Genomic DNA, 71119 nt, shown 5'->3' on the forward strand with positions numbered 1-71119 from the left:
TAACAATACTTAGCAGGCATGTAGTTCTTAACATCATCAAAGCAATGTACAAGCAGGAACTAATTAATCCTCACAACACCCCTGTGAGGCAAGTATTACTCTTCCCATTTTCACAGGTGGGGATGATGTGACTTTGGAAGGTCAAGTGGCTTGTCCAGAGCTAAACAGTCTGCAGAGGAGCTCATTAGTTCTTGGCTCACAGCCATTGCTCAATGTACTTGCCTAGCCTATTACTGTATTTTATTATGCAAATCCCCATGGAAATGAGAAGCCCAGAGGAACCCACAGATCTAAACATGGTGCCTTAGATCTAAATGCTGGATCCATTTTGTTTGAAATTGGTTCCTTGGCCTTCAAGTAATTTCACTGGATTTTGGATGGCAATGGGAAAAACCAGAGTGACTGTCATGCCTGGAAGTCTCCAAGAGAAATGAACGTCGTGAAGATGTGTGTTGATGGCTGTCCAACTTTGCCATTGTTCACACAGGCTCTTCTGAGGCCAACAAACAGTGCCAAGCTAGACAGGGTGTCACTGAGATCAGTAAAATAACAAAAAAAAGTTCAGCCTCAATTCCTGCAGGTGTATTGCAAGCAGTGAATGGAGATGGGTCTGCCTAGTCGCTGGAAGACTCTTTGGCTACAAGGTTAAAGCTGGCTGAAGAGACAACTCAGGAAAGCCAGCTAGCTGCAGTCAACTGGGGTCTAATTCAGGCATAAAGAGGTTTTTTTTCAGTATTGGCAAGCTTTGCTCAAAAGCTGATGTTGTCCATGCGAACTGGCACTATTTTGATGATTCAGAAAATATGCCGAGCCCTGTTTGGCTTGCACAACCACAGTTCTTCCAGAAATTGCCAGGGATTTTGCGTGTGCAAGGGAAGGAAAAGGTATTCACCATGTAACGGTGGATCAGGACTGGCTCTTGGCTCTGTATTTCATGGACTGACAAGTGCACTGCTAGATTTCATGAGGGTGTCATCATGCCACTGAAAGTTATTTACACTAAGTCACCCTCCAGGAACTGGGTCACAACTTTTTCTTTCATGAGACTTGGCAGCGATCTCAAGGTTTACTAGAAGCAGAAAAGAGGATGCCTATGTGCAACGCCAAAACCAACTTAGATGCAAGGGGAACTGGGCCCCATGCCACTGATCAGTGTGTGGCGTGTCGGGCTCTGAAGGTGATGGGATGGGACTTCACTGCTTTGCAGCTCCAGCGGTTGCTACTGATTGCCTTTTGCACTCTGAACAGGTGTAAATGACTACCCAGAGGCAAGGCACGGCAGAATCGGGGCCAGATCTTCAGCTAGCGTCAATCAGTGCATCGGCTTCAATGGGACTGCATCGATTTGCCTTAGGAAAGGGTGTAATGTGGGAAACAGAGATAAGGGAACTCATGTTCTAGCACCCTATATCCTATATAATTGCTTAAATAAGAGCACAGCCCAAAACGGGTTTGCCAGATGCTGGGGTGGTGCAGAATCAATCCTGTGTTTTATTGGGTAGGTTTATACACCCAAATGGAAGAAGCCTATGGCCAGGATGGGCTCACCTCCTACTTGCTTCAGCAGCACAACTTGGGTACCAGCCGTCAGGTGGGACGTGGTTGTATCGACCTCAGCGCAGAGCCCATATAGGAGGCCTTACATTCTGATTTCTGGGCTGTGCTCGGGCCATGCCTCCATATCTCCTCTGCTCCTATGACCCACGGTAGCTGGAGTGAAGCCAGTGCAGGTCTGCGAGCTGGAGCAACAATCATACCTTTGTTTTGCCGGGCAGATGAATAGATAGATAACAGTGGGTTAATGGATGGCAGCCCCTTCCCCCCACAAACGTCAGTCCTATCACTCACCTCCTCCCCCAGCAAAATGAGGCCTCGGGGACAGAGAAAGAGCGCAAAGATTAAAACTAACCTGTTGCTTTGGAACTCCTCAGCGAAAGGGGCTGATAAGAGAGGGCTGAGATCAGGAATCAGATTTCAGGGGTAACAAATGAATAACCAGAAAACGGAAGGATGCCGAAAGGGTTATCAGAAGAGAGCGAGGTGGTGAGCACGTCCCAACAGCTTCTCTTTTGGAAAAAAAAAAAGAAAAAAAGAAAAAAAGAGGGAAGGTGTTTCTCTTGTAGCAGCTACAGACACAAAGAGCTGTTCAGATCACTTTGCACCCACCAAGACCCTGGAAAGATGGAAGAGGGTCCAGAGCTCTGGTGGAGGTTTGTAAGCTGTTAGTCAAGTACTGTTTCCATGCTGGCGGATTCCCGGGAGCTGTAAGCCCCACTGTTTCATGCTCTCGCTGGGAAGCGATCAACACTGGAAAAACTCGGGGAGTAGACAGGGCTCATGCAGCACACTCTGGCTCAGGCTGGGCAATGTGGTTTCAATTTAGAAGCTCTCCTCTCAAAAGCCTCCATAAAAGCAGCCTGAATATAAAAGCCCATGTTCTTACAGTGCAGAAGCATTGGGAAAACTGCCCCCACCTCTAGAGAAGAGTAAGATTCAGCAGCAGAGGCTCCACAAAAGTGCTGCAAAGGTAAAGTTCACACCTCTGCAGATCTCACAAAAAAGTTGTTGGAGTCACTGTGTGATCCAAGTAGTGTATTTCCCCTGCTGAGACATGGGCCTTTTATATATTCTTCGCACAGGACAGGTTATCAAGAGTCAGCAGTACAGTGGGAGAGAGGCATCAGGGAGCTTTTCCTCTTTTGGGGGTAGTGAGGAAGGGGGAACCCCCTTGCTGTCTTTCACCCCAGTGGAGATTTCAGGGAGTTGTTTAACTTGATGGAGGAAGGCAGACAGCTATGGCAAGGTTACTCCAGTTAGCAAGGTTACACAGTTAGCAGGTAGGTTTCTGCCCATTGTCTGGGTGATCTGGACAAAGCTATGAAAGAGGCTAAAAACAAGCAAGGAGGATCCTGGGGCCTTGGTCCTCCCACCTGGCGTGGGGTGACCTGGGCTGCTTTTCATTCTGTCTCTTAAAAAAAAGGTAAGCCTGAGGAGAGGGAGGAGGAGAAATCTGCCTTTGAGAATTTGTTTTTCCATTCCCAGTGGGCGAGCCTGTCTACTTACTCATTTGGGCATGTAGTAGTTAATACGATTTTCTTGATAATAATAGTTTGGGGGCTCTGAAAAGCCAGCAGGTGGGAGCCAGATAAACCAGTTGTGAAGGTAAACATTGACAGCTCCTTGGATGGCCCCAGCCATCTCCAGCAAGGCTGCGGCAGCCTCGGCTGTGGGGCTGGAGACACGTCTCTGGCTACTCTCTGGGCCAGAAGCTCCCCTGAGGCAGCACCAGAGCAACATCGTCATCATCAGCTTCAATGGGTGTCCTTTAGCCACCCACCTGAGTGGTGAATAGGCTGAATGATTGTGGTATTTTCCTCCTTCTGAAATTCTGGATTTGGAGCCTGCATGAGTCCCCTGGTTTCACACCTTCAGCATTGCTGTTTTCCAGCGTTTCTGGGCAGACCCCAAGACTATCTGGTGCCGTTGCAAGGACAGGGGTTTTAAAAGCCATGCTGGGTACCATGAGACCTGGGGAAGAGTTGGAATATTAGGCAATTTTCCTGGCAGCTACTCTAAGAACCATTTTTAGGTCTGGCTTACATGAAAAATTGCCTCAATGCAGTTTTTTTGTTAGGAAATAATTCCATATTAATTTTTTTACCACTGGTTATAGTGGGACAAGACCTCATGTGAATGCAGTTACTTTGGTGTCAAAGTGACTTATACCATACAGCTTTTCTTTCCGGTGAGAGCTGTAGTGCTTTCACTATTCTAATGTACCCAAAGATGCACCACCTTTGTATGGAGATGAGATGTTAATGGCAGAGACTTCATTGCAGCATGGTGATGGTGAGCAGGAAGATAATTATAGTCTTGCTTTTTATTGTTCTTATATAATGCTACTGTGGATATTTTCCACCGCAGCTGTGGCTCCCAGCCTGCCCAGTCTTACTTTCTATTGTGGTGTGGATTTTGGATCCCACGGATTCAGGGATAAATGGCAAGATATCACAGAATGGCTCATTGTCCTCTGTGCCATGACCATGGAGGTACAGAGGCAGACCTGTGCTTGCAGATTTTGCCTGTGCATGAAGCCAGGGGTACTGTCTAGTTCTATTTTCATAGTCAGTTTTGTAGACCCTGACACCAAAGCTGGATTCCTAAAGCAGCAGATTTTTAAGGATACTTGAAACCTGAACGTGTATTTCACTCCAGATCTTGTGAGCAGAGTTTGCATTTATGATAAAGCAGATCTGCACTATAGGATCAGAAATCACGCTATAGCCTTCAACTGTCCTGTGCAAGCACCTTCTCTTTGCAGAATACAACCACCATGACTCTGACGCATCTCTGGAAGAGCTGGGCTGCAGGTCAGTGTGCTTTTGTTGGGCTCTGTGTGTTTGTTGGCTGTGCGGCAGCGCTGGCTGAGCGTTACAGGTGGGCTCAGCCACGTCGGGACCTTCCCTCAACATCAGGTGAACTGTGCTTCTGGACATCCCAAACTAACAGATCAATTCCTCAAGTTCTTTCAGGTGAGATTTCCAAGCAGGGAAATCAAAGGTACAAAATGAGACCTACAACAGCTCTTCTTAGGCTGTTATTCCTCCCCAGTAGTTCTTGACAAGATCTGCAAAATGACTTCATAAAACCTTTCCCTGAGGTGAGAGTATTCTTGCAACCTGGAGAAGCAGAAATCTCTACAAGAGCTCAGTAGGTCCTACAAGACGTTTTATGCCTGATTGAGTACTGCCACGAACAGTTAAGGAATATGAAAAAGCACCCATTCTTTAGGGTTTCATCCCGTGTCCAGCAAAGATACCATCAGGGATCCTACACCTGAACAATCCCTATGATTGCACGTTTAGATCTCCTGTGATTCCTCAGGGAGATAACAAGAGATAATAGCACACATCCCATGAAGTAACTGGTAGGGCTATCAAACTTCTCGTCTCACCACCTCTGCGACGCTGGGTCACAAATGCTTTTGTTGTATGCATGTAGAAGAACTAGCGTGTTGAAACCTGTTAGCACTACAATGACATTATTAGTGGTATTACTCTATTAACACCGCTACTGCTGCTAATATGCTAATGAGTCATATCATTAATAGATTAAGAATGAATTATGTACTGAGGTAATGTACGTTACACTTTGATTTCAAGTGAAGGTCATTTGCAGATGTCATGCATGCCTTACTGTGGGGATGTATTTCCCTGCTTAGGAACGCCGGTGCTAGAGAAACGTTTGGCATTGCTCCTGTTTTCCTAGAAGTTTTCCACAGAATTGCTGTTAGTTAAATGCTGCTACTTATTTTCCTCTTGTTTTTGTTAAAGAAATAGGAAAGGACCTCATTCTGTATTTTTGAGGCCCAGAATTTCCCATTAGTTTTGAAAGGAACAAGGAAGAAAAGAAAAAATACAGGGCCACAGCCCTCAGATGTGCTCTTTGAGGTAGTAGGTAAGAGACAGTGAAGGATGCCTCTTTCCGACTCCTGCAATTTCAGAGAAAATTCCCAGAGAAGCTCCTTTAGCATGCTAATATCCATAGTCTACCTACTGTGGCCTGGACAACGCTTCAGCAGGATGCGTCGCGCAAAGTAATATTCCTTAGTGTCAACAGAGCGATATTTGATTTATATTTGCGGGTTTGAAATTTGATGCTGTGATTTAATTTTTGGAGGAACTGTGTTCCCTTCCAGGGGAAATTCTTGTTTAAGAAAGAAAGAAAGAAAGGAAGGGGGTGGGGGAAGAAAAAAAGAAAAGAGCGAGAATCATAGAGGTTACGATAGTATTACGTTACCGATTGGATAAACTGACAAAACAGCCTACTGTGACTTGGAGAGTTTAATTTTGTACATTTTGGCAACTTCTTAAAGAAGAAAATGAGAGCAGTACTGTCAACAGGGCTTTTGATATTTCTCGGTGTTTATACTAGAGATGAAAGTGCATTCTGAATTAGGGTGGAAGGCAGCAGGCCAGATTCTGACTTTGGCGACAAGAGGTGATAAACGTTGCAGATCTACCCCCCTGTAGCAGCGGGTAGGAAATGGTTCTCCTGTTGCACAAGATGTTGTGAGATTTCAAGTTTTTTCCATTCCTCTTGAAAGACACAGGATCCATGAAGAGTTGTTTTTTTCTTATTACCGCAATAAACCAGTAGATAGCCAAGTCACTCGCTTGGCGTACGGGAGACCCAGCATCATGTTCCTGCTCTTTCTGGTTCAGCGTTCTGGCCTCTGGGCTGCAGAATTGGTCTCGCTGTTACCAGCGAATGTTTTATGCCTTACATCCAATATGAAAGACTCCTACAGGAAAGCAACATCCAAGAGTGGCCTCTTGCCTGGGGGTTAAGATATCCCTCTTGGATTTAGGAGATCCAAGTTCAACTCCCTGATCTCTATCAGGCCTTCAAATGCACGTCTTTTGCGCTCCAGCTGAAACCGTTGGCTGCTCTGGGCAGGTCTGTTTATGTGTGTTTTGAACCGAAGTTTCCTCCTGGACCAGAGAAGCCTTTTCCCAGTGGAAGTTTTGCTGAAGCTGATATGTATAAACAACCAAAAAAACATGTTGGGGGATGACAACAAACTAGCGGAACCAATTCTCTGAACAAATATGGATTAAGACATATGTTTGCCAGCGATTCAAATCAGTCTCTGTGCCGTTGTATCCTCTTGCTAAGATTCAATGGAAAGAGCTATAAATTGTGGTTATGATTAGCCAGCAAGAAAAGTATCTGTCAGGCAAGTTCTGCCACCCTTACTCATGTGCAGTATTTCATTTCACAGGTTGTCTCGGCTATTTTGCTGGACCGTCCCTGTAAGGCTGCTCTGCCCTGCTGCTCTCTGCCTCCAGCAGTGCTATTAAGGGAAGGAGGGAGTTGTGAATTCCCGCAGTCTTTGGTAAGGTACAACTTCCTTCCTTGCTCACAACTAATGAGAAAGGCTTCACCTCTTCTCCAAACCGTCTTGCCTGTTTATTTATAGAGGCCAGTATCCAGACAGTATGGGTAATGCTTCAAACCAGACTTGGACCTGCGATGTAGGCTGGTCCGGCTCAGCTGCACAGTAGAGTTTTTGTTGGGCGGAGGCATCTTAGTGTCCTGCTTGGGACGTAGTATCTTGCCTCTAAATAAATGGTCTGCCCTGCAGGGTAAGGTGATTCTCAACATGAGTGAGGCTGGTGGAACTGGGCTTATAAAAATATCTGAGCCGTGGAAGAAAATAACTGCTGTTTTCCAAGAAGATGCATTTTGCTATTTTAATTTCTGAAGGCTGTGATAAAATAAATGTTGTCTATGATGTAAAGCTGAAGGGTTGACCAGAACTTCCTTTGTGGTCGAGCTCTTTTTTTATTGATTGATTTTAAGTCCTCTAAATTTGTCAGGCTCACAAGTGCAGCGGTGACTTAAGTTATAAGAGAATGTTTGTGTCTTTAAGGAAAAATACAGCGACCCTTCCTCCCCCTTGCCCTTCTCAACCTTGCAAGGAAACCTACACTTGGCCAGAATATTTTTTCTCCCTCAGTGGAAAATGTTGATTAAATATTCAGAAAAAATAGCAAATAAAACCCCCAGGCTCCTAAATCCCAAGAATCTTTAATGGAAAACTGCTGAATATGCACATTGGCATTTTTTTGGTAGAAGCTCAAAACTTTAAGAGAAATGTCCTGAAAAAATCACTTTTTTGTTGATAAAAAGAGGTATTTTTTCAGGCATTTCTGTGCAAGCTGTTCTGCAGTTGAGTTGGTTGAGCAAAGCCATAGCCACGTGACTGTGTCGCTGAAAGGCACATGAGGGACTTTCCATACTAATTTTTTCTTCCTGAGCCAGAAATTGTTTTGTTTCAGCTTTTTTGGTCATTCTTCACATCAGGACAGACATCGGGGTTTGGGCTGGGGTCATTTGAGTGGTCAAGTCCAGTCCCGTCACACCGTACTGATGCTGCTGGTGTTGTCAGCCCCTCAGGGTCTGGCATCATCTCTGCACTTTTGGGGCACATCTTTGCTTAGCTGGTTTTACTGGGGTAAAATTCCTCCTCTTATTACTGGCATTCACTGCTTTACTGCTGACTCAGGTTTGTTCTACAAACAATGTGCAAGTGTTGCGTGTGAAGGTACAAAATACGAAATGACCAGGTGAGATGACCAGGTTATGGCAAGTCAGTGACCCAAACAGCAAAGCTCAGCTGAACTCTGTGAAATGAGGTCACAAAGTACTCAGGCCTCCAATAATATGAAAATTACTCCTTTTCCTTCAAAATCTGTGCCTAATTATGTAGCTAGCTTTGAATGTAGAAATATATGGAATCTGGATATATGAAGTGAATTTCAGAGATGAGAAAAGCAAGGAATATGAACATGGAAGAGCTTTGCAAATCCATGTAAACCTCGCACTGTTGCTCTTACTCCCTGGGCACGTTGGCTATTTCTCTCGTGCGTTCACTACTCAGTGGTTCTCAGGGTTTTCTGTGTTAGGGGTCTGATCCTTCTCCCATTTGTCTGGGTCTTGCTTCTGGTTGAAGATTTAGAAAAGAGCTGGATATTGGCAATCTGCAAGACTGGAAAGAGAAAAGGTGGAGCCAGGTTTGGCTATCAGTTGAGTTTATTTATACCATTTAGGACGTGGACTTTTCTCTTTGTTTTCCCTCGAGGAAAAGAGATAAAGAGAGTTAAAGGAGCTCCTGCGTATGATGGCACAGTCAGTCAGCAGTCGAATCAGCCATGTAGGTTGCCTGTGGGGGTATTTCTTCGTGTTGGCTCAGTTTAGCTGTTGCTGAGGTCAGTTTTTCCAGTGACGTCTATTATGGGAGCTGAGGTTGGCCATTCCTCATCCACATCCCAGTTGGCGAGGGGCCCTTACAATGGCCAGGAGTACAGCTCCAGAGTAAACGAGATGCTCACAAGGTAGTTTCCAGTGGTACTAGGGAAAACAGCTAACAAAAGGGGAAGAGATTTCTTTCCACAGACCTTTGTTTTAAAGGGTATTTTGGGGTGCGAGTTAACCTTTCCTTGGGTCTCTTGCCAGAAGGTGGGAACCTTTTTAAGTTGTCCTTTTTCTGAGAAGGGCTGAATCGTCCGCCCTAAAGCATCCCTTAATGCAATTAAAACCAGCAGTACTGCTTCTCCAACACTGGGGCCTCCGATACTGGGAGGGGAAGCGGTGGCTCTTCTTTGAAGTCCCACCTACGTGAACATCAGTGGCAGGACTTCAAAGGGAAGCTGCTATTTCCTGTTGGAGCTCAGCCTTGGTGCTCAGCACTGCTAACAAAGCAGTCGGACTGGTTGTAAAGGCACTGATCCAGCAGAGAACTTAAGCACATGCTTAAGTCCCTCAGGACTTAACCGCATGGTCTGCTGGGTTGGGACTCAGCTGGTCTGGAGAGTGGACTGATGGTCAGGGTTACCTCTTCCAGGTCAAATTTTCAAGGGGAAGAGACAACTTAGAAGGCCTTTCACAAATGGCTTGATGGATGCTGCAAAGCTGGGCTCAGCGTTGATAACCCTATGACTTGGGGCACCCGTGCAGCAGCAGGAGGCGGAAATACCACAAGCAATACTACTGAATTTAGCAAACAACCTGGAGACAGACATCAGGCTGCAGTAACTATCAGCACATGCTTGTAAGTCATGAATTCAGAGCTAGCCTAAATCAGCATTGTTGAGTTCACCTCAGAGGAGCTGGCCAGACGAGGATCTGGCCCAGTAAATAGAGTTGTGAAGGTGGGAGTCTATTTGCAAACAGGTAAGAAATGCTAAAGGCACAATCACTCAGCCCCACCTTTTGCTGAGTAATGTTTTATTTTAGCGTTAGTTCCTCTGCTGTCTGTGGAACTACTTGCAGACTAACGGATGGCAGAACTGGCATCTAATTTTCTAGCAAGCATTATTTAGGTAATTCGTGTAATTTGCACCAACTTATTCTCTCAGTTTTTGTCCTTAGGCTACAGACAGACCTGTGGTCGTGATCTGCAGCTGATGCACAGGCACCACAGTGCTAGCCCTGTTCTCAGAGTCATGTCATCCCCTCTTTGGTAGTAGTGCAGCATGAGAGCTTCTTCCTCATCACAACCTACACGAAGCCCCATCGTTGCCTCATGTGTAGCAATTAAAAGATGTCTGGGAGATGTTCCATGCTGACAGCATGGGTGTTTGCGATTGGAAAGGCTGCTCTTCTTTGTGGAACAGATGTACCAGATTGAACGTGGTACTTTTGTAGGCTGTGGGAAGAAACAGGTCACAGAGCCTGGGAAATCCCAGTAGTTTACAGGTACTGCTCCCTGAGGTCCTCTTGAACTTGGGATAGCACAGCCTGCAAACCCCATAGTGGACTACAGTTTTACCCCACCTTGCTGTTCTCCCTGTAGCGGAACCCATTGCCTCGTTGCTCCCATCCCAAGAAGGTGAACTGAGAGAACAGTTTATTTCCTGGAGATTGTCATCTGAGACAGACTGGAAACACCTTCATTTGGATTATGAAAATACCTATGAAACTGTTAGGACACCGGTTTTGGATTTGAATGGTCACCAGCAGACATCTGCCCAGGCATTCAGGTTCCTAGAATAACCTTCTGACATACCTTCCCTGTGCAGATGAGCACTCTGTAGTTAGTGCTGACCGAAGCAGCAAGACTTAACTCAATTCTGTGCTGACCTGCCCTGTTACGTGCCCGCAGTCCTGTGGCAGTGCCCAGAGAAAGTAAGGCCCCCATCCCTCCACTTCTTAGCTCAGATGTAGGATGCTAATGTTACTGCTAGCGCTGCACGATATGTCTTTGGCATACTCCCTGTGGGCTCAGGTTGGTGTCTCCACTCTGTGATTTTGTGTGAAGGTCTGGTTTGGCAGTGCGCGCACACAAAGACTAGATACGCTTTTCTTTGGATGGGTAGGTTGGATGGGGCAGTCGTTGGCAGACAGCAGCGTGCCTCATTGCTCGCACCTGAGTGCTCTGCAAGGGGGGTTTGTTCCTGAAAGTGAGTGTGGTCACTTCACGTGAGAGTGAAGCTGGTGATCTCGGGGACTTGAAAAAGTTCAAACTCAGCTTTTCTGCACCTTGAAAATTCACAAGAAGCAGCCGATGTGATTTCTTGGGGAGGAAGGCTTGCGTTGTGACTGAGGCATGGGAAAACTGTTCAGTTCTTGGTGCTGACACAGGTGGTGTCTCAGGTGGCCTTGAGCAGTTCATCTGGTCTCTTTTTTCTTTGCTCTCCCACCTGTAAATTAGGCTAATAACTCCTTACCCATCTGGCTATTAGCCAACAAGTTCTGCGGGTAAGGGGCACATCTCCTTGCGTGTTGTATAGCTACTAGGTTCGCTCTTGAGCAGGATTCTCCTGTAAAATGAATAAATAATATTAATAACCTATTGAGGCAGGATGGGTTTTTGGAAGGATTTCTTCCAAAGGCTCTTTGGATTCAAAGAAGGTGCATTTTGTTAATCTTCTTCATTTGTGTGGTTTTTACCCATGGGTTAGTACTGAAAGGGTTTTATCCGATTCAGGGTGTACATGCAAATATTTCTATTTGAATAATACTGGAGAATAAATTTAGAAATGTTTAAAGAGGGTATGAATACCTCAATCTGCTAGGTGGAAAAATTACTACTTCTTGTGGGTAACCCAACCTGTTTAAGTTGCTAAAAACATACCTGACTTAAAAAAAAGAGAAGAAGAAATAGCTGAAAAGAGAGCTTTTTAAAAAAACAACTCGCTTCAGATTTCTAGTTTAATATTTCAGTATGCAACAGTATTTTCATAACTGCAGCTTTTTTGGGCAGAGGTGGGGGAAATTAGAATATATTAAAGAACTCTGGAAACCACTTTCTATTTGTAAAACATGTTGTGTGTGTATCATAACACCTACAGTACTTGTAGCTCTGCCAGATTGTGCATCGACTGCCAGAATTTTTCTTGCTAAATGACATTATACTACTTTGTGGGTATTGAAAACAAATATTTTGAGGGGAGGGAGCATTCGCATCCACAAAACCTCCATCGTGCTTGCAATATTCAGTCATAGCATTTTATTTGAAGGCTGCTGCGTTTTTCAGCTGCTCACCATAAGTCAAAGGATAGGTTTGATGACTGTTTGCGTACTCTCCAACTGTTCATTGGTATGTATTTTTTGCAATATAGCAGCCCCTAGGGGCTCTGAAGGAGATGAGGACCTTAGGATGCTGGGCACCGTACGAACATGTAGTAGAGGACAGTAGTGGAAGTTGAGAAATATGGTGGTTATCTGCAGAAGTGCAGCGCGAGAGTAGTTTTTCTGCCACAAGGCGGTGTTGGGAGGGCTGTGAGGTTGCCCGTCTGGGTGGATGGAGCACGGTGGACAGCGCTGGCACGAGGTATGATGGGTTGAAGCCGTGGGGCAGTGCAACGAGGATTACTGGTATAGCATCTGGTGCCTGGTACTGGAAATGAAGGAGATGGGGGAGATGCTTTGCTGGCTGGGCACCCACCGTCGCTGCTGAATAGGTTATGCAGAGGCTACAGCCTTGCTCTGAGATGCAGATGCACTGCAGATATCTCGAACCAGCTGAGGTTACCAATTAACCCAGGGTCTCCCACAGGCTTGTGGGTTTTGAGGGTGACACAGAGGCATTCCCTTGCCAACATGAGATCGGTCCTGACAGATCCCACTGTAAAAGCCTCCAGAAAACGAGCAAGGAAGGAGAAAACAGGATTAGAGGCTGCTGAGGTCTCCTTGGTTCAGCCGCTGGAACAGCCTTTGCTGAGCTGTTGCTGCTGCTTATGAAGTAAAGCTGCCTTAAGAGTGCTGTAAGTTACACGCAGGGTTATGCCCCAACCGCAGCCCGGTGCAGAGCTGTTCCTGTGCCAGGGCCCGAGAGGAGCACGGAGCGTTGCCCAATGCCCGTAGTGCCCTGATGGCATCAGCACATTGCAAGCTGCGTTTGCCAAGCACAGAAGTGGAGACATTTGCTGACATTTTATATTGTTTCAGTGGCACTCCTGTTTTTGTTTGGCATAAAAGCTGCGATTAACATGTAAGCTAATTAGTAGTTAGTTATTAATATCTAGTTGCTTTTTAATCATAACAGACAGTTGTGACCAGTTTTCACAGGTATAAAGAACTAGTGTCCTGCTGAAAACTGTAACATGCTTTAATCCACAGCTGAGCAATTTTCTGTGACGGGAGAGACCTGTTGGTTTTTAGAATTTGTTATTAGAGATGGATAATTAAAATAGAAAGGAAATGGGAAGATGTTTTGGAGACTGTTAGGAAAAAATCTGCAGGAATAGACTCTTCTGCTTTTTTTACTCTCCTTCTAGAAATGATACTATCTGGGACGGATGGGGTTGCTCCAGAGGCTTCAGGGCACATTAAAGGGTAATAAGAAGGGCATGGGGTGAGAAAAAGGTTCCTGCTGGGTTAAAGAGAGACACATGATAGCTCATCTGGGAGCAGAGAGTCAGGTTTAATAATGTCCTTGCTAAACGCAGTTAATAATTGAGGTCAGGGCCCTGGGTGAGGGTAATAAGGGGATAGTCTCCCATGTGCGGAGTGATGGGGTAAGGACAAGCTGTTCAGAGTACAGGAGTGATGCTGATAGTAGGCACACAGCAGAGCTAGGCTGCGTCACTTGGGACCATGATGGCAGCAGGTAGTTCGCAAAACACTGCTTTTTGTGTGTGTGTGTCTTTTCTTTCAAAATGCCTGATAATTGCATCACTTGCAGAATAGAAGAGCAGCACAGAAGCAAGTGTGCTGGCTTAGCACAGTCCAAATGCTAACTGATCAGCTAGTAGGGATCTGGTTAAGACAACAGGCTTCTCCTGCTCCATCTTGCTGATGTGCTGATGTATAGCTGGAATTAGAAACTAAAGAGTTATAAATGTTTTCATCAGAAGGGTTGGGTTTAGGTATCTGAGGGTCATTACACATGTCAGAGTCCCTCCCAAAGCCCGGTATAGTCATCCTCAGAGAGCTCTGCTGAAGGCAGGATTAAGTTTTCCTTGTTGTACAGATAGCAAATCGAACTATCAAATACCCAAGAGACTTGGTTAAAGTTGTACAGGGAATCTCTGTCAAAATAGAGTTTGGATTTTACTCTAAGCCCTGGTGCAGGCCAGTTCCCCTACGGCGTTTGTGCTCACATGGGCTGTGTTACCACTGACATGGGTGTATTCTCACAAAAATGCTGGGAGAAGAGTTCATACCTACTACAAGAGGCAAAATGCGTGATGATCATGTTCAAGACACCATTTTTTTGGTTCACAAATGAAACTGAACTGTTTAGAGTAGAACAAGTGTTACTTTCTCATGACATCTAGTTGTCATCAGTCTCAGAAGCCCAAACCACCTCTGTATCAAGGAGATGGTGAAGAATAGCCTTTGTGTGTGAAAAACACGAACTTATTTAATGTGTTGCTCGCTTCTTGGCCGGTACTTCGTGGCCCTGATCCTGCCACAAGTTGCAAGTGGAAGAATGCCCATAGGTTTTGGTGGGGCCATGGGTTGCGTGCTGCAAGCCTGGTGCTTTCTCTGCTGCAGGATTTGAGCTACAGCTTTCTGGGAGGAGGCACGCGTCATTCCTGGCGCAGCAGGGGAAAGCGAGCGCAACCCATCGCAGTTTCTTCCAGCTCATGGCAAAGTTGGAGGGAGGATGGGAAAAAAACGCTCTGTGATTACAAGTCATGTATGTGCTTTGGCAGAGAGAACACAGGGTAATTGTGGGCCAGAATTTTGCCATTAAGTGGTAAATCCTTGAAAACCGTAATTCTGCAGACTTTAGGCAAGGGAAAAGCATGTTTCTCAGGTTTGCACTGAGAGCTAGGAGGAATGGGAACATGTTGTTGGGGGGAAAGTGAGGCATTGCAGTTCTGTGTAGATCTAGGTTCAGCTCCAGACACTTCCACGGTTTCTGTTGCATCTTGTCCCCCCGTGCACTTCATCAGCCTTTATTGCCTTTCCCATTACACAGGATGTAGGAAACTACCTCTGCCTAGTTAAAAGGTCCGGGAAAAGGACACCTTCTTCCCACTCAATACATTGCCTAGCACAGCATCGATACATTGCCTAGCACAGGGAGGGTCCTGTGACCCGCAGGGACTTCTGTGCCAGCAATTAATAATAAATCACAAATATCATACAAGTTCTCTGACGGACCCTTCCTTCCTTCCACAGGCTTGTACTCAAGGTATGGGGTAAGAAAAACAAAAAAGGAAAGAAACAGCTTACTTAAATGGCCAGATTGCATTAGTTTGGCAGTCTTTGCTTGAAAAGGCCTGGTAGCACATGAAAAATTAATCAGCATGTGAAGGACTGGAACATTAGTGCAAGATCTAGTAGACTGACGAAGGTCTGAAAATACTGCATGAATAAGTCATTCATAGCTTATCTTCCCAGTAACCATTTCCTCAGCGATAGCTGCTTTTTAGAAAGCATTAAAATGAACATGGCATGGACTTAAATTTTAAGATAAATCCGAGTCACATTTTGGCTGTCCATGAGGTTGAGTGGCAGAGGGGGGATGGCAGGAAACGAGCCATTTCTGTGCGCTCTTTGTGCAGGGACGTGTGCTGGGCAGGTCCCCAGGGTCAGCAGTGCCCAAAGGGGCATCTTTTAAGGGATGCAGCTATATACAGTTCCTCTCACACCTAAACGCTGCAGTCGTCCTGCGACAGTAAAATACTTGACATAGCTTGCGGCTAGCTGGACCTTCCAAGTCCCCGCTCCCGAGCGTGGGTCCCGTTCCAAAAAATAGTATGCCGTCTGCAGAAAAATATTATACCATGAGGCATAACTTAATCTTAATTGCTGTGTTTCCTCACTTTTTAGGCTTGGCTTTGTCGCTGCCGTAATGTTCTTTTAATGTTGTTATTGTTTCTTACATGCATTAAGTGTTTTACAAATGATGGATGGCCAGGTCTCTCTGATGTTTGGTTGCAACAGCTCAGTTATGTGTACTGCTAAAATGTTAGCCAAAGGAGACGATTAAGAGGCTGTGTGTACAACTAAGATGGATGTGGGGCTTCTGATCCTCTGGCTGGGTGTTGTCTGTCCTCACAGGTATTACCAGCCCAGATTACACGGTTGTACCCCTGCTATAACTTCTGCGTTACTCCACTGCTCCCAGAGGAGAATCCGTCCCTGCCTAGTGGTGGCGAGTGCTCCCAAAATCACAGAGTCCCAATTGTCCTCCCTGTGCGATTCATTTGCCACATGTTTAAAAATGAATGTAGCTGTGTGAATAAGAGGAAAAGTTCAGGCAGAGGAATAATTTATAATTCCCAATAATATTGCTTCTAGCTACTGCTCTATAGTGCCAGTTCCTGCCCAATGTGGTTTAAGCAGCTAACAGCTATAAAAGTTTGTTGACCCGAGAGGCTTAGTATCAACCATAGGTACAGTCAAAGTCAATATGGAGGCTGAAAATCCAGTGCTAATAGAAAAATAGAAGTCAATATTTAGGATGTGAGTCAGGAACTTAAAATAGGAAAGTGAAACAGATGAGGGCTGTAGCTGCAAGAGTGCTGGAGGTGAAATGTTTAGATCCAAGGACCACTGCTGATTACTATCTTCCCCTCTAACAAGGTTGCTCATTCTGCTTCAGAAATTCATTTCCAGTGGCCAGGCCACCTCCCTGACCTATATTCCTCAGACTGCCATTACGTCAGAGCCTGCCTATTTGGGGTTATAAGTGAAATCCTCTGTATTCTAGGTGAAATCCACAGGTAATTATATGTGGGGCAAATATGGGCTGGGGCACGGAGAGGCCAGGAGAAGAGTTTTGGCTTAGCTCTGTTTATACTGGAAAATCCCCTTTCTAAGACTGTACTGTTAAGTCTTGGAGAGGAGGGTAGGGGGCACAGGGGAACTCCCCCCGTACGAGGCGGTAGCTGCCGGGAACAGGGATTTCACAGTTTGGCTCTTCCAGCGAAGCATCAGGCGGAAAAGGAACCAGCCGTAAGTGGGGGTTTTCGTACTGGAGAGGGGCACGAGGAACTGAGAGCTCTTACCCACAAATGAAAATTATGTGGCCTTATTTACATGATGAGGGATGGGGAGCAATGCCCGAGCAATGCTGCTGATGAATTATATGCCCTTCAGTGAGGCGGTATTTTAATTTACACATCCTTTCCTCAGTTTGGTTGCAGTGGACCAGATCTCCAGCAGATGTGAGTCTGTCCGGCTCCATTGGAGTCAGTGGAGCCTCCTTACTCCAGCTAGGGACCACATCTTCGGGTATTTAAAGAAATTGCTGTCTTCTAGGTTCTCCCATTGCACTCCCTTTCCATAGCGAGACTTGGTACCTAAGAAGGTTTCTCAGGAGCCACGCTGACGTTATTTTGCCACTGTAGGAGGACCCCATCATATCCTCCTCTGGCACATGTGATGACATTCCTTTGTTTTGGCTTTGATGTCATAACATTGTTTTCACAGACTTGCCCTGATAGTGTTGTGACAAGGTCAAGTCCCATTCAATTCAAGAGGAAAGTATTAATACCAGGGTGAAAACCCCTGGTATTAATTAAGTCTTGAACAGTAACTTCAGGCATATGCTGCTGTCTTTGTTTCTTGCATGTAAAGAGTTTCAGCCAACACAATTGGTTCATGGTGCAATGCTAGCTTCGATTTAAAAAAAAGGCATGTACTCTAATGAATGATTGCTGGACAGGAAGGAATCGGATTCAAAATCTGAACTGGCCTCAAAAGTAACACCAGAAGCAGGAGGGAGATACGTCTGACAAACTGTGTGGCAGTACGACACAGCTGACTGGGAAAATCTGTTATCGAAACTATTTTTGGGGGGTAAAGTAAGGTTTGTTTCAACTAAACTACCTCGTGTCTCTATATAAATTTGAGCTTTTTATTTTAAAATGCAAATGCCCCAAACCTCAAATATTTAAGCTGAAACAGTTTGATTGTAATACGGTTCCTGTTTCATGCAATCCCATGTGACTATTGTGAACTGCAACAGGTTTTAATTTAATGTAATTGCAGCCGTCTATAATTTGCTAGCATTATTGTAATATCAATAGTGTTTGTTATTTTTTCTGACCAAGTGCTCAGGCAATATGGCATGTCAGCACACCTGAAAATATATGCATTGGGTTATGCAATGCCTGGTAGCTATTTAACTTAGTATTTCAGGTGTGGAAACTGAGGCACATTGCAAGGAATGGTTTGCCCGTGGTCCTAAATGCAACCTGTCGTAGACTCGGTGCGTAACTGGATCCCAGTCTGATGGGATGTTTCCCTGAACTAGAAAAAGTCCAGTCATCTCATATTCCCCTTTGCTGCAGCCTTACTTTTGCTAAGGAAGAAACAAACGGATCTCTCTTTGTCTCACCTTGGGGACCAATATTAAAATGGATACGGCACCTTTCAGCCAAGCTTCTTCAGCTGGAGAGTTCTCGGAGATAAGGTATCCATTAGAGATACAATATCTATCTATAAGGGTATATGTAGAGGGTTCTCTTAAGGCTGTCAGAAATCCAGAGTTTCTGATTCTCAAGAAACCAAAAGAAACTACATTTTCTTTCCTTTCTTAACCTCAGGTAAAGCAGCAGCTCTTGGATCTGGCCGCTGCTCAGTTTGCCTTCTGTAGCAATTCTGCTGAGGCTGTGCTTCAATGCCTTTCTGCCTCTGAGGGAAAAGTCAATGTACTCCTGGTCCCCCCACTGCCCTGCGGCTTCTTGCTCCATCCAGCAACTTGGTGGCCTTTCGCTGGTGTTGCCACTGGTATGGACTGGGTGGTGGGAACTTGCTGCTGATCCCAGCACACCGTGGAGCTGCAGGAACCTTCCGCTATTTCCCTGCTGGGGCACAAGGCAGAGGATGCCCACTTCAGGGTCACATCATCTGCTGCTTCCAGGTACGCCAGCAATACAGGCAGGGCTCTTTCTAAGTCCTTGCTTTGCCTTTGATAGGGCAAAAGTGAATTGAATGCAGGATATTTCAGATGAAACTTTTTGAGGCTCCATGAACCATCGTGTCTGATGGGACTGTTTCCACAGAAACAGCCTTTTAACTGGGAGCACTTTTCATCATCATACCTCTGGGGTAGTCCCATGGTTTCAGAATGGACAAGCCATGAGTCACTTGTAAACAAAACTGCAAACAAGGTTTTGTTTGCAGACCGTTGTATAAAGCATTGGGTATGTGTCAAAGGCTTTGAAGATTTTGTTTTAAATATAGTTGGGTATTGTAAAACGTTCTTGTTACAATATATAGATTTCCTATCATCTAGACACAAATTCAGCAGTACAGATTTTAGAGGGACGGAATGTCCTAAATTGACCTAAAATTGTTTTACTCTGCATAAACATGTCATGATTTTTAAAGAACTTAGGCTCTTTCATGGAAAGAAACTTGGAATTTCTCCCCTCGGACAGTACAAAGCTTTCCATTGTGAGCTCTGATGAGTCAGGAAATATCGGATCTTAAATTTATCACCCGTGCAAGACTGAATATTGCATATTCTGTTGCTCAAAAGATTGTAATTTTGCGGAGGTGTTACCTACTGAGGAACAAAGTTTGAATCACTGTCGTCTGGGCACACGTCTGAAGATATGTCTCCAAGGATGTCCCAAGAAGGAATATTGACGTCTGTTTCCCTACTCTCTTTGCCATAAAGAGGATGAAAAATGTCTTGACAAGTGGACGTGAAGAACTTTGCAAGACTGGTCTAAAAGTGAGTCACAAGACAAAACAACAGCTCCTTTATTGAACCCATGACTGCTCAAAGTAGAAGAAGACAACGTTCTTCCCTGCCATCCCAATGCAAAGAAACGTGTGCCTGGACGTGTTAAAACACCAGCTGTATTTCCCAGATCTTCCTACAAAACTGATCGTCATAAAGGGAAGAGAAAAAAATTAGGAAGTAAAATAAAATACCGCTTGCTAAGAGGCTATTTGACACACACCAAAATAATTAAAGTGAGAGGAAAAGAGCCTTCACAGCATTGCATGCCCCTGGGGAAAGCTGGAAAAAACAAAGCGCGGTCTCCTGGGCTGACCTGCTGCAGGTACATTTGACCCTTTTGCCCAAGCTGTATTTCATTAGTATATCTCAAGGAGGATGGGCTGTTAAATGATTCAAGCTGGGTAAGATTTGCTGCAATGGAAAACTTGTATGCCTCTGTGTCTCTCTAGTTGAAAAAACATTTGCGAAAATAGATTAGCAAATCATTGTTGCAAACTGGACTGTTAACCTAAGAGTAGAAAACACAAGGGGATTTGAAACTGCATTTTAATTTGTCACTCTTCTAAATAATTTATTGTACATCTCACAATATGTTGAAATTAAAACCTGAAGTATGACATAGAGTAAATAATTCAGAATGGCTCTTTCATCAAGTGTGAGCTGGGTTATTGATACTTCATTTTAGCTAGATAGCCATCAATGTCAGCTCCTGCAGGGGATCTCTCAGTTGACTAATTTTGCTTGTGTTGGTACTGGTGAAATCCTCCTTTAGGCAGACCGCAAACTCCTTGTGCTTACCACCCACTCAGTTCTCCTAATAAAACGACTGTAAGGAAGGCTTCCTGAAGCCCGAGAAGTGAGGGCAAATGAGCTCATCTAAGGGTGTAGCCCCACGTATACTTTAGGAGCAGCCACCCTACCTTAAGAATCAGGCCGGAGGTATCGATCAAAGCCTGATCATCTCCTTGCACATGTGAGATGGCCGAGAAGCGTGTGTACAGTACACAGCAGCAGCAGGTGCGAGTGCAGGCGTGGTGAGCTGTTTGCAGACTGATGGCACGGTGCTTTCACACTGGCAAAAGCAAATACATGCATTACTGCAAAACTGTTTTTTTTTTTAATTGAGATTGAAATCTTCACAACCAATTAGTATCTCATTAGGGTTCTATTTACATAGCTAATGAAGATCATTTATGAGGAAAGAAAACATTTGAGACTCCCCAGCAGAGTCAATTGACTTTAACTTTGGTGAAGCAGACAGCCAACTGCATTTAGAGCTTCCTTTTTGCCTGGATAACAGGGAGAACAAAAGGACATTAACCCACAAGCGGAAAACAGCCTTCCTGAACCATGGCTGGAGAGCATGACTTAAACCTCCTTGTGCCATAGTTCCTGCTAACCAGGGGTAATGAGCTTTCTGTTCCTCCCGCCCCCACCTTCTTTTTAGGGTACTGACTTCTTTTGAGCAGAAAATGTGTCGTTTTCTTTTGCTCTATTTTTTTTTTTAATTTCCAAAAAAAAAGAAGGGGGTTCATCAGACCTGTTTGAAATTTGTGGATCGGTCCCGTTCAGCCTGTCTCAGAGGAGTCTGTACGTTATTGTAGGTAATCCAGAGTTTACTGCGGAACGGTGTGAATTTGACGCTCGCAAGTTTGGGGAAAGATTCACTGAATGCTGTTACGAGTTTCTGTAGTGAAAGATGGTATTTAGAGAGTGGTCCAGTACACCAGATCCCTTGGTGCTGCTCCTAGGTTTATGAATCCCTGGAGGACACTAGCTCAGTCCTAAAGAGGTGGGAAGAAATCAATTCTTTTTAATTTGTAGGGGTTTTAGCAGCTCTGGTCTTGTGGAACTGCAGCTCGCGTTTGCAAGTAGCAGAACAGCAAGGAAATGGAGCCCCAGTCTCCCACAGCAGAGGGAAATCAAACAACAGGAGCTGTGAAGTGTTGGGTTTGGTTTCCAGTGCCAGATCAGGAGTTAATCTGATCAGGGCCTAAGCCTTGCAGCTACTTCTGTGCCTGTTCACCAGAAGGCTCTGTAGAACAAGCCATGACCCAGACTTGATTGACGTGTAGCACCGTGTTTCTGGCAGAAGGTAGAAACTCGGGTGACGCCGCGCCCAAGTTCATTCCTACAGCCTCAGGAAGCAACTGTCTGCGGAAGACAGGGCTGCGGTTGGAAGTGTCCAGAGCAGAGCTTTGGGGGGCTGCACTTGCCTGCCTTGGCACTCCGGAGCTCCTCTGCTTTCTCGGGAGAACTGCTTTGGGGGAAAAGCAAGGGAAAGGAAACACTTGTTTCTCACCAAAACCAAATATTGACATTTCCTGCATCTTAAAACTCTTGTTCTCAAACCATTGTTGAAGAAAAATATTTGCAAGCTTAGAACAAAATCTGAAGCTAGAGTGCCTGTGGGAATGATGAGAGATCGTCTTTAAGGAAAAGACACCGTTTTTTTGACATGTTTAATCAGGGACTAGTCCCAGAAATGCCAAGATATTGTGCGTGTTTTTAGGGTGGGCTAGGTCTTCAAGCTGCTTTGAGTCAGGACAGTTTCAGCTGAGCTATACAAGTTCACTGGGCTTAGACTTCATATTCCCCTCTAAGACTTAAAACAGGAACGCTGAAAAGTTGCAAACCAAAGCTGAGCTAAAGCAAAAAGTGTCCTGTGTTATAGTGGTTCATATTCAGACCCGAAAGTGGCTATATGAAGCTAAATAAAAATGTGAATCTGTATTTATGATCTGATTGTAATTATTAGCAAATTGCACGCTGGAGATTAAACCGTTTGTAGAGGCAGTAGAGAACTTTCGTAGACCTTTGGGTGGGCACAGGAAATTGAGTATCTAATGATGACATCTGGGCAATAAAAAGAAGAAACAAACGTATTAAAACCAGAAACAATCCATCTTCTTTCCCTCACTAATCACTCCTTGATCACTCATGGTCTTCCTGGGAAATACCTTGCTGAAGGTAAACATTTGGAGTGAGAGACAGGTAATATAGTGGGTGATGACACTGTGCTCTATGAAACGCCTGTATGAGGTATGTGCGTGTGGCTGATGCTCATGGAGTGTGGAAATACTATCTTATCCCATCCTTTTATTTTTGCATCCGTACATCCATGGATGGAAGATGTTGCTCACAGCATGGAAGCTGGCAGTGGCTTCAGCCCCAGCCCCGGCAGTGGTTAGAAAATTGTTTCAAGCTACGCATCAGCACACAGCACAGTATGAAAGGTGCAGAGAAGCCTGGGATTTAACTCTGAATTGGGATCCTAAATCTCAGTGTTAAGGGGCACCTGAGTGCTATCTGCTCTGGAGCGGGTCTCTGGCTCTGACGAATTGCCTTCACCAGCATACAGAACAGTTTTCTCTCTGGTCGACTAATTCAGCAGATCCAGCTGGAACTGCACTGAAATCGTTTCCATTTACTACGTGCTCCAACGTTTGCTCTGAAAGCTGCTGCTGCAGGAGAAGACACTTCCTTCGTCTGCAGGAGGGTTTCAGTGAGATTATTAAACTTGTGCTTTGCTGGCTTTGCCCCCCCTTTGCCACTTATTTTAATGGTGTTGTGGAAGCTCCTCGTTCTCCCGCTGTTGCTGATCCAGTTGGTGCAGGTCACCTGGGCAGCATTCCCAGGGAGACTGGGTCACCCAGGAAGAGAAATCAGCTTGGGAAAATCACTCCTCTTTTTTCAGACATCCTTGTTCCTCCCCACACCCCTGCTGTCCTCCCGTGTGTGTGTCTCACACACTAAAAAAAAATAGAAAAAAGAGGGTGAAAAAAGAGGCAAAAAAGGCTTTAAAGGCTTAAATCTCAGATGTGAGCTTACTTGAGCTTTTATTGCTCTTTTTTTTTTTTTTTTATCCAGCAAAGCTTATGTTCACTCAAAATGGCAATTACTTGAATCTAATTGGAACCATTTTATGTAGCTCCAGACTCATGGCTTGATCTCAATAATAAATGAACTTACAAAATATTTTTGTTACTAAAGGAATTGTAGTTGAGCAGGCCAGATCATCAATCATGATTTCCTTTTGTAGGGCTAATATGAACCTCATTTGATTTTGAACAAAACAATGTTAGCCGAAAAGTTAGCTACTGTACCTTCAGCTGTGGCAGGGAATGGAATGTGGCTGCTACAGATATTTTAAATCCTGGTTTACAAGTTAAAGATTTTAACTGAGCTTTCATTATTAAATGAATTTACCTTTAATTTAAATATAAAGGGAAGAATGTATTTGTAATGTAGAAGTTCCAACCGAAATCAGGACCCCACGAAGCGAAGTGCTGTGCACCCGCTCAAAGAAGGGATTACTTCTCAGACAAACCAGCTCTTTGAACCTGTTGACTGCAGGAGCACGGGCTTTGGCAGAAGAGATGGAGCAGGGCTGGGGTGGCTGGGGCTGGGAAGGAGGTATCCGAAGGCAGGGACAGTGCCAGCCTGCGCTTTGATCAGCTGAGCTGTTTGGGACTGTCTTCCTAGCAGCCGGGCTCGCTTCAGAAAGTTCCTGTGCTGAATAGAGGGCAGATGGAGAGAGGAGGGAAGGGTCCTTCGCCTCTGGGATGGGCTGGCCCCTGGAAATGCAAGCCTTGAACCCAAACAAGGTGTTATCGAGCTGCAGTGTGTATGGGAGAAGTGGCTTCGCCTTGGTTGTGTGGAAGCCCTGGGCACAGGTAGTGCTTAAGTGGAGATCACTGATATATTCTGCCCAGTTTATGGCTTGATAGCGAAGGAATAAATCTTAAATGAGGTTTGAGTGAACAATTGTCTCTAGTGGACAGATTGCTTTTGGGGAGGGGTTTGGGACCACATGTTTGTCTGGTGAACTGCGTGAAAACATATTCACTCCCATCACTGAGCTGGTTTTTTAAAAAACTGAGATAAAAACCTGCCCAAAGAGGTGGTGGTCATACATCCTCCATCCAAGCCGGCTGCTCCTCCCTGCTCCTCTCCCACTGCCCGGAGCTGCCTTTCCCCCTCTCGCTGCCAGCACAACAGCACGTACAATTGCTCCCCAACCTGGTCCGGAGAAAACAGTTGGAGTTAGCTTAAGTGTGTGGAGAAGTTTTATCCTAACTTGGAGCATATGGGGACACCTGAGTTAGGGAATGTCTGTGCATGTGAAGTGGAGGAGATGCTAACCCTCAGCAAGGATTTGGGAGGAAAAGGCAATGTTTTTTCCCTGCTCCCTGCAACCAGAACAGGGTTTATGGCCGTGGCGTGGCACCCTGATAAAAAGGATGCCAGTCAGAAGTCGGGTGCCGGTTTGGACCAGCTTGTGGACCAAACGCAATGCGAAACTACATTGTGGTACATGCCGTTAGTGTGCCAACGCATTGCTCCATAGATCTTGGCAAGCCTGTGCACAATTTGCGGCAAATACCCTTCAGGGAACGGCTGAGCACGGGCCACGGCCCCGCGGGAGTCCTCCCGCCTCACCACAGCTCAGCAGCACCCCAGGTTCCCACCCCGTTTCGGTCCGGGCCTGCCCCAGAGCTGCTCTTGGGTTCACTGCAACTCCGCTTTCAAGTGGTTTCCCCTCTAGGCTGCTTTAAATGCTCCCTTATCAACAACTTCTGTGTAGATAAAAGGTGCGTTCAACGGGTGCATGAAATCACAATCAGCTGACTGAAGTGATGACAGTGTTAACCTGGGTCCTGCGTCCTCCCCGCGGTACCTGGGCAGGCAGAGGTAGGCATGGCCTTGGGCTACACCTGCGAAGGTAAATAAAGCAGGGCCTGGGAACGCTTTTGGGCCCAGCCAAAAGCCGGTGACTGGTTGTACTGTCAGGACGCCTGGGTTATGCTTTTGGGCCAGGCCAAGAAGCTCTCTCCCAAATTGTTTCTAGACGTGGTTTGTTCTAACATTCCTGGGACCATCCCCAAGCAGCAGTTCGCATGCAGCCACCCCGGTGCGGAAGCGAGCAGTGAAGCAGGCTTTTCCATGCCAGCTGGCCTCCGTGCCCAGGAATGTTCCCAGGCGCACTTAATTTACTAGTAGAGACGTAGCCTTAGAGGAAGAGCTACGAACAGGGCTGTGGGTCTAGCTTGCTCCCATGGAATTTTGCCCTGGGCTTTGGAACGAGAGGATTTTGCTTCTCTGGAAATGCAGTGGGCCCAGGAGTAACACGGGGTGATGTGCTGTTGGAAGGGAAGGAAGCAGGAATATGACACATTTTTTTGTCATGTCTTTGAGCTGTCATGCAGGTAGCGATGTGACAGGTCTCCTTGGTATGGCTGGACCTGGATTTCTAGTTAATGCCCTAATGGGTGTAAATAGTGCCTTCAACACAAGTGAAAGAAGAGTTGCCGTTTTGGTAAACTGGGGAGACACTAGAGACACTCTGCCCCCTGAACCCCAGTTTCTGGCCTGAAAACCTTGCCTTGTGTTGGCTTTGCAAGCCCAGCTCAGTGACTGGAACCTTCCAAGCCGCAGGTGCCAGCTTCCAAATGCCCATGCCACAGGCCACTGGCCTAGTCAGGGTGAGATGGAGATTCGCTTCCCCACAGTTAACTTGGGCTTTCATTTTCCCCCTTAAGATGGGATCCTATGCCGAGGTTTCTCCTGCTTTTAGGATGCGAGGTATTACAATAAGAGAAAAGCTCTAAAGCCTCCTCATTCGGGTGGGTTGTTTAACCTTTCCTGGTTTTATTATATCATTTATATCAAAGTAGTGGTATTACAAAGCCCTTTGTCAGTAGCAGGGATTGCCAGGAGCAGTTATACCCCTCTTGAGGGACATTCAAAAATACTACTTCTCTGAACACAATGGGGATATTCCTTCTGTTAATCTGCTGCTCTGCTTAAAAATGTTTAATTTAAATGATTGCCATGTGGCAGCTCAGGAGCCTCCTTTCCACATGGGGTTTTGGGAAAGCCACAGAGCAGATCAAAAGCCAGAGAGATGGACTTTAGACCCTAAAGCTAACTGCTGCAATAGCTGATGCCCAACGCGTTGGCACTGACAACACGCCAAAATACCAAAACTCTGTTTGAGTTACTTAGGCAGCTTGTACACACCATTTACCTGCAGAATGGATAAATCAGACAGCTTAACGCACCAGGACAACTTCCCATAAAGAGCAAGACCAAACCCATCAATGAAGTCTTCAATTCCTGCCTTTTGTTATCGCTTTGGAGCTTGTAGCAAAAGCAACCAATTCTTGTAGTGAGTCTGCACAGACAGACATACAGCTCGTTGCAGCGAAACGGCTGAGAGGTGCAGTCCTTGAAATCCATACCCAAACAGCAGACCAGCACAGGGCCTGAGTGCTGCTTTCCCCAAATGTTGTGGCTTAACTTACACGGTGCGTAGGAGCTACCCTAGCTCTTCTATATAGTGATCTGAGAACCTACATTATATATATATGTATGTGTGTATATATATATATATATTCTGAGAACCTACAAGGCTTGTTAAATACAGGAGGAGTATTTCAAATAGAAGCCGTTGTCATGATCCAGTGTAGAGGCATTTTGTATTTCTAATGAAATTAGAATCCATTATTTCTAATGAAAGCAAGCATGTAAAATATGTGTACAGCTGCCTGGACACACATGGCAGTGTGGTGCAAATGGCAGTCAGTCAGGATAGCTGGGAAATCACTTTGCCTTAAGGGAGGGAGGGAGGGAGGCAGGAAGGAAGGCAGGAAGGAAGGAAGGAAGGAAGGAAGGAAGGAAGGAAGGAAGGAAGGAAAAAGTAATATTTACATACTATTACAGTGGCGTATTTTTTTGGTCTATCAAGGTTCCTTAGTATTAATGTCTGACATTTTAGAAGTTGCTTAGGGAAAAAATAGATAAAAAGCAGTCTACTTTTTATTAAATTTATTTTCTAAGGAAACTATTTTCCCACCAGCTGCAGAAATGAATGTCACATTTGATTGCGCAACTTGGAATTTCAGTTTTCCACTCATATGGAGAGAGTGGTCCTGATTCTTCAAGGATTTATTCATAAACTTAATTTTTAGGTCCTCTGGGTTCTTCCTAGGCAGTGTGAGTGTCTGAACCAGGAGTTATGGAACCCATTCAGCCTGTTCAAAATTATTCGAGGTAGCAATTCTATGCTGGCTGCGTTTTCTGGCAAGCAAAGAGGAGCAGGAGATATTTTGGGGCAGTTCCTTTTTCTTTTTCAAAACCCACTGGCTGTCAGGGCTGTATGCCGAGGCTTGGGATGTGCAGAGGGGAGGAGAGAGCAAGCGAGAAGGCTAAAGGTGCAAAATAAATGGAGTTTATTCCATGGTTCCCCAGCTTGTTTGTTTGTTTAGTATTTTGATTTATTTGAAAGGAGTTTATTCCATGGCTGACTAAAGGAATGTATTCAATGTTTAGTATACCCACATTAAGTGGATGTGCATGTTTACTGAGTCTATACACATGAATACTGCATAGAAAACAGAAAATGTAAGAAAAGGCAATTCTCCTACAGTAATACAACACCAAAGCTGCATAGGTCCAGTTAGCAAAAGCAGAATTGATGGGAATAATGGAATTAGTAACTGGACGATGCTGCACATCATGAACGTTTTACAGTACTGCTTTTTCAGCTTAATCCTGAACAGGCTGAAGGACGTGCTTAGTTTTACAAGCACATAAACCAAGGGTACGTAGGTCATTGTAAATTTCAGGAAAACGCAGGAAGCCGAGGTGTGGTGAGGGAAGGTGGTTAAAGGTATTAAGGAATGTAAAGGTTGGCGCTGGCTTTCCCAAAGTACTAAGCAGATTGGCTGTACAACACCCATCTTGCAGTGGGGTCTGAAGAAAAGCCAAAGGGAGGAGGTGGTGGCACAGTAGGTGAGGGAATTCACCACGCAATCACCTCTGTTACGGTGACTGATCCGGTTTCGGAACAAATCTGTATGTCGATACCCCAACCAGTGTCTTTATTGTCCTCACCAAGGTTGTGAAAAACCCTCTCTCTCCAGCACAGACAGACTCTTACAAGATCAGAGCATTTCTCCGTACTTGAATGAGATGATACATATCCCTGCTAGGATTTATGGCTTGCAGTAAAAACCGTGGGCAAGGAACTGAGGGAATTTGTCAGAAAACTATTGGGTAATAGATTTGATATTGGGCTTTTCAAAAATGCCTACATGAACCAAGTACTTAATGTCTCACTGAAGTTTGAGGAGTTTAACCCCAAAACTGTGTCTAACCTGATTGTGCATCATTGAAAATCTCAGTGTGACCTATATAGATCTTTGGGCCCCTGCGTACCTCAGAAAAACAGCTTTCTTTTCCTCCTCCTGGAGAGGAATGAGGAGGCCGAATACAGGAAAAGTACTAGGACTTTGAGGCTACAGGTGTTCCAGGGATAAACGGTACCATGAAGCAGTTCAATGTGTGCCGCTAATAATTAGTTTGTGCAATTTAGAGCACGCTTTCTGGAATGCCGCAGAGGGAGCGCTGGAGCAGGCAAGAGACTGGGAATGGTCAAAGGATGTTGTTCTCCTAAGACACCCCCCCACAAGTCAGTACATTTTGTAGCACACAAACAAACAAGCTACCAAATAAAAGTTGCTGGGTGGTGGCCAAGCGGAGACCTGTGCCCATCAGAGCTTCTCTGGAAAGTGGGCAGAGCTGGGAACAAGGGGCGTAATTGAAAGCCACTTGCAAATAGCTTTAGTCCCAGTGTGAAGCAGGTGCAGCAGCTGATCGCTTGTGCCGAGCACATGCCACAGAGCAGGCACAAAGCTTTACTATTACTTTCCGTAGTTCTGTCTAGTTTTAAGAGGATATTTAAAAATTGGAATGATAATGACCTGAGAAAACATGACTTTACACCAGAAAATAAAATTGCAAGCATTAATTATCAAAGGCACACTGGCAAAGAAGTGTTAGAGAACAAGAATGCCTGATGATGCAATGTTTTTCATCCTGCAACAGAGCACAGAAAACCTTTTCATATGCCCTAAATCTGCAGCTACAATAAAGCCTTCATACAGACAATCTGCTTAAACAGAACGTCACGCTTGCCTTTATTTTATTTTAATTGCAAAACATTATCCAGTTTCACTGCTAAAATATGCACTTCTTAAGGCAATATGCGTAACTTTATATTATCCTCCATTTTACTTGACGTCAATATCTCTGCAGTGATGAAATTGTAAGCTCCTGAAGTGGACCATCTGTGACGCAGCCATTTCTCTTTTATGTGGGGGAACACCCTCACCTCATTGTCTCACTAACAAGACTTACATAATTAAAAAATCCCTCTTTGCTCCGAATCTTCTGACCAGAATAGTCGGCATCCCTGTCTCTTCCTCACTTAAACGTGTGAGCCTGTACCACCAAACCCCGTAGGAATTCTGCCGCTCTCTTTAAGGCCAGATTGAGCCCTGGGATTCCAGATATTTAAGATTGCTGTTGGCATTAACCTAGCATTTAGCCCCAGACAATAGCAGTGCCTAACTCTTAGCGCGTTTACGTGAAGGTCCTGCGGGGACTTAGAAGTGGGGTCAGACATAATCATCCCTGTTTCCAACCAAGGTGGGAAAACTGAGGCACAAAGGGAAGAAAAAGGACACTTCCAGCGCAGGGAAGAGAAATGAGGTTTCCTGAATCGTAGCCAGTTCACTGTCTACTGACTCTCCCTGGTCTGACAGTCTGTGACTATTCATATTGCATGTAATTAAAGGTACGTAAATGGTGGCGGTGCTGAGGAATCTGTCCAGTGATGGCTTTGTTGTTCTCCAGGCTGTACAGAAGCAGTACAGCATTTTTTTCAGCTCTCAATGATAAAAGCCACTGGTCAAATACTGGATTTTGAAATTTGGAAGTTTGTAGCATCAAGAGGGAAACAGTAAAAAAAAGGTTATCAAGTTAACCTCCCTTTTTCCTCTTTCCCCCGCAATTGGATTACAAATTTTAGGAATTTGTCCTACAGGATAAAAGTTGCACAGCCATGTGAACTGATTACTGCAGCCTATATTTGCAGATGTCACATTGTTAGGAGCAACTGTTATCGTTCAGTAGCAACGGAGACATACTGGAAATGTAGAGAATACTGGGTCTGCATTGTATTTCCTGGTAAATTCCAATTTCCCTGCCACTATGATGGAAGGAAAACTGAGATTTGATGAATGAAATTGAGACTCACTGTGAAGCAGAGCAACAGCTTTGAAGAACTGCCAGATTTCAGCAAAGGTGAATGAGAAAGAAATAGACTTTTCTGAATAAACTGCCTTTCCTCTCTTCAAAAACAAATCACCATCTTGTAAATTATCTTCTCGGGTGAGAATCCATCCTTCATGGAACAGGAGACAGGCTGCGCAGCAGAGACAATTGATAGATGTTAGAAGACAAACCACCAAAAGACAAATATGTCTTCAGAAAACAGTATGAAGTAATATTTTAAAGAATGGCCACACATCTTATTCACACAGATGCCAACAGGAAGCACAGGTCAGGAACAGAAAAGCTTTCAGATAATCTCCACCCATTAGGAAGCCAAAACCTCAACATCACTAACACATCTTAACTCATTTTTAGAAGTCGCCCCTCCAGCATTTGATGCTGTACTATGTATATGTTTCATACTTCAGCACAGATTTTTATCAAGAGGTTTATTCACTAAAAAGTGCAAAATTTATAAAAAAGCTCACTACTATTAATATTTCACATCTCACATACTTATCATATCCGGAGGACAGCAGTCCAAACTGGAAATTTTCAAAAGTGCTCAGCGTTGGTCCAACTGGTCTGCTGCAGTCAGTAGTAAAACTGTTGACTGTCAACGTGCATAGAGCAATGCAAGTGTTTCTGCAGACCTGCGTCTCTAATGAGACCAGAAATTAGGTCATTTTCTTAAGGATTACAAGTTATGGTCAGAGACCCTGGTGAGCATTTCTCACCTACGCCTTCCAGTTGAAGCCTTCTGCGCGAAGCCGTCAACAATGATGGTCCCAGTTTAACCAGGCTGGAAAAAAAGACACTACACAGTGGCAGTATATAAATGGGATTTGGTGTTGTATTTGTAAGATGCTAAGGGGGAAAAAGATTTTCTTCTTTCCCCCTCTGGTCTTGAAAAAGGACTCTCACTGTGTTGTAAAACCTGTCTTTATTTGGACACTTTTCTGTCATTTTAGTAAGAAAACCCAATAATACCTAAAGTTGAGATTGATCAACTGTGTTTGGGTCCTGGAAAGGAACACCTGGATCTGAAACCTTAGCAGCAGGTGCCGTTAGTGGAGTATTTACTGGCTCAACACCTCTCCAAAACAACACTAAACCAAAAAAAAAGAAAAAGTGTGTGCACACAGGAAAGAAGAAAGAAATTAATAAGTCCAATCAACTATACAACGTTCAGGAGCAGGGAAATGAAGTTTCACAAAGGAGATTAACAAATATGCACGGTCAGGTTTCCTAAAACCCTCCAGATCTTTTCATGTAAATGCTGGTTTCTCTCTCTGGCAGGAGTTTAGCTGAAGAGCAAGCCTGAGCTGAAAAGTAACTGTGAAATGAAATGACATTGTGGGAGCCCACCGCGATGGGGCTGGATCTTCAGCTGATGTTCCGCCCAGCTCCTCACTGGCACAGAGCTTGTGAGGAACTGCAGCAGCAGGAGGGGCGACTGGTTGAGCTGGGGTTTCTTTATCTCAGGTGCACGGCTGCACCGCTGTAGGGCTGGGAAGGAGACAAGGGTGTTATGTTTGCTGCAAAGGCTCGTGTGGGGAGCTGGAAGTCCGGGTGGGCTCGTCCTGGTGTGTTTGCGCTCCACAGACCAAGTGCTGCATTGGTTGTGCTTGAACACGTCTGTCTCTGATGCTCTCTGTCATGATAAAGATGCTTCTCAGGCTCTGACGTCAGGTGCGCGGATGCGAGAGATGCAGCGGGAGCTGCCCTGAGTGCAGTATTCAAAGGCAGTGGGCTCTGCAGTGGTACTTGGTTGTCGTGCTGACGAGGCATGAACCATAACTGGACCTTCACGGATGACACTTTGAGGGCCTTATTCCCCATATTCCCCAGGGCACTGGCTGAAAGGAAGCCGGATCCCCCTGGTGAGAAATCTCCACGTGGGACAGGCGGCGTGGGGAAGGTGCTGGGGCACGGCCGAGGTTCTGGTGCAGGTGCCGGTGCAGTTGGGGAACATGTTAGAAGTGCTTCGGTGTTATCCTTTGGGACCTCATGGAAACAGATGGGAAGGCAGTCACTGCCCCAGCAGCTCCTGATCTAAATAGACTGAGAGATGACAAACCAGAAGGGGTTTGTCTTTTATGGCCAAGAGAACAGAAGACTCTGGGAGCCTATTTGTACTTAAAATCAGAGAGGGACAAAGCTACAAGACCCCCTTGATATCAGATCAGAGCGTATGCAAACCTTCAGAACAACCACAAACACGTTTCTGCCTCACAAGGCTCATCATCCTAATATAGAAAGCTCCTGGAGATAACGCGAAGCTGGGCATACAGTACAGCCTATGCTCCAGGCACAGGGAGTAAGTGTTGAGGCAAGAAATGACTTTTTCCTGGCATGACCCACTACAGATTGAACTGGAATGGCAATTAGAAGTTGAAGTGCTCATTTAATGTCAGTGATGTGTAAACTACGTTGCCATTGTTATTTTAGTGCTGATTTACATAATTGGCATACCCTGAAGTCACACTGCACACACTTTTCAGTTCATGCTAAAGACTTGCAGGAAGTCATAAAATTAAACATTATCTGCGCTGGAATGCAACGGAAAAGTAACTAAACTTTTGAAGGATTTCACCTCGTTCCATGTCACCTCTCCCGCCTGTGGCCATACATGCAGCAGCGAGCGAAAATCAGGTTAACAAGTGTTGGGAGCTGTTGGTATGAAGGAGCTTTACCAGCTCTTTAATTACGCTGGTGTCGTTCGAAGGTGGTTTGTTAGGCTGGTAGGTAACTCCCCGTGTGAGCACCTCACTCCTGCAGCCACGTTTCACGGGTATAGCTGAAGTCACTCTAATGTGACAGGAAAGTCAAGAGATGAGGGTCCATGGGAGGAATTATTCCAGCCCAAATGTGCCGAATTCCTACCTCAAATCGGCAGTTTTCCGATGCCGAAAAGTTGTAAAATGGAGGGAAAAGGCCGCTCCCAAAGGAGGAGCTGGTAATGGAGCTGTCTCAGTTGTTATTGCTTTAAATCCTCCTCCGCAGTAATTCAAGGTGTCAAAGGCTGTCTGTGTCTTTTGCAAATGAAGCCCCTGAGAGGTACTGGGAAGAGGAGGTGCAGCACAGAACGCTCGCCTTGCCAGGAGGGAGCCTGGACTAACACCGGGACCCCAGACTAACACCGGGACCCCGGCTAATGACGGCGTGCCGATGGCTTCGGCTTTGATGAGGACCCTGAATTGCTGGGTATCGCGTACCTCTGCAAGAAAGGCCAGGCCCTGCCGCAGAGCCCAAGCAGGCAAACGAGACGGGGCGAAGGATGCGCCCCTGCCCACGGGTTACTAAATCCTATCGGGATTAAGAGATTAAGAGCAAAGGGACGTAGCTCGGGTTGGGAGCCCGGTCCCGCTGAGAACAGGCCTTGTGTTCTTCACCCCTGTCCCCCTCCCTGCCCGTAGGCGGGGGGGAGCTGTGGATACTGCAGCCCCCCGGGGGGAGCGGCGGCGGGGGCAGCCGGGGCAGGTGCCGGGCGGTTTAGCCATGGGGTTTGCCGGAGATCCGCCGCATTTCCACCACTGGAGGGCAGCCACATCTTAAAAAAAAAAAAAAAAAAAAAAAAAAAAAAAAAAAAAAAAAGGCACAACAAAACCCCTGAAAAAAAAAAAAAACCCACAAAACGCAAAACAACGCGGCGAACCCTCCGCCGGACTGAGCCCGCAAGCGGGATGTCCCCTCCGGGGGGAGACTCCCCCCGAGCCTCAGCGCTCGTCTTTCGGCGAGGAAAAGGAGGAAAAAAAAACGGGGTTTGGGCCGGTAGCGACATAAATATATATATATATATGTATATTTTTAAACTGCTTCGAAAGCACCGGGATTCTCCCGATACCTTACGTGACCTTCACACCTCAGCGGCCCGGGGCACGGCGTTTAATGCGATTTGTGGTGGTAGAGAGCTCGGGGGACCGGACAACGGGGTCATTGTTCGCTCCGGCCCCGCCGTCCCGCTCCGGGCGGCCGTGCCCCGCCGCCGTACGACGTACGGCGGCGGGGCACGGCCGCCCGGAGCGGGACGGCGGGGCCGGGCCGCCGGCCCCATCCCTCGTCCCGGGGCGGGCGAGGGAGGAGGGAGGGAAGGAACGGAGGGAGGGAGGCGGCGTCTCCTTTAAAAGCCGTGCGGGGCCGCAACCCGCTCCCACAGGGCGGCTGTGATTGGCGAGGGCCAGCGAGCCTCCGGGGTCGTGACATCGCCCGGCGACAAAAAGCCCCGGCGGCGGCGGTACCACCGGCCACCGGTCCGGTCACCCCCGGCCACGGTGCGGTGCGGGAGGGACAGCCGGTGCTGTCCTTTAGCTCCACGCGGGACTTGAGCAGCCTACTCCCCACCCATTTTTTTTATTATTTTTTTTTTCCCCTTCCTTTTTATTTTTCTCCTCCCTCCTCTTTTTTTTTTTTTTTTTTTTTTTTTTTTTTTTTTTAAGGGAGCGGAGAAAAGTCAAGCTTCGTCTTCATGTCGCTGCGGGAGTCTCGGTAAATGTCCGTCTGTCTGATGCGGGTGATGCAAAGGACATTTTTGAAAAGGGAGAAGCTCTTCCCCGGCCGGGACTTGCCTTCTAAGAGCCTCCTCAACCAGCTGCTAAAAGTATGTTTCTGAGGCGGACTGTACTTCGGGGAACTTCTATTTTCTGCTCGGCAGCTGTAGAGGAGCAGCAGCGAAGTTTGGAGTAACACCAAGTGATGCGGGAAAAACACCCCGAGAGCAGAACACCCTCCTGCAGACACAACCCCCGCCGCTGCACACAGGTACAACCCCGGCGGTCGCAGATCCGCTGAGAGCCTTCTCCGCAGGATGACTCCGTGGGCCACGGCGGAGGTGCTAGCGCTCTGGAAGAGAGAGGGGGGACGGGACGCTAATCATAACAATTATTATAATAATAATAATCCAGCGCGGAGTTTCACGGGGGAGAAGAATATCCTGTGGGTTTGGCTAAGGACGTAGCACGATTTGTATGTTTTTTTCCTCCTTTCCCCTTCTTCCACTCCGCCGAGGGGAGAGCAGCCCTCCGTTGGGGGAAAGCCGCTGCCCCGCCGCGGGGGAAGCGGTGCCGGTCCCGGGCCGCCGCGGAGCGGCTCGGCGGGGTGTCTGGGGGGTGGACAGGGACGCGCGGGGGTGGGGACGGGAGGTCGCTTTGCGCGTCGGCCGGGCAGCCGCCCCTTCCCTCTCCCGCTGCCGGAGCGCTCCCGGGGGGCCCCGGCCGCACACCTGCGGCCCGGCCCCGGCGGTGCCCCCCGGCCGCCCCCTCCTCCCCTTCACCTCCGCGCTCCTTTGTTGCGGATCGCCCCGCTCCGCTCCCCCGCCCCGTCCCGTCCCCTCCCTTTGATCTCCTGCCACGGGGAATTTTTTTTTTTTTTTTTTTTTATCGTGCCTCGCTCCGCCGCAGCCGCCCGGCACCTGAAGCGGCCCGACGGGGGGCTCCTCCGCCCGGCCGGGCCGCTCGCCATGGTCCGCGCCTCGCCCCGCCGCGGGGGCCAGGCCGGGCGCCGGGGTGGGACCCACCTGCGGGCCGTCCCCGCCCGCCCCCCCCCTCCTCCCCTTCCCCCCGCGGCGCGCTCCCCCGGCGCGGTGTCCGCGCTGACTGGCTCCCATCGCCTCCTCCTCCTCCTCCGCGCAGGTTGATCATGGTCGCCGCCACCCGCTCCCTCCTGGCGCTGCTGCTCTGCCAGGTGCTGCTGGGCGGCGCGGCCGGCCTCATGCCGGAGGTGGGCCGGCGGCGCTTCAGCGAGGCGGGCCGCGCCGCCTCGGCCGCGCAGCGCCCCGAGGACCTCCTCAGCGAGTTCGAGCTGCGCCTGCTCCACATGTTCGGGCTGAAGCGGCGGCCCAGCCCCGGCAAGGACGTCGTCATCCCCCCCTACATGCTGGACCTCTACCGCCTGCACGCGGGCCAGCAGCTGGGGCAGCCGCCGGCCCTGGGCTACCCGCTGGAGAGGGCCGCCAGCCGCGCCAACACCGTCCGCAGCTTCCACCACGAAGGTAGGGGCGTAGGGGACCGGGGGTGGGGGGCCGCCCGCGGCCGCGGGACGGGGCTGAGGGAGCGGAGGGGAAAGGGGAGGGCCGGAGGAGGAGCGTCGGGGCGGATTCCTCCCCGGCCGCCGGTAGCGCGGGGCTCCTTCGGTGCGGCGGGTGTCTGCTTGCAGCCGGGTGTGCTTCCAGCGCCCCGGCTCCGGGCTTTCGGCTGTGGGGCGCTTGCTCTGCCAGCTTCTCTTCTCCTCCTCCCCTCTCCGTCCGACGGGAGGCTCCCGTTTTATTTACTTCCTCCGCTAAAACAGAGCGGCTCGGCGTGAAGCGCTCCCGCAGATAGCTTTTCTTTTGCGAGGCTAAAGAGCAGGAAAATCTCCCTAATGCGCGGCTGGGCGGGGGCCGCTGCGGAGGTTTCTAATCCGTATCTAATCCCCGTGAGAGATCGATGAAACGATCAGTGGTGGCCTCTCCTCAAGCGCTCCCTCGCCCCGCCGTCGAGGAGCGATTTAGCCGGGACCCGTGCCGTGCCTCGCCAGCCACCAGCGCCCGGGCTGGTAAAAGCCCCGTGGCCAGGTTTCGCCTCTCACCTGCAGGTAACCTGGTCAAATGCAGAGCGAGGCGTCCAGCAGCACCTCCAGCCCTCCTCGCCCGCAGCCCACTGAGGCGGTGGACCCTCTGGGACAGGCCCTCGCTGAGCGACCGGGTGCGTTTCCCGGCTTTCTGTAGCCAACATAGTGTCCGCGGCGTTAGCCGTGGCATGGGTAGGCCTGCGGAGCTGGTGGGGCACGTGTCGCTCGCGTGCTCTTTGGGAAACATTTCCCCAGGTTGTAATCATTCCTGGCTGCTAGTCTCCGGTGCTGGCATGCAGTGGCCCCGCTGTAAAAGTAATGAAAATGCAGTTTTCCCATGCTTTTAACATGAAACTGTGTTGAGAAAAGAAATTCATTAGTAGTCAATGTTTCTGGTGGATAAAGGAGGTGGCCTCACAGAAGTGGATGTGCTGTTTAGTGGAAAGCCTTATCGTGAGAAAGGAGATCGATGATGAAATGTAGCCTCTCATCATCTGTGTTTCCCCACGTGGAAAGTAAACACCTAGCAGTGAACGGGGAAAAGCCGGTGCACGGGTCATTCACATTAAACCTGAGTGTGGTAGGCAAGGGGCTGAACAAGAGAGGAGCCCAAAGGGCAAAATTTATCATTTTTAGGCAAATGTAAAAATCTGCAGTTTGAAGTAGTCCTGCTGTTACAGCAAATACTGTTTTTGGCATAAAAGCTATTCTACAATTTTCCCACAATTTAGAAGAAAATCAATGTGAGTCCATTTTTTTTTTTTTTCACCGAGTTCTCCCTCTGTATTAGTGGCTTCTTGAAAGCAGAAGTTTGTCTTGTGACTGCTCAAAACACCTGCAGATTTACAAATATCGGTCTGGTCCTGAAATAATGTAAAGCTGAGCTTTACCTTATGCAAAAAGTCACCCTGGATCCAACGGGGAATGGTTACATGACTAAGAACTGCTAGCAGCAGTTACGGCTTCCCCTTGGAAAGTGAATGTTTCGCCAGGATGCTTAGTGCCCAGTTTAAAAACCATGATTTGAGAGAGATTTGTTTTGGCAAATACTCTTAATTTCTTCAATGTCTGTAGCAACAACGTAACTTCTTAGCAACCCTAGGTATATTTTACTCCCTCTGAAGCTCCATTCAGTAATTTGTTGACTCAAAGGTGAGAATGGCCTGGGGTTTAGTGACTTTTTAAATTATTTTTTTTTTGTGGTTTTGGAAATCTGTTGTTCAGAAGTGACTTTGTTTCATTATCCCTTTACCATCCACCCCTTTTTAGCAGTTGAACCTTCCTACTGTTCTTTATGGCCCTTTTGGGTAAATACTGGGGTGTGCTTTGTAAAGTGCCGTTACAGATGTTGAGTTCAACATCTCTAAGATACAAAAATCCATACGTTAAGACTTGTATGTCACCTAAATTGCGGAGTAATATTTTTTAGAATGGTGTTTAAGAGATTGACATTAGAGCCCTGTTCTTGAAAAAAGCAGAAATGCAATAGTTACTCTAAGTCCTCAATCAGTTTTAATGACGCTCATCAGACACACACACGCACACACCCCCCAACTATAGTGCTTGAGTTTTCTCACTAATGTCCTTGAATTCCAAAGTAATGCTGCGTGTTTCTTGCCACTTATTATAACCACCTGGAATGCAAAGGACACCGGTGTTCACGCAAAATGCATAACAATGAATGAAGCCTTCTTAACTTCATGCTATACGTGCTTGCATAAATAAACAGAAAGACAAGGGAGACGGTATTTTCTGCCGGAAAGTCTTCCAGATCTTGCATGTCACATGTGTTAGCTGTCACATGTGTTAGCTGTCACTTGAAAGTTGCCAACAGCGGACTATCTCGGGGGTTTGGTTGCTTGTCTCGGTTCCTGATTTTTTTTCTTTCTTTTCTTTTTTATTTTTTATTTTCCCTGTTTAATCAAATTAGAAGTTTTGGAAGAACTGCCAGAAACAAGTGGGAAAACAGCACGGCGTTTCTTCTTTAATTTAACTTCCATCCCTAATGAGGAGTCTATCACCTCAGCTGAACTCCAGATTTTTCGGAAACAGGTGCACGGAGCCTTTGAGAACAACAGCAGCTACCATCACCGTATTAATATTTATGAAATTATAAAGCCAGCCACAGCCACCTCTAAGGACCCTGTCACAAGACTTTTGGACACCAGGTTGGTGCATCATAATGCAAGTAAATGGGAAAGTTTTGATGTAACGCCAGCTGTTTTGAGGTGGATTGCACATGGACAACCTAATCATGGGTTTGTGGTAGAGGTGGTTCACTTGGACAAAGAGAACAGTGCCTCCAAGAGGCACGTTAGGATTAGCAGGTCTTTACATCAGGATGAAGATAGCTGGTCTCAGCTCAGGCCATTATTAGTAACGTTTGGGCATGATGGCAAGGGACACCCGCTTCATAAAAGAGAAAAGCGTCAAGCGAAACACAAACAGCGTAAACGCCACAAATACAGTTGCAAAAGGCATCCGTTATATGTGGACTTCAATGATGTGGGGTGGAATGACTGGATTGTTGCCCCACCGGGGTATAGTGCCTTTTACTGCCACGGGGAATGTCCTTTTCCACTGGCAGATCATCTAAACTCAACAAACCATGCCATTGTTCAGACTTTGGTCAATTCAGTGAATTCCAAAATCCCCAAGGCTTGCTGTGTGCCGACAGAACTGAGTGCTATTTCCATGCTCTACCTTGATGAGAATGAAAAAGTTGTATTAAAGAACTATCAAGATATGGTTGTGGAGGGTTGTGGGTGCCGCTAACACAGCAAATATATTAGACAAATACAAAAAAAAAAAAGCTGACACTTTAATATTTCCCAATGAAGACTTTATTTATGTAATGAAATGGAAAGAAAAAAAAACACAACTATTTTGAAAATATATTTATGTCTACGAAAAAGTTGGGAAAACAAATATTTTAATCAGAGAAATATTCCTTTAAAGATTTTAAATGTATTTTAGTTGTACATTTTATATGGGTTTAACCCCAGCACATGAAGTATAATGGTCAGATTCTTATTTTGTATTTATTTACTATTATAACCACTTTTTAGAAGAATAGCTAATTTGTATTTATATGTAATCAAAAAGAAAAAAATATAGGGTTTGTACATAATTTTCCAAAATTGTAGCTGTTTCAATTGTGTGTATTTAAGTTGAGAAGAATACATGGAAGGTTACTATGGCAAAGTGCATAGCACATTTGCTTTCTGCTGTGCTACTGTTAAGGTCACAAGTTCAAGTCCAGAAAAAAGTGGATAATCCACTCTGCTGACTTTCAAGATTATTATATTGTACAATTCTCAGGAATGCTGCAGGGTGGGCTGTCCAATCCATGAGAACTGGCATCCTCTTTAGGTGGAACATTTGGATAAGAACCAGACGTTGCTGATCTAGTATAAATACTGCTATTCCCAACTAATTTGCAGCGCGAATATAAGAAGGGCCAATAGAAATCCTACGGGAGGCGGGGGTGGGGGAAGGCTGAATCCTTTCTAGACCTACAGAAAAGTGAATGTTTGATGTTTCCTTTAAAAGTCCTTCCTTTAAAAGTCCTGGCCAAATATAAAATAATAAAAACTAAGAAGTCATTCTTTTTTTTTTTATGTGATTATGTATGCTAAAGAAGAATATTTATCTTATTTGTACCAGCCCTTGTCTTTACCAGTGGGAAAAGCTTTGCATACTTCCTCACCTCAGATGAGAGCTCACTTCTGTGGAGTGTTGTAGTGAAATTAATCTTCAATTTTTGCCCTACATACAGCGAGCTGTTGTCGTATGCAGCCTCCTACCTACTCTCAGCTGGTGGTTTTGCTGTTTTGCAGATTAGCTTGTCTTCCTTTCCAGGGTTTTGCGTTTGAAAGCTTCCCCCCCCAGCAAATGTTTAAATCTATTTCAGATAATAAATTATAGAACTCCGATCTTTCTTTCTGAAAAGTCCAGTCTGTGAGAAAACTGGTTCACTTGTGCAGTCATCACAAGGATAACCGGGGCTTACGTCTTCTTGCTTTCTAAATCCTTCATGTAAGGGGTAAAAGTATGATTTGCAGTTGGCAAATGCAACTTTCAAGCTAATACTTACTGTGCCTGTTGTGCGTTAAAAGATGGGTATGGCAGCCAGGTTACTACCTGTAGAACCTGGGGCAAGCGTGCAGAGGCTGGGCTGCTCGTGGCGTGAAAGTTGTGCCGAAATAGTTGAGCGGGAAAGCTGCTTAAATTGGCTTTTTGATGATCCCCTGCAAAGTGCACTGAAGCCAGCGAGAGAATGAAATTTTGTTAGACTGCTAGTGGTAAGTCCCCACCTCTTTCGGGAGCTCCCCGCTGGTTTTAGTGGATATAGAAGGACTCCGTGCTAATACCTCCGGAGATGTCAGAACCCCCTTGTGCTCCATCGTGGATCCATTTCTGGGTTTGGTGAACTGAGGCAGCACCTCCTCAAGCCGTGTGTACAGTTGTCCCATTAGAGACCTCTCTAAATCAACTCTGGAAATCTCCGATCTGGGCCTCCCACTAGCCTAGCTTTTTATTAACAGAAACCTCTTATTTCTCATGGCCCTCCCCAAACTCCTCCTTTTTTACCACGATCATCTGGGTTACAGCAAAGGTACTGAATAGATTTGCTGATCAGCAAGGTTGACTTGATGATGGCTTACAGGTTGTCTTATGGAGCGCTTCTCTACTGCTAACCGGTGACAAAAAGCAATAGGTACAGAGCACAGGAGAGGAAAACTAATTTATTCTTGGCTGCTTATATTTTTCTCTTGTGATCTTAAAAATATCTTAGGTTAGCTGTAAGTTTCTGTGGCGAGATGAAAACATGTATTTCTTTGTAGCAGCAGTATGTTTTGTAGCTGTTAGAGAACAATCCGCTCGACAGTTTGGTCGTTCTTGTTTCAGAGAGGTAGCTGCTGCTGTTGGTCATGCTGATGCTACATAGTGGCCTACAAGTTTGCAGGGTGGACAACCGCTATTTGCTTTTTCCAAAGACCAGTGCTGTTTTGTTGGCTAATGTTTTTAAGGGGGAGCATCATATGTGCGGAAGTTTTGTTTGCCTTTTGCTTGTTGCCAGCCTTACCGGTGATGACCGAGTTCATGGCTGTTGCTTTGGGAAGGTTGTCAGTCGCAGGAGATGCCACAGTGAAGGTTCTTCAAGAATTCATTGATTGATTGCACTTCGTGGTTGTTGCTAGTCAAGTCACAGCAGCGCTAGCGAACTCTATAACCTGAGCTTGCAAAAGCTGGATATAAAGTGATGAAAAGTTGAAGATTGCACCATTTCTGTGAGCAGGAAAGGTATGATCCCAAACCTGCTGAAATCAGGAAAGACCCCCCGGCACTTCAAACGAGATCCTGAACTCCAGTGTTGCAAGGCTTATGTTTCACAGCTCCTAGCCCTTTGTGTGTAACTGGATTGAGGCAGGCTTTTTACGGAGTGGTGACTGCTTTACTTCTCTTCTAAGGCATGAGAACACGTTGATGCTAATCTTGTTTCAAAAAAATTGGCTACGGCGCTTGTCTATGCATGAGCACTGGCTGGCTCATGGCGTGATGCTGCTTTCCTTGTAAAGACAAACCTCCTGTTGCTCGACAAAGAATTGCATCCTTAGGAAAATACGTTGTGAGACCAATGTATAATTGTAAACCTATTAGGACCCGCTCTTATAAGTGTTTCTCTACCTGCTCAGCGTTAGTCACAGAATCGTCAGTTCCATACTGATTTTGAGGAGGAAATATGCATGTGTCAAGCTCAGCACAACAAACTTCTGCAGAATTGGTTTCGTAATGTATCTTTAAATCCTTAACCCTTAACCTCTCTCTAGATGGGAGACCAGGGCTGCACTGAAGTGTTTGTTTAGGATTTAACATAAAAGAAACAAACTTTCATACCTGAGTAGCAGAAAAGTCTCCGAGAGACCCATTGGGTTCCTGAACTCTGCTGAATAGGGTTGATGATCAGACAGTCCTTCTGAAAGGTTTGGGCTTTCTGACATCGTCTGAGTCTGGCCATGACTGCTAAATAATCCTGAATACTAAAGATATGCCGTTACCACAGTACTCCAGTACTTATTTTAGTTCTTTAGTACTTGTTAGTGTTATAGTACTCTACAAGAAGAAATGAGCTTTTTTTTTCCTCCTAAGAGGAGAAAAAGCAGATGATCTGGAAGGCAAAACTGCCTTTGTTGCCCTATAGCCTGTTTCCCCTAAACATATTGCTTCTAGGCACTTATATAATCTATATAGGCAGAGATTGTGATAGATAATGTCACCCTTTGTGCATTTCAGATAAGCATCTCTCTAAACACAAATGTGATCAGCATCTCTCCTTGTCCTTTTGAGACTCAGTAACAGCTTTGTCGAGTGGCTTGATAATTTTTGCGCAAAATTCAGTTGGACTTCTGTGGGCAGCAACATGTAAAAATGACGTGGGAAGATCTTCAGCTGAGGTAAGCTCTCCCGAGAGCATTGGCCGTTTTCACCCAGCAGGATCTGCTCCGCTGCGCTAACCTGGGCTCATCAGCACCGGGCGTTGAGACCTTTCCTGCTCGTATGGTAACTGGGTTTGGGTGTCCACAGGCTGTCACCTGCTTTCGCCCCCCGCCCCCTAGGCAGTTAGAGGTCTCGCTGGTGCAGCCAGTACTGACGAGGCTTGGAGAGGAACATGATTTATTGTACTCTCAGCTTTGAAGAAGGAGCTCATCTGGACTGCATTTATATTAGACCCTATTTGCTACACTATTAGAAGAGGATAATTATTGAACTATTTTATTGTACAGCTATTCCTAAATTGTTGATTTTTGGGTTTTTTTTATTGATTTCAGGAGGCAGCTAATTGCCATATGGCAGCTTGATGTTAATGTTTTATGAAGATCAGGAAACAAAAGTTTATGAAAAGCTTTTGTATAGTAACTGCAGAGTTTCAAGAACTGTTTTATACTTCCTGACAGTGCAGGTCTGGCTTAATGGTTTGTTTTTATTGCTTAAGAGTGTAAACCTTTCTTTAGCCGATGTGTGGAAATTATATCCTCATCCCGCATTACGCATTTCTCATTGCTCATTACTCATTCCCTGCTTTCATTTCTGCCATCTGTAATCAGAGCTTTACTGTTTCAACTGCATGCAAAATGCTCCTATCCTTTGCACAGTAAGATACTTTTCCTCTAGCACTCACCCACCCTTTCAAAAAAAAAAAAAAAAAAAGGGAGGGGGAAGAAGTGGGGGGAAAAGAAAAGAGGAGGAAAAGCCTGCTCTGTCTATATTGTTTTTCTCTGTTTTGGGTGGAGTCTGTCTTAGGTTCTGGTTGCTAGATGGTTTCTGTAGTAACAAGCAGAGAAAAATCCAAGACTGAAAAGGCGCTTTTAAAGGTGCCATATCTTGCCTGAAGTATTAGTTATCTAATTATGGATATGGAATGTTTCTCTTCTCCTTTATATTAAGGCTACCCCTTTTGGTAGGACAGACTGCTGCTAAGGGAACTTGATTTGTTGTGTTCTTAGAACACAAGAACAGGAGAACCACGAATCTTGTTCCCAGTTGACTTAAGCTGCTCAAAATAATGATGAAAAGCCAAAGGCCTTAAAATGTGTTTTTTAAAGATGTTATAAATGGTTGTTACAGGCACAAACCACTTTGTTTTTAGTTACGTAGGAAAGAAAAAAGAAGCTAGGTTCGAAAGGATGCTTGGATTTTACGTATTATTGCTGTAAGGAGGCTGTTGGATAAAAGCAGCAGTCTTTTATTTTGTTAGACTACTATGTACAAGGGGGAAATCCCAGCTCCTTCACATATAACCTTACTCTGCTGTACTCCAATGTTTTTCTTTATTTCTCCTAAGAGATTTTGCAGGGGTGTGGGAAAGTAACAGTTTTGTGTGTTTCTACTACATTTGCCTTGCTTGGACACAAAAAGAATTAAAAAAATTATTTTAAGATTACTTCTTTCCTGTCTCTCCAGTACTAATCCTTCATTACCTGTGTTCCTGACAGCCTTGTCTGCAAGCAGCAGTAATGGTTTCCTAAGGTGGAGTTTCCTCTCTTTTGGGAATCTAGTCACCTGTCCGGTGCCCTCTGGGGTTTAGCAACCTTCCGTCCATGAGTCTTGTGCAATGGTCACTTAGAAAAGCAGGTACACTGGGTTTGTCCTGGTTCTGTGCCCTTTGCGGAGGCAAATTTGTCCCTGCCTTCGGCAAGAATCTTAGACTGGGGAGGGTCTGAAGGTTTGAACCCATTGTGTGCAGCAGGAGACACCTCATAACACCAGGGACCGTGTTTGTAACTTGCCAGAAGTCTGAGGGCCAAAGCTCATTTGCATCTGTATTTCCATAGTGCTGTGAAGGCACTCGGCTGTAATACCTGCCTGGGCTTGCGTTGCCCTCGACAGATGAGCAGAGGCTGAAAGCTGTTGGACTTCTCCAGAGGTAGGAAGCTTGCAGTGGGTCAGCGTGGTTCTTGGCTCATAAGGCAGGGGAGCGATGAGATGTATTTTTTGCTCTTCACAGTTCATTCTTGTAGGGGCTTCTGCAAAACATGCTTCGCTGCCCATGTAGAAAGTAGACCAGAGCCACTGGGTGAGGTCTGCAGTTGGGTATGTTGGCTTAATTCCAGGAAAGCAGCAGATCTGTGCTTTTTCAGTTTGTAAAAAGGCAGGGATTTTTTGGAGGAAGAAGTTGTAGGTGAGGGAAGTGGGGAAGGACCCCGCAGGCTTTTGAAGCTGAAAGTGTTAAAAGTTTCCAGAGGGACTTCAGGTAGAGAGGTCAGAGCAGCGAATTGATAACATTCTGAAAGTTCAGGTTCCCACAACAGCTGGACTGTGGCAGATTTACAATTTAATGAGGCTGATAATCCCATTAGAGATTAAATTAAGAAGGTTTTTCTGGGAGATCACCAAGAAAATTATGCATATTGTACTGTAGCTTGGGTCGTAATGCCAAGGCAGTGGAGAGGTGACATGTACTGCTTGCGCTGCAGGATACTGTTTCATTCAGTGTGTCTCATTAAAACAGAGCAGCAGTGTTTCACTACAAACAAGCAAATGTATTATTATTATTATTATTACTACTACTATTATTACTATCATCATCCTGGAAACAACATGCAGATTAAAAGATGGGAAATATCATCCAGATCTGCAAATCAGCACAGCTCTACTGACTTCGTTCACAGGTGATCCGGCCCTTTTTATTAAAGCTAATCCTCAGAAGGCAGGGTGACCACGTATAAAAAATAATGTATTTAAGGTAACTATTGACATAAATCCAGTAGCTTGGAACTTGCAAAAACATTTTTTATGGCATCCTGCACACCCTAGTGATGGGAAAGTGTTGTATGGAATAATGACTCTGTAACCACAGACTTCAAAAGTATAGAATGTCTGCGGCGTGATGGAAATAGCTGTTTCCACATCAATAATATACAGACAGGCATATTGAAGCTTAATTGCAAGGCCACTGGTGATGGGAGGGGGAAGGGATATCTGACTACGGCTGCAGCAAACACGCAGGCTGAGCAGAATGCCTCTGCTTTACAGCCAGAAACAATGATTCATTTCATTAGAATCTCGACTTTTGCGTTTTTCTCATGACTTATTGATAACTTTGTATGGAACCTCATAGACCAAAGGAGTTATTGACTCCTTAGGAATTAGGAAGAGAGACAGCGTATGTGTTATTTCTTATAAACCTCACTCTGGCTGTTGTTTTAAATTATTCTATTTTAAGGACAGTTGTAGCACAATTTTTTCTGCTTGCATTTTCTCTCTCCCTTTGAATGAAAAAATCTTTCACGTAAAAGCAGTCTTGCACTTTCAGAGCCCAGCTTTTTTGTTCGTTTTCTTGAAGAATCCTGATCTTCTAGTTGACATTGTAATGTTACCGTGAAGGCGGTTTTGATGTCACACACTGTTGCTATTGGACCGAGTCCTAATGCACGTGGAAGCCGTTTTCCCAGCCTGGCGCTGTAAATAAAAGATGGGCCCAATAGCTTTAAGTGAAAAATGAGTGGGTTTTTTTCTGCAAAATACTGGCGTTATTGATATTCCTGTTGTTCAAGACCTAGATTACTGGAATGACAGGTATGTTGTCATTTTACTGCTTTCAGTGTACAGGACTACTGGCATCTTGCAGGATTACTTTAAAGCTTCCCCTGTTGGAATCTCACGAGGATACCACGGAGCTTGAGATTCTTAAAAAGAAAATTTCTTCACCCTGTCTGGGGAGAAGGCTCAGAATGCCACCTTGAGACTCAAAGATCAGAAGGAAATGGAATTAAAGTTTTCCTTTTCTTAACCACTGGTATTTTTAAAGTCCATCAACATTTTTGGTTACTTAGGATTATCAGTAACCCACGTTCTATATGAAGTTATTACTGGGGGGAGGATCAAAGACTCATTGATTCATATTTCCTGGTCTGGTGCTTCTTTTTTAAGTTTTGGGTTTTTTCTTTTTTTTTTCTTTTTTTTTTTTTTTTAGAAATAGTTAATTGTTAACTACTACTAGACACGTTGGGCAAAGAAGTTTCCCAGGTTGGCAGATGAAAAGATTTTCATCTTTGAAAATATAACCCAAATGTACCCTAGAGGGCAGAGTCATTTAGAGAGAGCTGCCGCACACCTGCTGAGTTACTGATTCATGCCCACTGCGGAGCTCCTCGGTGAGAAGGACCAAGCCCTGGGAAAATGGTGTCGGGAGCGTGGGTGGAGCCTTCTGGGTTTTGTCAGCAGCAAAATTTGAAAAAGTGGTCTGTGACTCTCCTGTGTGCAGGTTCTGAGGGAGGAAAAAAACCACCCAAACAAAAAACACTTTTGTAAAAAAAAAAAATCAGTAGGTTGCGAACAATTCTGTACAACCCAGCAGGCCATTCTGCTGGCAGGTGCCTGTCGCAGCTCTCACCTGATGGAGGGTCTTAGCCTTTTTTTTTTTTTGAGGGCTATAGTTAATTTTAAAACAGAAGCAGCTTAATGTATGTCTTATATCAAAGAAAATAAATCAGGTGCTGCCCTTTCCAAGAGCTTTCTCCTCTTGAGACCTGAGCTCCGCAGTGGGTTACTGCCAACTTTTCCATCTAACTGGTGAGGAAAATTTGTTGTCAGACCTTTCTCTGTGAACTTGAGTGTCTTGGAAGGGTCTGGGAAGGCCTTTTCAGCTCCTCTTGTATGCAAGTACTTCCTTGGGGTTTCAGGCTCCGTTCCTCTCTCCTTTACCTCATTCATCCGAGGCAGGGGAAGAAAAAAAAGGGTCAAATACTGGGACACTTTGAAGAGTGTGCCTTTACCAAGCTTTGGTTTTTCTCTCTTCCTGGAACTCTCATTACATGATCCTGGTTTTCTGAGCCAATTGTTAGCCCAAGGCCAAATCCTTAACCTTGGGCTAGATAACAAAAGCACAGCTGAGGTGATCTTGACTCCTTTAAAAAGGCTGTCTGCTCTTTGATGCACTCAGAATGAGACGCATAATTCATTTTCGTTCCAAAGGTTGTTCTTAGCATGAGAAATTAGCAACCTCCGTGATAAAAAAAGTCAGCATGTTAACTGTGTGTTGTGTGTGGTTTTATGTTGACCTCTGTCTTCCATTGCGTTCCACATCCTGGAGGGTGTCGGTGTGTCTAAGGAGAAACCAAGATTGAATCCTATCTGGGAAGTTTTACTCCATGTAACTGCATCGGTTCATACCAAGGCCTGAAGACTTTGTGCCAATGATAGGAATCAGCATTTTGAAAACGTAGCTTTCCGACTTGCAGCTCTAAATGAGAGGAGTGTGTAATTGGAGTGTATGCTGAAGAGAAATTAAGCTAAGATCAAGTTTATTAATGGATATCAAAACTGGCCTCTTAAGTACAGCCCTATTCTATGCAGAGACCCCAGAGGCATGAGAAAGGCCAATGGGTGTCAACAGTGCTAATGTCTGGCAGTGCTAAGGGCAGAAGCTCTACTGTGGTGTGGAGGACTCTCCAGCAGGTCCTTTCTGAGGTTTCTTTTCTTTGGGAGAGGACTCTTCTGCCATATGCTCTATTGCTGAAGTCTTGGTGCTACTCTGAATGACTTTGAAGGTTAATTTTGTACTGTAGCCTAGCAAGCCTGCTGGCAAGAAACAAAGAGTCACTGGCGGCTGTATTGTCAGGTGGGCCTGGTTGTGAAAGATAGTGGAATTCACAGCGAAGCTGATAGCGACAAGATGGCCTTTGGTGGCTAAACCGATTGGAAAGAAATGCTGCTGGTCAAACGCTGCATCAGAAGAAAGGGGCAGTGTAGCAGCAGGGCCACCAGGCTTAAGGACGGGAGAGACGGCAAACTCCACTCTGCTGGGGAGCTGGAGCGTGCCGTTGGAGAAGTCCCTCGCTGTCCGTGTGTGCTAATTCTCAAATGGCTCTGCCCTGCCTCCGAAGTGTTTTGTAATGATATGTACCTTAAAGAATTTGGAGATGCCCAAACGCACTGCTGTTTATCCTGTAGGGTAGAGATAGCTAGCTACATTATATGGTGTAATAACAGGTTTCGTCCGCTGGTAACCAGTTTGCATGCGGACCAGGTCTGGCCAGTATTAAATTGGAAAGCAGAGATGGCTTTGTGATTAAGGTGCTGGAGTGGGACGCTGGAAATCTGGGTTCAAGTTGTGGGTCAGCCATAAACTCCCTGTGTGACCTTGAGCAATATAATTATTCTGAGACTTCAAAGGTATCTAAACAATTTGGACACCCATTTTCCAGTCATTTTAATTAACTGGGGTGCTTTGAAATGCTCGGCTTTAATCTCTCTGTGCCTAGGATTCTCATTTGTAAAACCAGGATAATAATATTTCCTTGCGCATGAAGAGGATGTGTGCGTTAACGATGGGGAAGTGTGCAGCTGCTCGAAAGGCAGCAGGTACCGAGCTTGCAAGGACTTTAGTGAGGGGGGAGCCTGCCGAGTTTTGCAGGCGGGGGGCTCAAATACGTACATGGGTGCTGTGCACAGGACGAACTCAGCCTGTTTCAGTGAGATCTGTTTACATGTGGGCATAAACTGGGGGATAGTTACTTACCATGATGTATTACCGTCATACTGGTTCGTGGGAGATAAATACCGCTGCAAGTAAACTGCAACCAAAATATTTACTGAGAGGAACAGCTCATTTATTCAATATTTCATTTAGCTCCATAACAACATCTTGCCATTTCTTTAGTGTCTTGCCATTCTTTAATAGAGAATATTAAACTTTTACAAGATAAAATGACTAGTTATTAACATTTCCATTTCTGTAGCTTGACTTCATAACAAGCCGTGCTCCCCCTTTAACATCACCTACGGTTACGTCCCTTCGCCTGCTGTTACGTGTTTGTGTAATGAAAGGCCTGTAATGCACACAGGCAGAGGGAAGGGTTAAAAGAGCCAAGGGAATCTTTAATTCCTTCATTTTCTGACTTTTGTGGGTTTAATACACAATCTTAACATTCCATTAGTAAGTGGTTGCTTTTTTTTTTTTCTTTTTAACTGAAGAGATTAAAGGTTCCCTCAGACTTTACATTTTTTCACTGCTCTCTTTAGTCGTGTCAGTTTTGTGCGCTGGGCAGGCAGGAAATGAAAAGGTATCCTCAGGAACCAGCGAGGCTGCTCCCGGAGCCCAGTGATGGATGTCTAGGAGACGCCTGTCCGTAGGGGGCTGCTTTTCCCAAAAGAAGTGTTTCAAAGGCCCTAGGACTTGGGTTCATCGCTGGCCTTTGAGGTGACTGGCACCCAGCGCCTTTGAGTAAAGCACTTTGCGGGCTGTGTGCTGTGTAGTGTTAGGTACTGTCAGAACAGCTGATCCTGCGTGTAACCGCAGTTATTGATACGTCAGTGGTAAACATACGCTGAAATGAGGGTTCACCGTTAAATACGAACGAAAGAGATGGCGGCTGCTACTCTCAACAGCTTCCACTGCATCTGCTGCGTCTGTGACTTCAGGATGAATCAAATCAGAGTCTTTTTCATTGCTCTGTGCATTGGCTCATTGTAACGACCGCTTTGTAGAGAAGAAAATATGACTCGCTTCTTGTTATGATTAGTAGCGTTATACTAGGATGGAGTAACTTGTTGTTTATCATAAGGAAGTCTCAAATCTGGCGGTCAAGATATACTTTTCTCTTGAAATTTACTTTTCTAAGTAACCATGAGCCAAATGCTTCTTTAACGTGCCGATATATATGCTTGCAGGGTAGGTGACCAAATATTTCTCAGTTTTATTCTAAAATCTGTATTGCAAACATTCTGACTATTGAATGGCAAACTTTCCTCTAAAAGTTCAGTGGAAGAAAACAGTGAAAACTCTGGTTGTAGTTTTCACTGAAAACCAACAGTCAGAGTTATAAAATGGATTTGGGGTGGTAGCTGTTATTACCTGAGGTTTTCCTATTACTTTGATTTAGTTTTTTACTGAAGTGAGCAGGTAAGAAATACTGACAAATTATTAGTTCATATTGTGTATGAGCAAATATACTATTTTATGATTAGGCTAAGCAAGCATTTTCAGGTAGTCTTACCTTGTAGAATGACTGTTTGGTAGATGCATAGTTTAAAAATAAAAGCAAACAAATCAGGAGATAATCACGTCTAGATACCTACCAAAAGTTAAAATGATCTTAGATATAGAAAACTGACTGTTTTTTCAGGAGAAAATAATGCACTGAATTAACTGGAAAAGATAAAGCTAAGAACAAATTATGGTAATGGAGTTTTTTGTTTGTGTGTGTGTGTGTGTGGGGTTTGTTGTTTTTTTTTTTTTTTTTTTTACCCATGGGCCAATTCTGCAAAAACCTTCTTAGCTATTTTGTATTCTAGGCCCATGGAAAACTTTTGGATGGAACTTAATTTAGTACATTGTTACAAAGTCTGATATCTGCCCGACTTTATCCAAGTTCATGAACCTTTTGAGCAGCGGCCCCCCGCATGCCCCTGGGGTTCTGGAGAGGGATTTATGGTTTCATGTGCAAAACAGTGTGAAACTTGGCACTTTCGCATGGCCTGAACCCTGACGGCTCCAGGAGCACTAAGCAAAATCAGGGCCTATGAACTCAACCAGCTCAGAGGCGAAGTAAAGGTTTATTGAAACTTGCATGAGCTTGAACTAAATTCCATTTTAAAAAATCTGGCCCTTACGGTCCCGTCATTGCCTTGTCATTAACTTGGGTGAAATATGTCCTGCATGGCTGTTGTGAAGATAAAGTCAGTAAGTTTTATTTAAAAATGATGATGGCAGTGGTGGTGTTGCGGGGGGTGGGGTGAGAAGTTAAGGACTTCTGATACGTAGGAAGGAGGCTGGTGACCAGGAGATATGAACATCTTAATAGTCAGTGTATGGATAGGAGAAGTTCCTCTGACTTCCTACTTGCTGAAGAGCCAGGGCAGGCCAGTCATTAGGGCTGTCTGACAGGGTAAATGAGTCATAGTCAAATCAGGCACTCATTTGCATCACCAGGCTTTTCAGAGCCTGTGCAAACTCCAGGCTCTTGTTCTTATTGAAGGCCAGGTTTGCCTTTCCTTTATTCTGCTTTCAGTGGTGTTCAAAGAGTATGAGTGGTGAATTTGGCCAAGGGTCTAAAAAACTACTTGCCTTCTGGTTTATAAACGAGCGGAGATGCTGCCCGCAGCCAGTATCCAAGTCCACTAGAAAGAGAATGTCAGGTTCCTACTGTTACTCAGTGGCAGGTCTGCAGATCCTGCCTTTTTTATAAGAATTGAAGTCCGTGGCAGTCGCTGGAATTGACTGATGCTGAGGACTGGGCCCACAAGAAACAGAAATATTTCTTCCTTTACTCATTTCCTGGCCTTGCCCTCTGGCCAGTGGGTAGACTGTCTGGCTTTGGAGCTTTCGTTATTCAGGTAGGTCATATTATGCTTCCTTACCAGGTCCTGAAACGAGCCAGTGTTGCTCACCGCCAGGCCCAAATTGGCTATAAGTGAACACGTTAATTCTGCGTTGCGTTGCCTCTACTTCTGCACTGTATAAAGTACTCCAGGGGTCTTCCACAAGTGAGGCCACGGGTGGATTTGTCAAAACGGACCTCTTTCAAAGTTGCTTGTAATTTTTGCACTTACATGGTATAGACGCCAACGGTGGTCCTACAGTGTACTGATGATGATAGTACCATGGCTTACAAAGTCACAGTAGGAATATTCTGCTGTGAACACATGTAAAAACCTGGTTATCAAGAAGTAAGTTTATTTGCCTGACACTAGGCTAAACTCTTTTAGGACAACCATAACCCTCCCCACATCTGCTGGAAGGGCAGTGTGATGGGGCATAAGTAATTCGGGAGACTTAGGGAGTGCATGAGGGACGACTTTTTGATGCTGGGGCTGGATGAGCTGACTGATGGGGCACGGTGCAGGACCTGCTGCTCCTGAGTAAGGAAGAATTGTTTTGGGGTGACTTGGCTGCAGTATCATGAGATGGCTCTTTAAGAACCTGAGGGAAGTGGGAAAGGCAAGTACTATAATCACTCAAAACTTCAAGCGTGTGGACTTTGGCTTGTTCAAGGAACTGGTAGGCAGAATCTCCTGGGAGTCTGCCCTGGAGGGCAGAGAGAGACCCATGAAAGTAGCTTGATCTTCAAGGACAGCCTCCTCAAAGCACAAGAACAGTCCATCCTGATGTTCAGGATGCTGAGCAGGTATAGCAGGAGGCCAGCTTGGCTGAACGGGGAACTCCTGACTGATTTCACATGCAAAAAGGAAGAGTATGGAGGTGGAAGTAGGGACAAGCAACCAAAGAGGAATACAGAAATGTTGCCTGGGCATGTAGGAACAGGGTTAGGAAAGTCAAAGCTCAGCTGGAGCTGGAACTGATGAGGCTTTTAGAGTGTAAGCAGATCACTTCTACATGCAACACAAGGGAGACCAAGGAAGATGTGGGCCTTCTGCTGAATGTGGCAGGTGATGAAAGGCATGGGAAAAGGCTGAAGTATTCAATGTCTTGTCTTGGTCTTTATTAGCAAGATCCGCTTTCAGGCCTCTATGCATAGTGGCAGAGCTTGAGGGAAGAGGTGGTACCTGCATGAAAGAACTAAAGATCTTGTAAGTAAACGTGGCACAAGACCATGGGGCTGGACAGGATGTGTCAGAGGGTGCTGAGGGGCTGATTCTGTTTAACATCTTCATCAGCAACCTGATCAAAGAGACAGAGCGCATCCTTAGCAAGTTTGCAGATGACACCACCCCAAGAGAATTGGCTGATGTGCTGGAGAGCAAGTCTGCTGGCCAGAGGAACCATCTGAGAAGTGAGCTGGAAGAATGGGCCAACAAGAATTTCCTGAAGTTCAACAGAGATGAATGCACGGTCCTGCGCCGGGGACAGAAGTGCCCCATGCCCAGGTACGGGGGTAGCGTCTCAGCACCCGGGCGTTCTGATGGACACCACATCCAATATGTATCAGCAACATGGCTACTGCAGAAATGAAAGCCAACTGTGTGCTGGGTTGCCTGGAGGCGACTGACTGTTCCCCTCTGGTTGTGCTTGTTAGGATGCCACTGGAGTACTGTGTTCAGTTTGGGACTCTTTGGGAGAAATACTGGCAAACTGGAGAGCAGCTGTGGTGGTTAGGCAGCTGGACTGTGTGACACATGAGGAGGGGTGGGGGGACCTTAATTTATTTAGCTGGGGGAATACAATTGCACTCTTGCTTGACCCAAAAGGAGGTTATAGAGAGGATGAAGCCAGGCTCTTCTCAGAGTGGAAGGACAGGAGGCAGTTGCCACAGGTTACAGCAAGGGGAAATCTGACTGAACATGAGGAAAAAATTCTTCACAGCAACAAGGGTTTAGCACTTGAGCCCTGAGAAGTTGTAAAATTTCCTCTTTTTTGGAGACTTCCTGAACTCGACTCGTCAAGGCCCTAAGGAACCTGATCTAAGCTGAAGCTGGACGTGCTCTGTATGAGCAGGAGGCTGGATGAGATGACCTCCAGAGGTCCCTGCCAACCTTAATATTTTGGATTTTGTGACATAGAGAAAAACCATCGATCAAGAGCAGTAGATGGAGCAATATGAATGTAGGGAGTTCTTGTTTCTGTGTATACCATGTTATTTCTGGTTTGTGCTCCATTTAACAAGCAGAGAAGAGGAGAAAACATGCTTTTTTCTTTTTTGGGGGTTTTGGTTTGTTGGTTTTTTCCCCCCAAAATTATCAAAAATTTGCTGGCAGGAGGTCTGCTGCAGTATGCAGATTAGGATGTCGCATTTGTTGAAACACTGTGTCCAATATCAATGAAATAAGATAGGAAACAAGTGATCATTTATTTCTGGCAGGCATTTTTTCTCATAAATATCAGCTTTGAATGAATCCTAACAATGAGTTTAAAAAGATCTTCATGCAGACAAGAGAGACTGATGCTAGCTTTGACATGAAATTTTACAACAAAAATTGTTCAGTAGAGGATAGTAAATTATTTCAGGAGAAGGATAAAGTGTTTTGACATTTACTGACAAAATCCTTGCAGCATGGATGAGAAGGTGGCATAAGCACATCTTTGACCAATTAGAGTAAAAATTAAAAAAAGACAACAAACTGTTTGCAGCCACTGACACCTGTTAAAATTCAAGCCCATGCTAGAATATCAAGCTTCTGCTGAAATATGTACCGAGTGTATTTTTATGTTTTAAATATGACTTCCCATCCTGGTATTTGCAGGTGCATTGTACTAAAGTGAACACAATCATTTTGTTAATTGCAGTTCAAGCTCATTAGGGAACTATAAAGGCAGAAGAATGAATGTAACCGTGCATTAAATGGTAAATGATTTTGGGGTGGGAAGCAGTCAGGTGTGTTGCCTTAGGCTATGATTTTCCCCAAATTAACATACATAGCAAAGAAAGAAAGAATGAGGCGGGTGGGAAGAAAGAAAGGCCACAGGTCACCAAAGCAAGCCTCCCGATCTTCAGTGACGCTGAAGGGAAACGTTAGTTGCCCAAGTGCTGAGAATCTAGCTGGTACTGGCTTACACCGGGCAGTTTTTTATTGGTTTCGGTTCATTCAAACCAAATATGGTGAAATCCAAACCCACCCAGCATTGTTCATGTAGTTAACGTGTAACTGAGCAGAGTTTTGGAAGGTTTCGCTGCCGCCCGCAAGACCTCTTGGATGCACAACGTTAATGACTTTCATTGCAAAACCATCTTGAAGTAGCGTATGCTTGACCAAACAGCCAAACATTTCCCCTCAGAGTTTTGTTGGGAGATTCATACGCTTGAAAATGTGTTATCGCAAAGCTTGGTTGCTTCCGTCTCCCTGCAGGACTCTCAAGCCAGCAGGGATCCATGGATTCCAGATGGTTGTACAAGCGTATTTTGCTGCCTTGGAATAATAATCGTCCGGCGAAATGAAAACCTTGGCCAGGTTTTCAGATCTGAATAGCAATACCGAGTGTCTCAATGGTTGGGTGTCTAGATGGACGTGGCTCAAATTGTGATTTCTTCAGATTGACAGGATTTTGATCTTCTGGAAAATCAGGCTCCTTTATGTTGCCTCTTGTTTTCCATTTTACTTTTTGCTTGAAGTGGAAATACTTGTTTTGAGAAAGGAGGAAGGTGCTAGGAGGACTGAATGAAAATTTTCCCCTGGAATTTTTTTCAACTGATTTTATGTAGAACCCCCTATTTTTTTCTTTTCTGTTTGTCAGTTTCTTGTCTGTTTGCTGAAAGCATTTCCATTTCCTGCTGCTCTGGTGAATTGTTTAACCAGTCACCAAAGTCAAGTTTCATGACTTTCAGAATATGTCTGTAATATCTTAATGGCAATTGAGGCACAAATGACCTGAGATTTTTTTTTTAAGCTTTCAAAAAAGTAGCTGGCTTTTGTTTAGTCCTAAAAATTCCTTTGGTCAAAGAGAGAGATAAATACCAGTATTTATTAATGTTTATTTCTGGTGAAGCTATATACTCCTTAGCCATTGTTTCATTATATTTGGTTCAACTTCTTTGTTCTTTAGTTGCATCCCAAAGAGAAAACAGACACCTGTGGACAGTGTTCTCGCAGAGTTCAAACAAAATTATGAAAAGCAGTTAGTCTGAATTAACAGAAGGTTGTATATTACTCATGAATCTTACAATTATTCAGGAAAATAATTGCACTTCTGTGGGACTCTCAAGCCCCCAAAGCCTATATAATGGACAGGAAGATTAATATTTTTTACTCCTTCCCTCTCGCATATCTGGCGCTGCGTAGGGCCAGGAAAGAGCTTCTGGGATGGACTTGATGGAATCTTTTCCAGCAAATTCTCTGTTCTTTGAAGTCCCAGCTTTGGCAGCTGCTGCCAACTTTACTGTCCAACATGAGACCAGTAAAACCAGATTTTGCTGGTAGGCCCAGTCTCCAAGATGGCTTCCTTTTGTAGAACCAAATATGGGCAGTTAATTTGCTTTTTGGATGTGTATCGTATTTAACAAGATGGATATTTGTTCCTAACAGCTTAAAAACGCAAAGGTGTGTACTCGTGTCTGCTGTGCCTGTTCCCCATTAATCCACTTGCAGTTTATTTTAGCACATTTGTTATTTGCCTATTACGTATGGTACGTCTGCAAAGAAAATGTATGCAACCTTGTGAGTCTAAAATCAAAGTTCTCAGCTTGAGGTAGGCAGGTGATGAGCTGTTCAGCCATAGCCAAGTGAGGGAAAAGTAAGAAAAAACCTCTTGCCTGACAGCTGATCACAAGTAATTTAAAAAGAAAAAAAACCAAAACCAAAACAAACACACACCCACGGCCAGACTGGTACAAAAGTCTTTTTTTATTGGTGGCACGTGGGCAAATATAGTGGAAATACTTTTTAAAGTATTACGGGAAGGAGTTTCAACGATTGTGGGGTTTTCTGTTATTATGATGGGTGGATCTGAAATATAAAACTTCCCAGGCGCTTGCTGTAAATCAGGACAAACCCATCTCTCACAGAACAATGTAGAAATTTCAGCGGCAGTGCCGCTCTCTTTGGGTGCGTTTATGCACGTATGCGTGTACGGCATGTGGTTGATGTGGGACTGGCACCACCAGTTCTCTGGAAAAAGGAAAAAAGGTTTTGCTTGCCTTGAAACAGTAAGATATCTGCCAATTTGAGCAGCTCTAGCACCACCGTGCTGTTGAGATTTGGCAGGAGAGTGACTTTCACTTCGTTTTCCTGCCAAACTCGGCCACTTAATGAACATTTCAAGCCTCTCAGCTTGCACGTGCTCGGCTGATGTTTGAGGGGAAAAATCCCGTCCTTGCAAAGCCGGCTCGGGATTCTCCCTGCTGCGTGGGGGCTGTTCTCCCACAGCCCCCACCCATGACGGGTCCGTCCCTCGGGGAGATGGAGCGGGGCACGGGCGAGAGAGGAATTGCTCTGGAATTGCAGCTGTATTTTCAGGATGGGAGTAATCTCTGCATGTCTTGCTGAGTGTTTCCCTCTGCATTCACGGGAAGGGGATAGATGTTCGCAAAGAGCTCCTCTGTCCCCGTGGTGCATAGATGCATATGGAATAGAGTAGAAAAGAGAGCGGGAGGCTTCTCTATTTTAGGGAGGCAATAGAAAAATTTGTGTTCAGCGTGTTTCCTTCCAGAAACCTGAAATGGAGTTGGCGATTCCTGCATTTTGCCCTTCTCAGCAAGTGTCCGCAAAGTCCCCAGACAAAGTGTGTGCTCGGCTCCCTCTTGTCCGCACAGCAGAAGGCAACGCGCTCTCCTTTGCACAGGTACTTTGTTAGCTTTGACAACTGGGGGGCTCTTCAGTAACTCTAAGGGTCCCATCTCTGCTGGAATTTGCTTCCAGCTATGCAGTGGGGCTTTGTAGCTTCTTTTTTTTTTTTTTTTTTTTTAGTCAAGGACATCACACGTGTGTGTGCAAACTGTATTTAAAAACGCTTAGGATATACCAAAATTATCTTGCGACTTTAATTCTCTTCCCAGCCCTGCTCCCATCTTCTGTGTTATGATACAGTCTTTAATTAGACCACTACAATTACAGACCTGCTTGGGGAATGAATCAGGGTTGTGTGGTAAAAGACACCATTGTCCGAGGATGCCATTTCTGGCAGGAGTGGAAAGATGAACGGTGAATGAGGCGGGGGGTTGTGGAAAGGGGAAAAAATATTAAAGGCTGTTCAGATGTACACTAGAGAATTAGCACTTTCAGTGCTTCTGCCAGAGTGATTCCAGGCAAGTTACTTAAACCAAACTCTTCATGGGTGGTCACTAATTAAGTGTTCCTCATGTTCTGGGTATCTGACTTGAGACCCGGGGGTCTGACCTGCAATCCTGAGCAGTCACAGTTGCAACAGAAACTCGGGGGAGCTGCAGTACAGAAAATCTCATCATAGCGCTCTGGAAAATGAAACGCCTGTGGCGTGCCCGCTTGCACTGTCCCCGTAGCCATGGATCCTTCAGCCCCCGTTTTCCTTCCTTGCTTCCCAGCCTGCAAAATGGGGGAAAGGTCGTCCCTTCACTTTGTTGGGAAACAGCGAAGATAAAGTCAAGTTTGTGACGTCCCTAACGTCAAGAGTGCCATAGCAAAACACATGAGGACATCATTAATTCTGCCGCTGCAGCTGGGTTTGAGTCATGCGCAGCAAAGCGGGCCTGGGACCGTGCCGGGATCACATCCATTACTGAATTGCTTTGCAGGGCCAGACCAGCCCCTTCCTCACCCTGGCCGGGGCAGACACCCTGCGGGGAAAATAAGAGTGTGGTCATATCGCTACAGGCTCTGTCATCGTGCATGCGCAGGGAGGTAAAATTGCTGCATTTACGGTAATTCTGGCTTTTTCTCACTTTTAAGTGCTCGGCTTTGCAAGAACATTAAGTCCTCTTTATCTGTTTTTCGAGTAACAAACATCCCTATACACCCCCCAGCAAAGAAATGCTTTCCTAATGGTCCTTTAAGGCAGAACGCGCTGCCTTAGTGGCTTGTTATTAGGAAAAAAACTTGGAGGCACAAATGTTGATCTTTTACTGCACAGCAGTTTATCGCTGGATAAAAGGTTTCTGAAAATAGGTTTGATTTAAATAAAACAACTATCTCCACATTAATTTTTCATGTGTGAATGCTTCAGAGAGCGCTTCTGTAAACTTCATTACAACGCATGCCATTGCCATTGCGTGCCAAATTATAAGTTTCAGGATCTTTGAAATTAAGCATCTGTTATCTCTTGCCTGGGGTTTACTTAAGGAAAACAAGAATTCAAAACATGAATGCGTACAATCTTTACAAAAATACTGGTGTTTACAGTTTGACCTTTACTTTCTAGTGTTTACCTAAGGGCTAAGTATTTGGAATTATGCTTTGGCTTATAAATGTTTATCATCTAATAGGAATGATATCAGAGCTCTTACAAAAATAAGAGTTCCCTGGAATAATTTGACCAAAAAAAGAACCACAGTGAGGGGAAGGGAGGGGAAAAGAAAAAAGAGCTGAAAGGAGGGATTGGGACTTTCTGGCATCACTGCGGTTTTGATTGCCCCCCAGGGCAGGTGTCCCTGCCGTGCCAGCAGCCCTCTCCCTCAAGGGGTGGCAACATGCTGCTCCAAAGCCTGGCCCTGGGCTGCTCCTGTCCCCAGGTAAAGCCCAGGGCCTTCAGGGAGGCCCTGAAGGTCACCTCTCAAAGCTGGTAGCAGCGTCCCAGCTGGGGGGGACATGGGGGGTGATGTGAAGTTTAGCTGAGGAGTGGCAAAGATGACGTCAGCTGTGGCCTTGAGGAGGTGCGGTGGTCACGGCGTGGGGATCTCTGCAGGAGATGGGTGCAAGGCGTGAGGCTCAGCCCGTGGGGGTGCAGAAATCGTGTGAGGGAAGGTGCGAGTTCGTCCCCTGGTGTAAGCTTTTGGACAGCCGACTCGCAAGAGCGGGGCTGTCCAGCAGTGGTGTAGGAAAACCTGCTGGCTTTTGGTCTTCTGTGTTTCTACAAAACTATGTAGAAGACTGAAACGGGCGGAATTTCTGATCGGTGTTTTTGAGAAGCTGCAAGAGGGACAATGAGATGACGGTATGTTGGGGGAATGGAGATGGGGCCAGATACAGTGAGTAGGAAGGGCCAAAGAGAGCTATAACGTAGCTCTAAGCTTACACTGTGTCTCCCTTATCAGACAGTATCCTGCTTTTCCAATTCCCTGAGCACCTCCAGTTGCTGCCATCCTTTGTAGTAGATGCTGGGGTCTTCCCTCATCTGAAAAAGTGGTGCTTTTCAACATGCCTCTTCCACACAGGTGCAGAAAGTCAGTAGGAATTCAGTCATTTGGTGGCTCAGTGTGTCATTACTGTGTCCTCTTTCTCGGCTGATGTAAACATAACTGAGATGATGTTTGGATTCCTCTGCTGTTGGTGACAACAACTCTGGGTCAGTCCTTAGCAGGTTTGTTTTATTGATGAGCTTATTGCTTGCCTGCCTCCTTGATTTCTTTCCCTTCTCGTACTGTTTTTTCGCTCAGCTTAAAAACAAACTCCTCTTCACTCTCTCTCCCCGAGAGCAGCACCCAAGTATTTCCAAATATGATAGAGCTGCAAAGCTCAACATGGTTGTTGACTCTCTCCATAGCCTGGTGAATGTGGGCTTATTTCAAACCACACCCGTGATCTGGCATATTGCTGTGATGAAACAGAAGTTTATAGGAACAGACTTTATTGCTGCTGCAGCATTTTCTATCACCCTAATGCACTGTTGGTGTGCAGCAGTGCCAGCGTATAGAAGGGAAGGCCTAACGTCAACGCAAAGGCAGCCAGTTCTGGTTTCTGCCCTCTTGACCTCAGGTTTTCATGTCCCCTGTAGCTCGGTGGGCTTTTGAAATGCTCTTGAAGCCGTTGTGGATCTTGGGCTAGGTGGCTTGGTGTGGGGTCTTTTGGTTTGGGGGTTGTTTGTGTTTTGGGTTTGTTTTTTTTTTTTTTCCCCAGCTGCATACATCAGGCCCCGAATGTTTTTTAATGTTAGTTTTGTTCCAGATGTGAACTCCGTGATCTTAATTAGCTGTTCGCTGATTAGCTTGCTGTGGAGAGGATTATATTTACAAGACGTGGCTACTTTTCTCAAAGTAGAACCTGGTTCACTTTGAGACCATCAAGCACAACTTGGCTCTGGGGTCAAATATACCTGCGTTCTTCCTGCCCGGCTTGCCCGTGCCAATGTCCAGCGTTTGGTGGGTCAGGACAGGGCTGTAAGTAATGAGATGAACACGGGCATTTCTACTGCTGCATTGGCTCGTGAGTGCCCTTCAGATGTACAGTGTTTAAACCTCATTCTCTGCCGAACTCTTAAATTTGGACAACTTAGCTTTTGATGCTCCTGCACTGCAGCTTGTCATCAACAGTGCGAGCTGGAGGTACAACACTACTGTTCTGATTGGATTTTGGTGTGGGATTTTTTCACTGGCACATTTGGCCACAAAAGCCGCAAGTGAATGGCTAGTCGTGTCCAGACGTGCCAAGGAGGTGGTATCAGGTGGTATCCCCAGACTTAATCACTTCACTCCAGCTGGGGAGAAACATAGTTTAAGCAAATGCCACTTTTAGGTGAGGAGGGTGGCCAGGCTGAGCTATGAAGAGCTCTGCATCAATGGGAGCACCTGCAGTGGAAGGCACGTGGATGTGAAACCAGGGAGATGTCTGGGGACAAAAAGCCATCGTGAGAACTGAGGTAAGAGGGGAGGTGAGGCTTTGCCTAGATCTTGCCCTTGGTCCTAGGCTGGACAATGTTTCTCCTGAGCTACTCCATCCCTTCTTCCAATTTCTCTGGGCAGTTTGGTTTGCCCAGATGGAGTAAATGCCAAGATGCCAGACTCCTGCGTCTTAGAGATCGTGGCCTTTGTCACTGCCCAGAGGAGCAGCACTGGCCAAGGGCCTGCTGATCCCACTGGCCTTGGAGATCTCGGCACACCTCGGTGATGCCAGGGCTGCTCTCAATCACGGTCCCAGGGGTGAACTTGACTAAGCAAACCTTGCTTCTGCTGGGGTCACTGGGGATTTATTTAATGTAATTATAACAAAGCTCCTGCAGGCCTGGCTGGGTGAGGAGTGTATATGAATTTCCAAAACCTTGGAGAGAACTTTGCATGCACTATTCCTCCCCCCCCCACCCCCCCAAATTTATGGCAAGAGAACAAAATGTGAAGCAGGTCGACGAGTTTTCTGCCAATGCCTCCGGCATTAGCTATGATTCATTAGCCCAGCCTTGAAGAGATGTTCAGAGGTCCAATAAAACCTATTCAAGATCTTGTTTTGAAAGGCGTGCAGGAATAGGGAGCGAGAGGTTCTTTACAACGTAACGCCTTCCCTTTCTCTTCAGGAACAGGGTTGATAGGTTCTGTTTCCTGCCTGCCTTTGAAGCCAGTTTTTTAATGTATATTAAATACTGCTCAGCCACATATTCTGACGTGGATGGGTTTGCAGGACTGGTGGTAAGGAAGACAGGCCTACCTCGGTCCTGTCCTCCTCCCTCTGTAACCTTACACTACGGAGCAAGGGCAAAGTGCGTGTAAAATACGACTTTTCAAATTGAGATGGCATTTTTTACCATTTTTCCCACAGCGTGTATGATAAACACTGCAATTCAGAGGAAAACAATCCTAGAAACAGCATTTTTAAGCGTGCCTCAGTGTAATTCTTCCACCCTCTTTCGAGAAACTGAACTGTGTATAGATGTAAAGTCAAACTCACTGTTTTTGACACCATAGATGTAGAATAGGTAGAAATGCAAACATAATTCCTTAGATTACCCATTTGTCGGGGTTTATCGTAGAGGCAAAGCTGCTCATTAGACTCATATAGAGTGGAGAGCCACAAAAACATCTTCAGAGGTATTGAGTTAGATTCCAATCGCAGTTACAAGAGATGCGACTCCGGTGGGTTTGGTAAAGTTATTCCTAATGGGTGTTGGTCGCTCAGGGCAGAATGAAACCCATCCTGTTTTACTACTATTTAATCCTGGGTCATATGTATTAATAGATGATGGCAACGCTAATTTGGTCCAAGTACTTGAGGTGGCCTATTGACGTGCGAGCTGGAATCGTCTGGCCACAGGAAAAGCAGAAATTCTCAGGTTTAGGACAGACCTGCAGACTATTAGACTGGACTCGTGTGTTTATTCTAGGAATTATTTTCTCTAGGTTATGCAAGAACTCTTTTTTTTGTTCAGTTTGGAGCAATTCCTCTTGCAGATCAGTGGCCAGAATTTGGATTCAGGGTTTGCTAAGAGAAATGCTTGACAATATCTGGCTTGCTGTGTCCCTGGTCTTTTGGGGTATTTCAGCTATTTTTCCTCTCTTTTCAACACTGTGGTTTCTAAATGTCTCCTCCTTTCAATGGCCAGTGGCAGATCAATTTCTTTTTCTCTCTTTTGAACTGTCTAACTAATAGACTGAGCAAAAGGAAAGTGAAGCCACCCTGGACTTCTAGTCTTCCAGTCAAACTTATGTATCATCTGTTAGGAAAGCTCTTCAAGTCAAATGAGTGGTTGTGTGGAGTGCTTGAATTTAGTAGCTCAGTGTCTGAATAGTGGCATTATTTTTTTTTTTTTTCATGTAAACATTCCCATACTCCTTTCCAGTTTACCCACCTTTCCAAACAGGCCGTTGTCCAATGCTATCTCTGAAACCACTGTCAGATAACACTGGGCAATGCGCTAGTACAGTACAGACGTTGGGTGGTTAATTATCAACAACTCTATCGATGTAGTTTTAACAAGGGAACTTGTCTTAATGGGATGACAGGCTAGGAAGCTAGCTTGTTTCCTCGTTCTGCAAATGCTGTTGCCGGTTTTGTGTTGATGACTGCATGTTTCGGTCCAGATTTTGACCTTAATGTACATCCACACTGACTTCACTGCGGTTCTCCTGGGCTTATGAGGTGTTGCCTGATGACCTGGGTGGCAGCCGTTCACCATGCAGTAGTGAAGGAAAAAGAAAAAAAACACAGCCACCCACCAAAACACACAAAAACCCCTCCAAAAAAAAAAAAAAGCTATTCAGGCTCTGTCATCCAAGATCAAAGCGGCGTGGCTCGTGCCAAGCTGTATGATGAAGGTTCCAGTGACCAAAGCAACACACACTTTTTCTGAAACCTGTGTTTTCTCTGCTTTTGTCATACCTGCGTTGTCTTGGCATCACTTTGTACTGAAAGGTGAGCAGGTCTCTTAAAAGAGGGACCTGCACCTACTCTGAGGGAAATGAGGCTATTTTTCCAGCACCGTTGCCCTCCCCAAAATTTCTTGCCTGAGGGGAATCATGTTAGATCAGTGGGGCAAAATGAGGAAAATGGAGGTTTGCTGGTGAATGAGCTCGCTTCTTCCTGGCCACGTACACTTTTCTCGCATGTTGCCTGTTTATCCAGCTGAATTAGACTCCTGAAGTAGCTCTAGGGCAGTGGAGGTTGTGTTAGCTTTGAACTGGTGCGGTTTTCTCACCCTCAAAGTGATATAGTTCATCTCTTTTGAACCTAGCCGAGGGTTTTAATACTAGCAAAAATCCTGAAAGAAATCCCAAACCCAGCGTTTTGGTAATTCATCTAAACAGCCCTGATAGCCGATGTGCAGCCTGCCTGGTGACGGAGCAGCCCACGAAGATACCCTTTGAGGCTGGGGGCGTTTTAAAGGCTGCTGGATTGTATGTGGGACTGAACTGAGTGGAGACAGAACGCGGCGATACATCAGCTCAGAACATGCCATTGTTTGCAGGGAGACTCTGGAATCCTGTTTGAATGGTACAGCGGTGAGTCGGAGACTGCCCTGTGAGGATGCTCCTTGGGTTTTCGGTCCTTCTGTGAGCTTTCCTTAGGTTTTGGGTGAACGGCAGCAGGTGTGGTACCTACTTCCATTTACTGATTGGGGAAGAAGCTTCAGCAAACACTCTTTATCCCACAGGTTTTAATGAACAGTTTTAAACTGAGGTCTATGCAACAGAACTAGAAGCAGTTTAGAATTCAACAGAATTAGAAGCAGTTTGAGTTGTTGCTAACACAGACACAGTCACGTTTAAACCCAAGGGTCTGCTGTTAAGAGTTTTACCCTGCTGGCGCAGCCAGAGGTTTTTTGAAGTTGATGCTTAATTCTAAGCCAAATTTACATTGTTTTGACCACCTGGCCCCTGTATCCACCCCACACCGCTTCACGTTTCTCCTTTGCTGTTGAACTCCTTAGTTCCCCAATGGCACTGGAACATCCTGACCCTCGTAGCTCCGCTTGCAGGTGAATGCCGCTCTCTCCGTGTCCCTGTACAGGGGACTTGTCCCTGTACATGCCAGACCCCCCCACCCCACCCATCAGCTGCAGGATGCTGTTTTACCTGGTAGAGTGACTGCTCTGTCTATCAGCAAGTTTCCTGTTGCTGAGGATTAAAAAAAAAAAATCTTCTTGCTCTGGGAGCAGATGGCCACCTCTCCACCCATCCTCTCAGGTATGGGGAGGCAGCCAAAAACTAGCTTAAAAGAGCAAAGCGTAACCTGTTCAAAGGAGAACAGAAAGGAACATTTTTCAAACAGCTTAATGAAGCACTTGTTAAGGACTGCCAGGGACAGATTTCCATTCTACACAGGATATTCATTAGAAAAGTAAACACCCTCCAGCACCATTTGTAGGAACAAAGCAGCTTGCATTTTATAACGAGGTGTTAATTTAATGAAGGAGGGGACTGGCAGAGGAGCAGGAGGCAACTAACCAAATGACAGACACCTTTTCCTGGGCGGACGGGAGCTGTGCCGTCCCGCTTTGCTGCACGGTGGAGGAAGATGGGCACTGTGCGCTACACAGCGGGCAGGGACCATCCTGGGCCGAGGAGCTGGGGGATGTGGAGTTCGCTGGCCGACATGCCAACCATGCAATGGTTGAATCGAGGTTCTCCAGAGCCAAGTGTCTCGGCTGAAGAACCAGGTCCCCTCAAGGCTATGGTTTCAGGGCAAACTTTGGGGCTTTTTTTTTTTTTTTTTTCAGGTACTGAGGCACAAAGGTTGCTGGGGTGTGTAGCTTCAACGTAGCTCATCTGTACAGCTTTGGGAGCTGGGGATCTTACAGCTTCCACCTTTGCTGCCCCTGGGCAGGAACTGGAAAACCCATGTGAGTCAGCGCCCCGCATGCTCCTGCTCTGCACCCTGCTCCGGGGCCCGAAGCCCTGGGACAGCCTGAGTCTGCTGTCAGGGTCCCTGATGCTTATTGTGACCCCAGGGCAGGGTAAAGTACTCAAATGCTGCCATTTATTCCGCAAGGAAACAAATCCTTTTGAAAGATTTCAATTTTTTTTCCCCTTAAAATGAAACAAAAAATCCTGATTTCCTTCCTGTGGGACACTTTCTTTATCTTTCTGACGCTGATCTCACATACGCGCACACACGCTCTCACAAAATGTCACAGCTCCTCGCAAAATAGAAGCGGGGCAGTTCAGCCACCTCCGCTCTGATTAGGATGTCAATGGGTTTGTGACTCTCGCTGGCTAGTAGGAGCTGGTCCAGGGCGAGGGCGTGTTCACCAGTGGGTCATCCCAAATAACGCAGAGCTCTGGGGTCGCTCACAGGGAAAGAGGGATGGAGAGTCCCAGCCTGCTTTTCTGGAGGGGTGAGAAATGGCAGGAACATTTTGCTCTGCCACTGCTGGGGGATGACGGTAATCTGTGCGCTCCCAGGATTAGCCAGATGTCACCGAGGGAGAGCTGGGAGGTGAGGGTGAATTTTTCTGCATCTGCTGCCAGGCCTTTAGCCGCAAGCCTGTCCCTTATTTTCATACATGCGTGTTTCCCACCAGGGAATTTCTACCAGAGCATTCAACCTGCACAGTCGCTCCCCGCGGGGACCGGGCCAAAGCCAACCCGCCCTCCCAGCTCCAGGAGAACGGGAGCGACTGTGGTGCTTGGCTGGGAAGGAGGTTTAGGAGCTGGAGGGAAAGCACACGACATGAGGCCAAGTCTTGTGTCATGACGCTATCCTGGTTTTGATCAGAGCATGCGGCAGACTGGAGAGGAGAGCAAAAATAAGGCCACGGGAGAAATTCTGGCCATGAACCTATGTAATCAGTCTGAGTGTTGGCACAAATGAGGTCATTTCTCGTGTTTGTATTTTTACATGCATTGTACGCTCCCCATTCCTCCTCCTCGTGTCGCCGTGATGTGAAGGGAATTTCCTGCGCGCGCACGGTATTGTTGTTGCAGGGCTTTTGTGAACATAAACCACTTCAAGTGGCAAGGAGAAATAATACTCGGTTCTGGCAATAAAAAATACAAAGTTAGGGAAAACTCCCACTCCCTCAAATCATTTTACTTCTGGTTGCTTGCTGAATATTTTATTAGAAGATTAGAAGTGGCCGCATTTAGCAGCTGCTGACACGTTTCAGCACTCTCCGTGCGCAGAGGTCAGCTCTTAGGCGCTGTAAATCAGCCCGGCTTCATTGCAGCCTGGCCGTGCCACAGCAGCTGAGGAGGAGCCTTGTGGAGAAGACCGTTTGGAGCCCTCGTCTCCTAGGATAGTGTAGATTATCCATCAGATCCACAAGCAAAAAGCGTATCGGAATGGTGAGTTTTTTCCTCACAGCCTCTCACCTCTAGACGTATGCCCCTTATGCTGGTGGGACAACTTGAAAGTATGTGTCCCCGTTGGCTTCCGGTTCCCATGAAATGGAAATATATATATATATATATATTTCTTCATCTGTAGAATAAAAATCTGGTTTTGCTCTGGGAGCAAAAGGTGGTGGGACACAAGGTCTGCTACCAGCACTCAGGTGCCCTCAGCCAGGGGCTCCTTGTCAATGGGACAAATTAGGAGTGACGCAAAATGGCTGCAATATTGCAGCGGAGTCCAATTCAAAGCAGAGGCAAAGGAGGAACGTGTGTCGTACCTTGCTCCCCCCCGCCCCCACCCCTCACGCCTGCCCCCAGCGCTGCCTCAGCTGCGGAGCTGTCGCTTAAGGGCTCAGAGCTTCCCTGCTGAGGGCAGGCCAATAAAGCCATCCCGGAGCTACGTCTCCCAGGCCCGAGGCCGGAGGGCATGGCATGCTTTTAACACCAAAGCTGTGAAAATGCAGGGTTGAGGCTTGAGGAGAGCGAGCAGTAACCGAGAGCAGCCCCGAGGCTGCTGCGATGGGCACGTCTGCCCTCTCCCTCCACCCGCTGGCAGCACATCCCCTTCCCCAAATGGCGTCAGTTTGGCAATAGAGAACTGGTGGCCGGGCTCCGGCCGGAAGCACAACTTTGCTTCTTCTACCTACCGCTGGTGTCCCACCTCAGCCTCGGAATTCCGGCAGGGCAGCTGTCAGCAGCAAGGTGACAGGCGTGGGGCAGCGCCGTGGTCCAGCAGCCAGACCTGAGAGCAAAAGGGTGGTGCCCCAGACACTGCGATAACACGCGCCTTCTAAAATTACACTTGGAAGAGGCTTCAGAGTGCAAAAAAACAACAACAGAGAAAGGAAAAAAAACTGAACAAAAAGCCAACCCTCATGTAAACCCCAGGGCTGGAGGAATAAAAGCGCCAGAAAACATTTATATTGGGCTCCCCTGATATCAACACAGATGAAATGGATCCCCATGCTTCCCTCCAAACCGCAGGCTCTAAAGTGGATTCCAAATCCCATCCCCACTTTAATTTAAGGGCCTCCCAATTAGACCGTTGGATGCCTTTCAAAGCTTTGTATAAATTGGAGATTATGCATCTAGCAGCAGAGGCTTGTCTCCTCGCTGGAGCAGCCACCAGCCGTAGCTCGCTGCCCAAGCAGCCCGGGCCTCTGGCAGGGAAATTCAGGGGCCAAACACAGCATCCAGGTGGCCCATGGAAGGCAACTCCGGCCCCGTTGCCCCGGGGCTGGTATCTGTTCCAGCCATTCGGCGTTAGAAAACCCTTGGTGCTGCCGGGGGGCTGGAAGCGGCAGGGCTGTGTGAGGGAGAGATTTCTCCGGCACGGTGACCGAAGTGGGAAAGTCTCAGGAGGAGCGGGGGGAAAAAAAAAACCTTAAAAATCCTTTCAGGTTGATTTGAAATGTTTTTGCTGTTCTTCCTCTTCCCTCCCCCACTGAACAGACAATCAGAAAAAACTCATCGCAGAATATGGCACAAATTCAAATAGTTTCGGTCAAGCTATGTTTTTCACAGCTAATTTTAAAGACTTCTGTTGTTATTGCCCAGACCAAGGATTCTCCTGTATTTTCCTAAGAACTAATGTGGTCCTTAGGTGGTGGAAGCTTTTCGTGGGAGAAGGAAGAACCAGAGCTTTGTCATTCCTGTGCGAACCTCAAGCATTTCCTCCTGTCCCTCTTGTGTCTTTCCCTCCTCTCTGCCTCTCCTGCAGGGGCTGCGCCCACACCGCGGGGGCTGATGGGTGATGAGCGTGGTCTCCAGGACTGAGCCATCCCACGCGTGAAGGTGGGCGCGGGGAGATGTTCCTGTGGGAGGCATGGGAAGAGAGCTGCGGGCACAGCCACCTTCCTGCACGTACGGGAGGGGAGACCGATGACTGACTGGCTTAGCAAAGGTCTCCGAGGATGGCTGGAAAAGGCCCCTTTAAAGTGGGTGGTGCTTGGTGGCAGCTGTGGCCTTGGCGTTTCTCCTGTTGCTCACCAGCTCCATCATTTCCCATCTGCCCTCCCCACGCAGCTGCTGGACTGTCAGATCCGGAGCAGAGGCTGGTCCCGTCCCAGTCCGCTTGGAAAGAAGGAGCTGCCACTCGTTGTACTTTGGGTTTCTGAAGAAATAAACCACAACAGCTGAAGACAGATAATTCGATTAAGATTCCCATTGATGGAAATAAGATCATTGTCCTAACTTTAAGTATTTGCCACCAGGCTTCTGAGCCCAAACTCAATCAGAGTGGACCAGCTCATTGCACTGGCACTAACTGGCTTTAGTGAGCGGATTA

The 71119-nt window shown here is 46.0% G+C and overlaps 1 protein-coding gene across 2 annotated transcripts; it reads left to right on the forward strand.

Annotated features, from left to right (window-relative positions):
- Positions 1-6874: 6874 nt before the first annotated feature.
- On the forward strand, positions 6875-40792 carry BMP2 (bone morphogenetic protein 2). 2 transcript variants are annotated; one of them, XM_063330934.1, is made up of 4 exons: positions 6875-6898; positions 35227-35548; positions 36418-36776; positions 39264-40792. In XM_063330934.1, the coding sequence occupies exons 3-4, from the start codon at positions 36425-36427 to the stop codon at positions 40106-40108; spliced, it is 1197 nt and encodes a 398-aa protein (XP_063187004.1). In that variant the 5' UTR covers positions 6875-6898; positions 35227-35548; positions 36418-36424; the 3' UTR covers positions 40109-40792. The 2 variants fall into 2 exon arrangements, with proteins under 2 accessions (XP_063187004.1, XP_063187005.1); XM_063330935.1 differs by lacking the exons at positions 6875-6898; positions 35227-35548 and adding an exon at positions 35561-35752.
- Positions 40793-71119: the final 30327 nt, after the last annotated feature.

Source organism: Chroicocephalus ridibundus, chromosome 3 (assembly GCF_963924245.1).
Source record: "Chroicocephalus ridibundus chromosome 3, bChrRid1.1, whole genome shotgun sequence".
Classification (NCBI taxonomy): domain Eukaryota; kingdom Metazoa; phylum Chordata; class Aves; order Charadriiformes; family Laridae; genus Chroicocephalus; species Chroicocephalus ridibundus.

Excerpts from the sequence above, each read along its gene's own strand:
- BMP2 (XM_063330934.1), top strand. The coding sequence starts at position 36,425 with ATGGTCGCCGCCACCCGCTCCCTCCTGGCGCTGCTGCTCTGCCAGGTG. Across the intron at positions 36,777-39,263 it reads CCGCAGCTTCCACCACGAAG|AAGTTTTGGAAGAACTGCCA; the intron begins GTAGGGGCGTAG and ends TAATCAAATTAG.